The sequence below is a fragment of the Oncorhynchus keta genome, chromosome 4 (assembly GCF_023373465.1).
Source record: "Oncorhynchus keta strain PuntledgeMale-10-30-2019 chromosome 4, Oket_V2, whole genome shotgun sequence".
Taxonomy (NCBI): Eukaryota; Metazoa; Chordata; class Actinopteri; order Salmoniformes; family Salmonidae; genus Oncorhynchus; species Oncorhynchus keta.
Window position 1 is genome coordinate 67,373,604 of NC_068424.1, and position 72,089 is coordinate 67,445,692.

At 41.9% G+C, this 72,089-nt stretch overlaps 1 protein-coding gene and 1 long non-coding RNA gene across 2 annotated transcripts; one reads left to right on the top strand and one right to left on the bottom strand.

Moving 5' to 3' along the window:
* The first annotated feature begins 16,528 nt into the window (after nucleotides 1-16,528).
* On the top strand, nucleotides 16,529-26,992 carry LOC118371077 (uncharacterized). Its single transcript, XR_004822920.2, has 3 exons — nucleotides 16,529-16,667; nucleotides 17,924-18,140; nucleotides 23,831-26,992. It is a non-coding gene; the product is annotated as an uncharacterized LOC118371077 (long non-coding RNA).
* Nucleotides 26,993-35,251: 8,259 nt separating this feature from the next.
* On the bottom strand, nucleotides 35,252-35,743 carry LOC127929811 (prisilkin-39-like). The gene has a single exon (XM_052518257.1). It carries the CDS (start codon nucleotides 35,741-35,743, stop codon nucleotides 35,252-35,254), a length of 492 nt encoding a protein of 163 aa, XP_052374217.1.
* Nucleotides 35,744-72,089: the final 36,346 nt, after the last annotated feature.

Sequence of the window (72,089 nt, forward strand, 5' to 3'; positions counted from 1 at the left end):
GGATTAAATAGTTTTTTCCCCCTCATCAATCTACACACAATACTCCATAACATCAAAGAAAAAGCAGGTTTTTAAAAAATTTTGCTAATTATTAAAACTATATAAAAATTATCACATTTACCTATGTATTCAGACCCTTTACTCAGTACTCTGTTGAAGCACCTTTGGCAGTGATTACAGCCAAGAGTCTTCTTGGGTATGACGCTACAAGCTTGTCACACCTGGATTTGGGGAGTTCCTCACATTCTTCTCTGCAGATCCTCTCAATCTCTGTCAGGTTGGATGGGGAGTGTCGCTGCACAGCTATTTTCAGGTCTCTCCAGAGACGTCCGATGGGGTCAGGTTTCCTCCAGACGTGACGCTTGGCATTCAGGCCAAAGAGTTCAATCTTGGTTTCATCAGACCAGAGAATCTTGTTTCTCATTGTCTGAGAGTCTTTAGGTGCCTTTTGGCAAACTCCAAGTGGGCTGTCATGTGCCTTTTACTGAGGAGTGGCTTCAGTCTGGTCACTCTACAGCAGTGGTTCCCAAAAGTTTTATAGTCCTCTACCCAAAGGTTTTATAGTCCGCAACCTCCAGCTGCGTACCAGGGTCAGCACATTCTCAAATGTTGTTTTGAGAGTGTACAATACAATTATTAAACAAAATAATTAGTTTTTGTCACAACCTGGTTCATGAGAAGTGACAAAGTGCTCCTGTAGAACCAGGGCACAACTAATAATATAATAATAATCAAGAATGTTGCTCTTTATTTAGCCTTCTTACATATAAAACCTTATTTGTTCAACAAAAATGTTTTTTTTTGCCTTTTCCCCCAGCATTGTCCCAGCCATATTCGTGGCAGCAGGAAGAATTAAGGCCTCCACAATAGTATGTGGCTTGCATGTCCTAGCCACTCGGTAGCTCACCATATAAGACACTTCTAGACCCTTCTTCTTAATGGCATCTGTTGCTTTTATTCTTGTCTTACTACTCGAAAGTCGTCTTTATTCTCACTCAAAAAACTCCAGTGGCTTATTGTTCAAATTGTCATGTTCCGTTTCTAAATGTCTGAACAAGAGGGAAGGTTTCCCACGAGAGAGTAACGGTTCATGTGATTGGATGTTAATTATTTGACGAGGCTACAAGTTTTTGGCAGTGTGTTGTTATTTCGCCGAACACTAGATGGTTTAATTTTATTTTTGACAATGAATCGAGGCTACTCAGGCGAGAAAAAAACCTCACCCAAATGTATAGCCCCATTGGAAAATATAAATGTTCTGTTTGAAATGTACAGTTTTTTGTGTGTTTAAAAAAAAATGAATGACATTTTTATTTGGCTTACGCCTGACGGCATTGTTTGTAACCATCAAACCAGTTTGGGAGTACCTGCTCTACAATAATGGCCTGATTGGTGGAGTACTGCAGAGAGGGTTGTCCTTCTGGAAGGTTCTCCCATCCCCACAGAGGAACTCGAGAGCTCTGTCAGAGTGACCATCGGGTTCTTGGTCACCTCCATTACCAAGAACCTTCTGTCCCGATTATTAAGTTTAGCCCGGGCGGCCAGCTCTAGGAAGAGTCTTGGTGGTTCCAAACTTCCTCCATTTATTAAGAATGATGGAGGCCACTGTATTCTTCGGGACCTTCAATGGTGCAGAATTTAGTTTGTTCCCTTCCCCAGTTCTGTGCCTCAACACAATAATGTATCTGATTTCTACAGACAATTCCTTCGTCCTCATGGCTTGGTTTTTGCTCTGAAGTGCACTGTCAACTCTAGGACCTTAAATAGAAAGGTGTGTGCCTTTCCAAATCATGTCCGATCAATCGAATTTACCACAGGTGGAATCCAATCAAGTTGTAGAAACATCTCAAGGATGATCAAAGGAAACAGGATGCACCTTAGCTCAATTTCGAGTCTCATAGCAAAGGGTCTGAATAACTATGTAAATAAGGTATTTATGTTTTTTAAATGTAATACATTTTTTAAACCTGTTTTTGCTTCATCATTATGGGGTGTTTTGTGTAGATTGCTGAGGAATTATTTGAATTTAATACATTTAATTTATTATTATTATATATATTTTTTACCACCTTTTTCTCCCCAATTTCATGGTATCCAATTGGTAGTAGTTACTATCTTGTCTCATCACTACAACTCCCGTACGGGCTCGGGAGAGACGAAAGTCGAGAGCCATGCTTCCTCCGAAACACAACCCAACCAAGCCGCACTGCTTCTTAACACAGAGCGCATCCAACCCGGAAGCCAGCCGCACCAATGTGTTGGAGGAAACACTGTACACCTAGCGACCTGGTCAGCATGCACTGCGCCTGGCCCGCCACAGGAGTCGCTAGTGTGCGATGAGAAAAGGATATCCCTACTAGCCAAACCCTCCCTAATCCGGATGACGCTAGGCCAATTGTGCGTCGTCCCATGGGCCTCCCGGTCACAGCCTGCTGCGACAGAGCCTGGGCTGTGCCACCAAAGACTCTGGGTTCGAGCCCAGGCTCTGTCGCAGCCGGCCATGACCGGGAGGTCCATGAAGCGATGCACAATTGGCCTAGCTGTGATGTAGTGCCTTAGACCACTGCGCCACCCGGGAGACTTATTTAATAAATTTTAGAATAAGGCTGTAACATAAGAAAATGTGGAAAAAGTCAAAGGTTCTGAATACTTTACGAATGCACTGTATTGCCTGAGGTGAAAGAGAGGATTTGAGGGTTAATACTATTGCTTGGAAACCTAGCCATAGAGATGGATAGATGCACTAAACACAAAGACTGTTTTAGCCTGGTCCACGCTATTGAAGGCTTTCATCATTTAAAAGTATTCACCTGCTTAGGACTTCATATGGGTTCATTTAAGGAGAGATCACAAATTTGCATTCAGGTCAGCAGGAAGGATCGGCCAAATGAATAATACTCCTGAGCCACCGGTCCAACACTGCAGGTAGCAGTTAATCACTCCAGCTCAGTAGGCTGTATGCACCTGGTAGGCGTCATGTACCTTTTTACGAGTTAGTTTACGAACAATCCATATACTCATAGAAATAAAAGGGAAAATGTAGTACCTTAAAGTGGAGATAGGCCTTCATAGCGCTGCCCATGCTGTCACAGAAGCGATCAACGGCAAAGATAAGTGTGCCGTCTTTCGATCTCTGTGATCATGCTCTACAAATTGGGCCAGCATTTACTTCCAGGCCAAGGGACCCACCTTCTGAATAAAATGCACTCAGACAATACAACTGGTAAGACTTTTTACATAAATGATTGTCTTTATGAGTATATAAAGGACTTGCACAGGTGGATAGTGTAGATAAGTATTGATGTGTTTGCTGAATTGAATACATTTTCTGAGCTCTATCAAAGACTTCCTCCAGCTGTTTCATGCTCAACAACGTGACTTAGTGAAAAGAAAGAACAGGGTGAATTAATGGGAATGTACAGTGCCAGGAGAGACACCGGGAACTAAAAACTAAAAAATTTCGGAAAGGTAAGGAGTGAAAACCTCTATCCAGTTTTACACATGTAGTGCCATGGGGATGTTGCAGAATGCCTTCCTTTCGGGATCTGTCCGCATGTGTTACTGAAGCCTATGAGCACAGTTTGCAACTGCATACAGACTACACCATGAACAAAACAAGCCAACAGAACTCATTAAAACATAGTTTGTCTTGAGCATGGTGTTGCAGAGACCACTCAAGGCACTTCCTTCCTACTGTTTCGTCAGCAAAGAAAACAAGTGGTGAAGCCTTAGCGCTGTGCTTTGTTTTTCTCAGCCACTGATATTTGTGTGAAAAACACTGTACTGAAAGAACTGATTGATGTGGTGGTGGTTGTTTTTTCATTTTCGGTCTTCATTTCTGGCCAGGCTAGAATGTTCTCAGAGCGTATCCTATCAGGTACCATTAGAGACGTTATCAAAGGCTATGTTCTTACTCTAAGTAAAGGAGAAAATAAGTTCTGTGAGCAGCCATTGTTCCAAGTCCATCGCCTCCACCACATGGTACTCATAATGAACCCATTTCAAACTAAAAACATGTTTCTAGGTTCATCCTCCGAGTCTAAGGCTGTCTAAGACAAGGACGCCAGGAATGCGGTGTCCCTTTTCGGATTTGGAGCCTAGATGGATCAAACGTGCCCTTCTCTCCTTGACTGGAACAATGCTGTCCAGTGTATTAGATTCGACAAGGGCATCCATTGCGAGCCATCTGAGAAACTAGACCCAGACCGGCTCAAGCTAAGCAGATACTTTCTCCTAGATCACTTACCCATCTAAAGCGAGAGACTTGTTCACCGCTAAGCGGGTGCGATGTAATTAGGCCCAGGAACACAAAGGAACCTACACTCTGAACGAGGGGAGATGGATGGCTCGATGACTCATTAGGAGATCAGCCATTAGATAAGAATGGGTGTCCCCCAGGCCCCTGCAATGCACCTGCCAGTGACCCCCTCCCACCTATTCCACCCCTCACATTCCCTGGTCCTCAGAGAGTATAATGTAATGGGGCTGATAATGGAGGTAATGAGGGGGGTGGGGGAACATTCAACATAAATGTGTGTTTCCGCAAAAAAGAAAGGGGGACAGAGTGTCCCTATCAGTTCCTGAGAATAAAAAAATATCAAAACAACAGTGTAAAATATGTGAAAGACATTGATAGATGATGTTGGATTGTGTTTCCCATTTTGGAACCACTTCACTTCGTAGAATAGGGCCAGATTAAACTGTTAGTTGATCTGAGGCTTGACATTGAAGGTATGCATTTAGGTCTCATTTCAGAACGATAAAGAAACGTTGTTAGCGTTCTAAAGACTAATGATGTTGACAGGAAGATGGATTGCAAAGTGTCAAAAGCTGCCACTCATTTGACAATCACAACCTGTAAAAGCTGCCAACAACCTCTTTAAGAAAATATTGTGGTACACAGCTAAATTAGACACCAATACTCTGCAAGAATGCCACACTTTTTGCCATACATTAAATTAGAATAACATTCCTGCCATTGTTATATCTCACATTCTCACAGTTTCATATTAAGGGGAAAAGGCCTTTGAAATGACCATTTCCTTGCACATCATACTGTCAATAGATCAAATTGAATACTATTTCACTTCCACCTGAAAGATGTTTTCCTTGCCTAATTTAATTCCCTTGGCAAGATTGTATAATTTCTGTAAAATACAATGTTGTAATTGTTGCTGCATGATAACACTATACATTAAGTTAAGAATACTAATTTGATCTACAGGATTATGTTACCCGTGTGGGTGCAATGATATTGTTTAAGCCATTTTGTTTTCCACAAAGCTCCCATTGTGTGACGCAAACAAAGAATGTACACAAAGGTATTGCTGTTGAAATGAGGAATCCATGTCTTTACACCAAGGATATGTTCTCCCTATCCCTTTTCTCCCAGTCAATATACCCTGCCCAGGTTGAGCTCCGTTCAAACTTCCGTCCACTTTGGCAGAAATGACAGCTGAGCAAAATGCCAAAGCTTCTCCTTCTCTTCTGAGAAGGCTAAATGGAGGGGTTGTCAAAAGTGCACCAGAAAAGCCTGTCAGGTCAGGCAAAATGCAACGGTTACGCTTCCGAAATTCACAGCCCCTAGCCCTCTCTGTGGTATGGAGGAAAGAGGGGAAAAAAGAGGGAATGACGATGAAATGAGTTTTTGAATATGGAGTGGGTCTTTCTTAAACCTGATTCTTCTTGGTCTTGCCCCAGAAATTCGGTTTCACATACTGCAGAAATGTATCACTGGCAATTAAGTCTATCCATCCATCCCTGTGAAAGAAAAGGAGAGTATGTGATGCAATCCACGAAGAACAGAAAATAACACTTCTGAGTAGGCCTACAGCTGAACTAAGGGTGCAGACTGAGACTAGAAATAACTAGGATTGTAACAGTATTTACTTTCATTGCCTGACTATGCATAATTGGCTTCTAATCAAACTGCCAAAATAAATGCTTATAAGCAGTGTCCTTCATGTTGTATAACATTTGCATGTTTCATTCAGTAATTAGTGTTAATCGTCGCGTTATTACAATGACACATTAGCGAGCGTAAAGATCAATATGCACGCTCGTTGTGCCAATGGGCAAGTCACCATGCGATGGCTGAAGCGTTCGCCAAAGCTTTCATAGAAGCGATGTAAGCACTGATGCAGGGCATCCTATCCCGCGGCTACCATCCTCCAAGGGGTTATCAGTCAATTAACTTATTTCCCCGTATTAACACGAGATTCTGATTCTGATGAGCCATTATCAAGATAGGGCTGAAGGAAACTCAATTAGCGAGTTTGCGGCCTCATGCGTATTCTCACTTCACCGATGTGTTGCTTTGTCTGCACTCTTCCACAAAATACCCAAGACTATTATGAGCAAATGGAATAGGTTAAGTTTTCGAGGGCAGTGATTTGTGGTATGTTGCATCAAATTTAGTCAATGGTAAATGAATTCACATTAAAAGGGGGGAAAAATTCCTGTATATACATAAACACATCTTACAAGATAATGATTTGATGAGTATAAGCTTAAGGTTGAAATAATTATTTATAACTGTAAAAGGAAGTATTCACTGTTGGTATAAGTGCTGGTTAGTGTCTTTACTACAGTGTCGTCACAATCCTCAGTTTTACGTCACATGATAATTCCTTCTCGAAGTTTCCTTCTGTGGCACATCCATTTAATATTAGTATTGTCTCTTGATTCCCCCTCCCTCCCTCTCTCTTTACTTTAAATCCAGCATTCGATTCACTTGGTACTGCTCATGCTTGTAGGCAATAAAACAAAGTGTTAAAGTGACATGTAATTACCCTTGCTCTCTTTTGAGTAATTAAGTCACTGCTGCCTATTATGTGGAAATGTATAAGGAAGTCAGGTGATCAATAACAGTGAAGGATAAAAACAAGCTAATTTCTCAATGCTTGGTTCGCTGAGTCATGCCATTTCCAAGCCATTCTGTTGTTATAGAGGTTTGTTTTATTATCCCTATATAGACACGCACACACGCACACACACACACACACACAAACACACACAAACACACACACACACACACACACACACACACACACACACACACACACACACACACACACACACACACACACACACACACACACACACACTTCTTATACACAGACATGATCCAACATTAATAAGTCGCTACTATGTTCTCATAACAGCTTTTGGGAGTTTTAGTAACATGTCATGAGAGTATTACCTTGCACCACTTTATATAAGGTTCCTCTTATAGCCTACCTGTAATCAGGCCTACTAGAAACAGCATTGCATTAACACCTATGCATTGTGTTGCATAGCTAGCAATGATTTATGTATTTAGAAAGAAGAGGAATATGGACTGTAACTTTTTACAGTTGTGTAATAAAAATAATAATACAATGTATTAGTATGCAGTAACAAATCCTTTAATAAAGTAATACGTATCAACTGTAGAAATTACAACTTCACTACATGTCAAATCTGACTGTACTTCAAAAGAAACCATTTCAAGTTAAGTATCACATACTTTTTGGTACTTTTTTGAAACTCTTTAACCCCCCTAAGGTTGATGTTTGCACCCCGTGGAAAATAATGAGCATAATGAAGAAATCCTAAAATCTGTCAATTTAAACTGGAGATAATTTAGCAATTTGGATGCGTCTCAATCCACTGCATCCGCCTACAGTATGTGACACTTCTGCGGTGAAAGGTGTCAGAGCTACAGATATCTGTATATAGGCCGTGTCCCAATCCACTGCATCCGCCTACAGTATGTGACACTTCTGCGGTGAAAGGTGACAGAGCTGGAGCAGTGTTTGTCAGACCACGAGATATCCTGAAAATCATCTGTAGCGTTCTAAATGTTTGGCCTACAAACTATTATGACCCCTCTGTGGAAAGGTGAGACTCTCACAAACAGTTGTTTTGCTGTAGGACACCCACCGGCCTCACAAGAGTCATCTGAAGGTCCTCTTGTACCAGTTGAAAACATTATGGAAGTACAGTATATATGAAGATTGGTTAGGGCCAAAAATAAGGGCTTCAACACATGTATAAAAAGCATTTAAAAATACAAATCGGATCTTTCTCATATCTCTCAAATGTAGGACAGACACTTAAGAACAAACTCTCTTTAGATGTTTTTTGGAGGGGACTAACTGTTGTTCCATGAACTGAGTCTGTTATTCTATGTGTACTGTATGGACTTATAGCAGTAAGGCCCAAAATATTTTTTGTAAATATTTTTTGGACACTTCAAGGGCCCTTGAAAATCAAAATAAAATAGCAAAATGATCCTTGTTATGACCTTCTTTAAACAAAAAAATATTCAAAAAATTCCATATACATTGCATTCGGAAAGTATTCAGACCCCTTGACTTTTCCACATTTAATTACGTTACAGCCATATTCTAAAATTTATTCAATTGTTTCACAAAATACCCCATAATGACAAAGCAAAAACAGGTTTTTAAAAATGTTTGCATTTAAAAAATATAACATTAAGTATAACAAAAATATAAGTATTCAGATCCTTTACTCAGTACTTTGTTGAAACACCTTTGGCAGTGATTACAGCCTCGAGTCTTCTTGGGTATGACACTACAAGCGTGGCACAACTGTATTTGGGGAGTTTTTCACATTCTTCTCTGCAGATCCTCTCAAGCTTTGTCAGGTTGAATGGGGAGCGTAGCTGCACAGCTATTTTCAGGTATCTACAGAGGCGTTCGTTCAGGTTCTAGTCCGGGCTCTGACTGGGCCACTCAAGGACATTTAGAGACTTTTCCTGAAGCCACTGCTGCATTGTCTTGGTGCTTTGAGTGCTTTGATTCGTTGTCCTGTTGAAAGATGAACCTTTTCCCCAGTCTAAGGTTCTGAGCGCTCTGGAGCAGGTTTTCATAAATGATCTCTCTGTACTTTCATCTTTGCCTCAATCCTGACTAGTCTCCCAGTCCCTGTCACAGAAAAACATCCCCACAGCATGATACTGCCACCACCATGCTTCACCGTACAGATGGTGCCAGGTTTCCTCCAGACGTGACGCTTGGCATTCAGGCCAAATATTTAAATCTTAGTTTCATCAGACCAGAGAATCTTGTTTCTCATGGTCTGAGAGTCTTTAGGTGCCTTTTGCAAACTCCAAGCGGGTCGTCATATGTCTTTCACTGGAGTGGCTTCCGTCTGGCCACTAAAACATAAAGGATTGATTGGTGGAGTGCTGCAGAGATGGTTGTCCTTCTGGAAGGTTCTCCCATCTCCACAGAGGAAACCTAAAGCTCTGTCAGAGTGACCATAGGGTTCTTAATCACCTCCCTGGCCAAGCCCCATCTTCCCGATTGTTGAGTTTGGCCGGGCGGCCAGCTCTAGGAAGTTTTGGTGGTTTCAAACTTATTCCATTTAAGAATGATGGAGGACACGGTATTCTTGGGGACCTTCAATGCTTCAGAATCCATTTGTTACCTTTCCCCAGATCTGCGCCTCAACACAATCCTGTCTCTGAGCTCTACAAACAATTCCATTGACCTCATGGCTTGATGTTTGCTCTCACATGCACTGTCCACTGTGGAACCTTATACAGACAGGTGTGTGCCTTTCCAAATCATGTCCAATCAATAGAATGTACCACTGGTGGACTCCAATCAAGCTGTAGAAACATCTCAAGGATGATCAAAGGTAACAGCATGCACCAGAGCTCAATTTCTAGTCTCATAGAAAAGTGTCTGAAAATGTATCTAAATCAGGTATTTCTGTTTTTTATTTATAATAAATTTGCAAAAATGTTTTAAAAAACTGTCTTCGCTTTGTCGTTATTGCGTAGTGTGTGTAGATGATGAGGATTGTTTGCACATTTTCAGAATTAGGCTGTAATGTAACCAAACGTGGAAAAAGTCAAGGCGTATGAATTCTTTCCGAAGGCACTATAGCTTATTACAACCCCCCTCGCAGCTCCGGGTTTGAAACGGCTTAAGCTCTTAAGGGTTAAAATCAAAAACCTGCATGCTGAATGACTTTGGAATTGAACCTGTGGAGTGATTTCAGAGCCATCACATGAAATAGGAATGTTTTCTGGGTAGACTGAAAAGGACAATTCAGGGACAGAGATAGAGCAAAAGCGAGAGGAAAGAAAAGAGAAAATAGATGGGGAGGCAGCATAAACACAATGTGTGCCCCCCCTGCTAAATGAAAATCCAATTTCGAAAAGGCTTGTGGAGTTTATGAGAAAGAAGCAAACAAAAAAAGAGGGGCTGAAATTGTCTAGATAGCTGTGAACACTAGCAACGATGAGCTCTCACAAAAGGCATTGCAAATCCTAAGGGCCTAAGGAGAGACAATGATCTTCAATTACCAGCTGCTCTGTTCTCAATTTTAGACAAGAGCAAAAAAGGGGGGAGGAGAGAAAGAACAAGAGAAAGTGAGGCAGTGGATTGGAGAGACAGATATTCGAGGGAGAACGAGGGGGATAGAGAAAGATAGAGATTAAAAGAAGATGGGGGAGCAGGGAGAATGAAAAGTAAAGGAGAGATGAAAATGGAAAAACAGAGAGAACGAGTGAGTGTGTGAGAGGGGGAAGAGAGAGAAGGGTTATGATCTTTATTCAAGCCATAGACGAAGGGAGGACGCTTCTCCAGGATTCCATTTCCAGTCTGCGCTGGTCTTAAGAGCTGCGGCCAACGCTCCATTTGCAGATCATATCATTTGTAAACACTCTGTTCTCACTGTATTACACTCGTCTGGCAGAGAAAGCAAGAGGTTTTTTTATCCTTCGTTTGCATTGCAAAGCAAGCAAACAATAGGCTGCTCCGGCAGCTGTGGTTACGCAGAACTGAGACAGCAGAAAGCAGAACAGAGGAGTGTACATGAGGGGACTGAGGCCTAGGCCATGATTCAAACACACTGTGCAGTTCCATTAATGCACTGCACTTTACTTAAAGATGCATTATGCAGAAATTGCTGCACCATTTCCTGGTTGCTAAAAGTCCATTAGTTCGCCTAATTTCAGTTAATGTGACTAAACAAGCAAGTATAGTGTAGAGAATCATTGTACCATCCAAACCGCTGTGAAATGTATTTTCCGTAACCGAAAGTATAGTATTTTCAGCTGTTTGAAGCTGGTGTACAAAATCGAAATTAAGATCAGGAAGCTTAGAAATAGCGCACATAGAACAAATCTACTGCTTCTTGGACTTGCTTTCAATGGGAATGACAGATCTATTACACACAATTCTTTGTGAATTTGGTCGGGTCGCCCAAAACGTTACACATTCCATAGTTTTGCATGACGATATAACTGTGTTGACTAAGGTGTTGATTTGTATAATTTCTACTGATTGGGAGAAGGAATGTATAGTAGTTTTCACATGTCACCTGTTGGATCCTACCTGGGTTGCTTAGATCAGCGGTTCAGAAGGAGATGAGATAAGGATGAACAGGATTTACAGGTTGTCTCTACAAATAATAAATACTAAACAATTTGATTTTGTTCGGACCTTTTTAAAGCCTCACATGGACAAGCTTTATCACTCGTCTATGTGACCTGATACACTAGATGCGTCCTTTTTGATGGTTGTTGGTCGCTACTGATACACACTCCCATTTCAGTCAACGCAACAACCTGTAGAGGGTTCTAGTTGTTTTTTTACATTTCAACCTACTACTCACACCCGGGAACCCTTGATAAAGTGACTCCTGCTTCTTCCAAGATACGCTGCTATTATAGCAGCTGAAAACCTCCAATGACAGTGTGCTTTGGTAACCTGAGAGCAACACCCACAGTGTAGCAACACTGTGAGAAGAGGGTTAATAAAACGTGAATAAGACTAGTCTCTCGCTCACACACGCACACACACACACACACACACACACACACACACACACACACACACACACACACACACACACACACACACACACACACACACACACACACACACACACACACACACACACACACACACACACACACACAGTGAAATGTCAGCGTCTCTACCGATGAGGGCTAATGAGTCGGAAGCACACACTCATCGTGTAATCTCGGCGTATTGACGCTTTGGGCGTGCCCCACCACTGAGCCACAATGGGAGCTGATTGGCTTGGAGACTTCACGGGAATCATTTATGCTGCATGCTGATATGGCTGTGGATGTCTCACCACAGGAGAATACCAAGACTTCCCTCTGTGACATATCTAATGCATATGTAGGGATGGAATCAATCTGAATCATGTATGCCATTTCTCATGTCAATCCACAGTTGAGAAATCATTTCCGGACTTTTTGCCTGTAGGAGGAGCATTTCCTTATCATTGTAATGTCTAAATCTGTTTTAAGCTGGAGGGTCTTTGGTATTTGGCCTTTATTTTTCCTGAGTATATTGTCTGTGATTGAGCCATACAGAACCCTTGCCACACTAGCAGCATGCAGTCGTAATGCTAATTGCTGGCTAAAAGCCAATCTCTTTCTCCTTCCACCACCAGACAGAGAGATTTGAGTTCAGTAGTTTTGACTCGTAGCACGTTTGACACTACCTGGCCACATCATTACCTGTGGGTATGAGAATTCGTTTCAGAACTTGAAACACAAAGCCTGCAGATATGAAAGTGCGTCTTTAACCAGCGGAAAGTGCCTGAGGTCATTATTGTCTGAATAAAATCGGGAATATTTTTTTGATTTTGATATCTCGTCAGATATAAGGGGGCCCCACTTATTTATTTGGCTGGCCCACGAGGGAACAAACAGTGTTTAAGATTCATTGCCAACTGTCATGTTCTCCGGTCTCTTCCTTCGTACCCATTTGAAAGGGAAGCCTGAGGGGTTCCTTAACAACAAAAGCCCCATTAGTAAACTGCCTTAATTACACACACTCGCTCCGTCTCTGTCAGTGAGCACGGTTACATGCACACAATAATACGATTATTGTGGATAGTCAGATTAATATAATAGTTTGATTAAAACGTTTACATGTTTTGCAAGAAGAACGATTTCCCTAATAATCCTGTTTACATGGACACATCTGAAATCAGGCTACTGGTGGGATAAATGCAGAAAAGCGGAAATCAAACTAAATATTCTACCACAGTGACCATGTTATTTTTGCAAAACCTTTTTGATTCTGAGTTGGAACATATAGAGTTTGTATGTGAAAACAATTTCTAAGATGCATACTTTCAGTTTTTCCAAACTCACTTCATTCGTGCATAAGGAGGCTTGCGATACCGGTGCTGGCACATACACAGATGAAGTACTCCGCTGGAACTCCGATTAAGCTGTTTACATGTCCTAAACATATAAACGATTACTCAGAAAACCAGGTGTTTTTATCGGCTTATGCCTACTTCAAAGTTTAACCTTACGCCGATTAAGTTTTTTTAAGAGAAGCAGCATCTTTACATAAGTATTTCTTGGCATATTTGGCATATTGCCATGAATCAGTTTAAAATCAAATTATTAGTGTGCATGTAAACATACTCACTGTCTCTATCTATCTATCTATCTATCTATCTATCTATCTATCTATCTATCTATCTATCTCTCTCTCTCTCTCTCTCTCTCTCTCTCTCTCTCTCTCTCTCTCTCTCTCTCTCTCTCTCTCTCTCTCTCTCTCTCTCTCTCTCTCTCTCTCTCTCTCACGCCTCTGCCCTTCCTCTCTGTCTGTTTCTTTGTCTCTCCGTCTCGGTTTCTCTTCTGCATTTCTCTTCTACACCCCCCCTCTTCTTTTATTCTCTCCCTCCCTCCATCTCTCACTCAATCCCTCGGCAAGCGTGAACAGGTGGCCACAGGGACCCCGGTACTTGAAATTGATTCTTTCATGTTGCTGCATTAAATTGAAACCAATCCCCTATGCCTAAACTCACACGTACCCCCCTCCCACATCTACATTTGGAGTATGGCAAGAGCACAGAGCCCAGAGTGCTGGCAGGGGAGGACGGGTGATACCGTACACTGCAACAGAGGGGACATCTTTTGAGGATTTGTATAAATCCGGAACTGTGTCTCCCAGCTAAAACACAAGAGGGCGGTTGGACCAGAACAGGCAAGCACGACAATGAGCTTTCTTTCATGCTATTGTACTCAAATGTACTATAGCCTTGCACTCATCACAATTCTGTCTCCACAGCAGGGGGAAATTGCACAGCCTGACATTAAATATATTAATTTCACAATGAGCAAAAATGACAATCTTTCCGTCGGATTTGATGGCTGCATAGCAGTGTCACGCTAGCCTTTTTGCTGTGTCACCATGGCAATGCAAGCACTGCTGCCCTATCGAGGGAAGCGCAGTGGGGCATCGCTAGCGGCGTAAAGATCTGCAGTGATTTCTATGTGTTTACGGCATGATTAATAGGCCTCTAACAGTTTCTCACTCTGTGGTGTAGTCTGGAAAGGAGAGGGCATGAGGACACATTACCCATGAGGCCCTGGGAGAGGGTCCCATAATTTGAATGTAACATCCAGAAAGTATGTCACCTCTCTGCACGGCAGCCCAGCTCACAACAACAATAAAGGTGTCCAATAAAATCAGGCTGTGGTCGGTACAGAATCAACGGGTTGTTGACACACTGAGGCTTTCACAACAAATACTAGCCAATGAGAGTCTGGTTTATAGACCCTGGGAAGTCACAAAGGATGACCCTACTGGAATGATTTTAGTGACAGGATGCCACTCTGTTCAGGGACTATTCAGATGCCCCCTTACTTGAGCAAAGACAATGTGGCACAACAATTGGACAAAACCTGGAAGTTTGTGTTAAGTAGAATATACAAGTTTCTGTTTTTGGGATCAAAGACGACAGTTGCAATCATTGCCAAAGCGGTGGTTGTCTATATTTTCTAAATAAAAATCTTAGTTGGTCATTGGTTTATGACATACAGTATAGCAGGGATTGACATTTTATTTTCTGTTTTTAGTCATACTACATGTATTTTTGGTTCTGTTATTTGTTGTAGACCTATACCTACCTATTAAATTGCACTTTTGTATCCCTCTTCTTGTTTCTTTCCATGTTGGTTCTTTCTGTAGTGTAAAGCCCATTAGTTTGCACAGAAAATGTGCTATATAAATACAGATTGATATTATTTGATTCGAAAAAGCTTCCCTGCTCTTGGATTAATTATGATCTTTGTATATTTACAGGATTAAGTTGTGTGGCATGTGGCATACAGTTTTTATGTTTTCATCATGATGTGCATTTAATAAAATATAACACATCCACTCCAGAATGAAATATGAAGACACAGTCAGCTAAGCCCAACCAGTGTGTTTTTTGAGCACAGTAAACAGGCTTAGGGCCCACCACCTAGGCAGCTCTCACTCGATGCTGGCTGTGAATACACATCACATGTTTGTTATTCCTTGGCCCACCTCCCTGGCTAATGCAGTTCTGCATTGGTGACTCCACACCCCCACTCGGGAGTAGGGCTTTCTCCTATCTATGCATTAAGTTGACTGAGAGTGAGATGAGGCAATGGTGATAGTCTGCTCCTCGTGATAACTGCACGCCGCCACATCTGCCTTAATGAAACTCCCCAGATTTCCATCAATCTTTTCCTCTGTTTTCCTTTCTCGCTCTCTCTCCATCTCTCCCTTTCAATCCCCCCCACCTGCTCTCTCCTGCTGCCCGCCCCCTTCTCGCTCTCTCACTTTCCCTTCCACCCATCCACCTCCTATTCTCTCTCTTTTCCTTTCTCTCGTCCTCTTTTTCAATCTTCCTTCCTTCCTCCCTCCCTCTCTCCCTCCCGGCCTGCCAGTCTTTCTCTTACTGTGCCCTACGACCCCGACACACTTCCACCGCCCCTCCTCATCCTCCCCTTCCTCTCCCTGGATTCTTAGCATAATATCAGGGCTAATAGCTTATTGTCTGTGTGCTCCAGTGCTGATCAGACCCTTTCCTTTCTCTGGTGAAATAGGGCTACGTAACCTGAAGCGTTCCCCTGCGTGAGGATGCTTGGGGAAAAAAAGGAGTCAGCTTGTGCTGCACAAAATGAAAGGGAGGACTGATCTCCGTAAAGAAAGAAATAAGCTGATTCTTAGGGAAAAGAAAGACAAAAGATGTTCTGCATGACAGGGAGAGAGAGAGAGAGAGAGTGAGATCAGAGGTCCAGCATTAATTTATGATGAACTTACAGAAGGTTTCCATGGTAAAGCTGTTCTTGTACATTTTTTGCCTGTAATCACTGACTAGCCTATATTCATCCCAACTATCTCAAAATGTATTACAACAAATCATAGGTGGAGTTGACACAATTTTCAGAACGGGTTGAATATTATTTTTGGGGTTGGGGCACCCTGGAGGTTCGGGGGGCCGCCTGATAGCATAAGAACATGTCAGAAGCAATGGCAAAATGTATAGAATTGCAGGAAATTCGCTTTGAAAGGAAATTCGCTTGGTTTTGCTACAAGAAACGGTCCAACGGCCCAACTCCTCCTCTTTCTCAATTTTCAAACGGAAATGGGGTGTGCCTTTGGTGGTTCATTGATGTGTCATTCTGGTCATCTGCACCTCAACCGACATAGCTACTGTAGTTCATTAGCTAAGCTAGCCACTTTAGCTAGCCACTAACTCCTCCAGTATGTGTTGATGTGAAGTAGCTAGTTTGTTAGCTAAGCTAGCCACTTTAGCAAGCCCGTAACTCCTCCAGTATGTGTTGATGTCATTTCACTGGATATATTTTTGGATGAAAGCTGTGGAGATCGGTAAGAAAGTCAAATATCTTATTCATCATTTTGTGTTTTTGTTGTTATGCATTAAATGGCCTGGTATGATGGTTCTGATGATGGTTATATAGTTTAAAGCCGTTGTTTTAGTAATTTTTTGCCCAGAGTCGACCTTTAATGTAACTGTCCAGTGCTTGCTGATTTCTATGCCATTTTAACTATAATTACTTACACTATGAGTGAAATAGTTTTCCTTCCAAATATTTTTTATTAAGTATTTTAAAAAGCTGATTTTCAACCGAATTGTCCCACTGGTATGAATGATTCGAGAGACAGATGCAGGAATGCGTAATAGTTTTTTTAATTATAGCCCACATTACGGCGTGCTGTGTAAGGGCACAGGGACAAAAAACAAACAAGTAACAAAAACACAGGGTTGAAACCCAAACAAAAGAGCGAGGAGTACCTTGAATAAATACACACGCGCACAATGATTAACCCACGGGACAAGACCCGTAATCATGTCAGCAATCCACAAGGGCACGAAAGCCCAAAAGACACAGCACAGGTACTCACACATACGGGCGGACATTGTAACAATAATCGACAGCACCATGGTGAACAAAGGGCACATATATACAAATACAAGCAGTGTGATTAGGGGCCAGGTGTGCGCAATGAAAGTTCCAGAGGGATCCGTGACAAGAATGGTGTGGGCATTTACCGGTCATAAAAAATGTATGCTTTTTCTCCAATTTATGCTTTGGCCACAAATAAAATAATGAGTCTGTGGTAGCAGAATCAGAATCCTTTAGGTAACATTGATAAATAAGATGTTTTATCAATTTTCATAAGTATGCTTATGTGGCAAACGTTACTTGGGCCCCATGTTCCCTCTGAGGTTGCCTTTATCTTGACCTAGAGGCTCACTCTTCTCTCTGGAAGCTTGTCCAGGAGGGGTTGTATTTTTTATGGGATTATCTAGAAACTGAAAATTGATAAATGCCATTGTCTGAGGTAATGTTTTGGTTCTAAGTGGTAACAAGAACGAGATAAGAACTTTGTTTATTAGACCAAACTGAACGATAATTTACAGCCAATGCTGTCTGGCTATGTGTGTCTTTGCTATAAAGGATCTCAGTTGCCATTATGTAAGCACTCTCAGAGAATTCATTTATGGACACTGAATTGATCTGAGAGTCACAGGGCTATGGTGAAGCTCATATCATTAAAGATGGACTCTATGATAACTCTGACTTGTGTGTGGTTTGCTCTCTCATGATTTGGTAATACAGGAAATTTCCACGACATTTGGCGACGAGGATGGGATGTGAATCTTTACTGGGTGACCTTTCCTGATGATCTTGGTAAATAAATTGTGCACGAGGGATCCCTCAAACTTGGGATCTTAGGGAAACCACACTTCGGGAACAAAGCAGATTGACCAACCTTTGATCTGAGTGCAAGCGAGCCGAGTGGATACCACATCTCAAGTTTTTTTTAAAGAAAGAGGTGAGCGAACCCCACACTTGATGTCAAGTTTTTTAATCACTCTGTTACGTATTCTCTGAGTGTAAATTCATTTGTAAGGAGGGCACCTTGGAAGCCTAAACAGGGCCGAGTCAGAGGAGAGTAATCTGAGAGTTTGTGAACCACTGTCCGGTTGCGCATGACCAAGAGCTGTCCTGACACTGAATTGATCACAGTGGGGATTGGTGCGGTCTGTGGGGGTGAGGGGCCAGGGGACTGTGTGCTCTGTGTGAAACACGGTACTTGGTGAAGCCCTATTGGAAGAAGGACCTCATTCTGTGTGTCTGTGTGATTGTCTAAGTGACCCTCAGAAGTGGTGAATTCCAATTATTTGAAATGTGCTAGTCAGGTATGCCCTGGGTTACTCTGTGTGAGTAATTTGTTACGGGATCACTAGGTAATATTTGTTGGATCGTTCTGTGTGAGCGGGGTAGGTTGACTCTGTGTGAGTAACCTTTCAAGTATGCTCTGATGTTCTGCGTGAACGTCTGACCAGTTCTGTGTGAACATCTGACCAATCCTGTGTGGGTTGATCCTTAAAGTTCTGTGTGAGTACCTAAGATTTTCTTACGTTAAATATGGATTCTGTGAATATTTTAAATTATGATAAATTGCATGTGTGCATAATCAATTACTAGAGATTTGATAAAGTAATGCTGAGAATATAATTATATACAATTTAAACCACCCATTCGTAGACGTACGTAGGTGTAATGGTTTTCTAGGTGTGGTGAAGGAGAGTCGGACCAAAACGCAGCGTGTAGATTACGATCCATGTTTAATGAAAAAACACACTAAACACAAACACTACAAAAACAATAAACGTAATGAAAACCGAAACAGCCTAAACTGGTGCAAACTAACACTAGACAGTTACAAGGACACTAAGGACATCAAGACACTAAGGATAATCACCCACCACAAACTCAAAGAATATGGCTGCCTAAATATGGTTCCCAATCAGAGACAACGATAAACACCTGCCTCTGATTGAGAACCACTCCAGACAGCCATAGACTTTGCTAGATCACCCCACTAGCTACAATCCCAATATATACACACCAAAACCCCAAGACAAAACACACCACAATACAAAAACCCCATGCCACACCCTGGCCTGACCCAATACATAAAGATAAACACAAAATACTTTGAACAGGGCGTGACAGAACCCCACCCTAAGGTGCGGACTCCCGAACGCACCTCAAAACAATAGGGAGGGTCCGGGTGGGCGTCTGTCCATGGTGGCGGCTCCGGCGCAGGACGTGGACCCCACTCAGTCAATGTCTTAGTCCCTTCTCCTCGCGTCCCTGGATTGTCCACCCTCGCTGCCGACCATGGCCTAGTAGTCCTCACCCAGAACCCCACTGGACTGAGGAGCAGATTGGGACTGAAGGGCAGCTCGGGACTGAGGCAGCTCGGGACTGAGGGAAAGCTCGGGAGTGAGAGAAAGCTCGGGAGGGAGAGAAAGCTCGGGAGGGAGAGGAAGCTCGGGAGTGAGAGGAAGCTCGGGAGTGAGAGGAAGCTCGGGAGTGAGAGGAAGCTCGGGAGTGAGAGGAATCTCAGGAGTGAGAGGAAGCTCAGGCAGGTTGATGGATCTACCAGATCCTGGCTGGCTGGTGGTTCCGGCAGATCCTGGCTGACTAGCAGATCCTGGCTGACTGGTGGATCCTGGCTGACTGGTGGCGGATCCTGGCTGACTGGCGGATCCTGGCCGACTGGTGGATCCTGGCCGACTGGCGGATCCTGGCCGACTGGCACTTCTGGCGGATCCTGGCTGACTGGCACTTCTGGCGGATCCTGGCTGACTGGCACTTCTGGCGGATCCTGGCTGACTGGCAGATCCTGGCTGAATGGTGGATCTAACTGATCCTGGCCGACTGGCAGATCCTGGCCGACTGACAGCTCTGGCTGCTTCATGCAGACTGACAGCTCTGGCTGCTTCATGCAGGCTGGCAGCACCTTGCAGACTGGCAGCTCCTTGCAGACTTTACAGCTCTGGCTGCTTCATGCAGACTGACAGCTCTGGCTGCTTCATGCAGACTGACAGCTCTGACTGCTCCATGCAGGCTGACAGCTCTGGCTGCTCCACGCTGACTGACATCTCTGGCTGCTTCATGCAGACTGACAGCTCTGACTGCTCCATGCAGACTGACAGCTCTGACTGCTCCATGCAGGCTGGCAGCTCTGGCTGCTCCATGCAGGCTGGCAGCACCTTGCAGACTGGCAGCTCCTTGCAGACGGACAGCTCTGGCTGCTTCATGCAGACTGACAGCTCTGGCTGCTCCACGCTGACTGACAGCTCTGGCTGCTTCATGCAGACTGACAGCTCTGACTGCTCCATGCAGGCTGGCAGCTCTGGCTGCTCCATGCAGGCTGACAGCTCTGGCTGCTCCATGCAGGCTGGCAGCACCTTGCAGACTGGCAGCTCCTTGCAGACTGACAGCTCTGGCTGCTCCATGCAGACTGACAGCTCTGGCTGCTCCATGTAGACTGGCAGCTCTGGCTGCTCCATGCAGGCTGACAGCTCTGACTGCTCCATGCAGGCTGACAGCTCTGGCTGCGCTGAAGAGACAGGAGACTCCAGCAGCGCTGTAGAGGAAGAAGGCTCTAACTGCGCTGAACAGGCGGGAGACTCCGGTAGCGCAGGAGAGGAGAAATGCTCTGGCTGCGCTGAACAGACAGGAGACTCCAGCAGCGCTGTAGAGGAGGAAGGCTCTGATAGCGCTGAACAGGCGGGAGGCGAGGTGCACTGTAGGCCTGATGCGTGGTGCTGGCACTGGTGGTACAGGGCCGAGGACACGCACAGGAAGCCTGGTGCGGGGAGCTGTCACCGGAGGGCTGGTGTGTGGAGGTGGCACAGGATGGACTAGACCGTGAAGGCGTACTGGAGATCTTGAGAGCAGTGTTGGCACAGGACGTGCAAGGCTAGGGATGTGCACAGGAGGCCTGGTGTGTGAGGCTGGCACCAACTTCACCAGCCGACTAACACGCACCTCAGGATGAGTATGGAGCGCTGACCCAGGTGCCATCAAATCCCTGACACGTTCCGTCGGGCGAATTCCATGCAAAAAGCACCAGCACAGCAACTCCCTCATTTCTCTCTCCTCCAATTTCCCTATTAACTCCTTCACAGTCTCTGCTTCGCTCACCTCCAACACCGGCTCTGGTTCTGGTCTCCTCCTTGGCTCCTCACGATAAACAGGGAGAGTTGGCTCAGGTGTGACTCCTAACTCTGCCACACTCTCCCTGAGCCCCCCAAGACATTTTTGGGGCTGACTCTCAGGCTTCCTTCCGAGTCGCCGTGCTGCCTCCTCATACTGGCGCCTCTCCTCTCTCGCCGCCTCGAGTTCTTCCTTGGGGCGGCGATATTCTCCAGGCTGAGCCCAAGGTCCCTCACCGTCCAGTTCGTCCTCCTCTTTGGGCTGCTCCAGTTGCCTCTTCTCCTGCTGCACCTTTGGGCGGCTACACTCCCCTGGTTTAGCCCAGGGTCCTCTCCCGTCGAGGATTTCCTCCCATGTCCAGAAATCCTTATTGCGCATCTCCTCTTTGGGCTGCTCCTGCCTGTTGACACGCTGCTTGGTCCGTTTACGGTGGGTGATTCTGTAACGGTTTTCTAGGTGTGGTGAAGGAGAGTCGGACCAAAACGCAGCGTGTAGATTATGATCCATGTTTAATGAAAAAACACACTAAACACAAACACTACAAAAACAATAAACGTAATGAAACCCGTAACAGCCTAAACTGGTGCAAACTAACACTAAACAGTTACAAGGACACTAATCATCAAGACACTAAGGATAATCACCCACCACAAACTCAAAGAATATGGCTGCCTAAATATGGTTCCCAATCAGAGACAACGATAAACACCTGCCTCTGATTGAGAACCACTCCAGACAGCCATAGACTTTGCTAGATCACCCCACTAGCTACAATCCCAATATATACACACCAAAACCCCAAGACAAAACACACCACAATACAAAAACCCCATGCCACACCCTGGCCTGACCCAATACATAAAGATAAACACAAAATACTTCGACCAGGGCGTGACAGTAGGTTTTGCGTTGGTATCTTTAATGGATAATTTGATAAAGATGAGGGTTTTTAAGTGCTATTAAACTAGTCTACAAAATCTGGGAAATTGAGCTCTAGAAACTGATTAGAGTATGTCCACTTTTGGTTATCTTACCCTTACGATGTAACTATAAAACGCACATTGATTATCTCCGTCTGGGTACAACATTTGAAATAAAACTGCCCTTTTTATGTTTTGCCTGTAAAGTTATGGTCGCTAGTGTTTGTATAAGTTTTAATAGCTTGGTTCAAATTGATAGAAGGGTGAAATGGAACTTTTTAATAGATTGTTTAGGTTAAATTGATTCATTTAAAAATAATAACGAAGCAAATTCTGATGCAAGACGATGTCTGTTCACTAAATTATCTGCTGGAATAATGTATTGAGAAATGAGTCGTATTTAAATTACTGATTCAATAGAGGAGACAGTTGCCTAAATGAAAGAAATTCTAAATAATAGCGGAGATATAATGGCGATAGAGAGGTGCCCACCAAAATATTTTTCATTCTTATAGATTGACTGACACATGTTATCATTTTGGCGCTGCGTGTGTTATTTTTAAAGTCTTGGACATTTCATAAGTGTGAAGAGGAAAGAGAAGAGGAAGTTATAAGGTTTGGTTTTAAAACTTACGATAGAGGTAAGGAAAAACGCTGAAATGAGAGGGGTTATATTCTTGCCCACTGGGAAAAAAGAAATATGTTGAGCTGAACGTGATGTAGGTATGAGTAAGGAAACATTGTGATAATGTATTCTGATGGTTATTGATTCTTGGTTTGATTGTTTAGGTAACACCAGTGAATTTGTGCAGGAAAGTTCATGTAGTCTAAATTATATTGATCCTTGTTCCATTATGTGGAACAATGTCAGGTCATTAAAGTTGATTGCAGGTTGAGTAGTTTGAGAGCCTGTTGGAAGAAGACTGAATGGGTATTAATGTTGAAAAGCATGCTTGGGCCAAACTAGTAAGGTAGTATGTTAAGTGGGGGAGTATCATTAATTTTAATAATAGTTTTGTTACCTCTATAGTCAAAACAATTGCATATGTTTTGGGAAATTCGCTCGGTTGAATTTGGTTATTTGTGATTTTCCCCTGATACATAGACATCTGTCTCAGGGGCATCAGTTGTTTTTTGAGAAACATGCTGATTGTGTTTTATTTTATTGAGATGTAAACATGAGTCTCTGAGCAATTTTGTCATCTGAACCATTATAGAAGTGAGTTCTTTTGTAGAATGTTTGCATGAATTTATCACTTTATCATCTGCATACATTGGAACTTCAGACCCTGTACAGCCAGAAGGAGGATCATTAATGGATGTGCTGAACAGTATTGACCTTTGGGGAATGAAAACTTTGTGGATATGAGTGGAAAAAAAGTTTGTTTTGATTTTTTGAGGCAGTGCTAACTTTTGAAAGATTTTATTTAGTTAAAAACCAGGATAGTTTTTACTAAATTTATATCAACAGGTTGAAATTATTAGATTGCTGATTAAATTGGTTTGTTTATTTGTTTACTGTTTATTGTTGATTTTTGTTGTTGATTTGACTTAATTAAACATTGTATTATCTGATGTGTTTGAGTAGGATTCCTTCTTCCGGGACGGATGGAAGTTATCTAAAAGATGGAAGTTGAAGGAGCCATGGGAGAACACGTCTACATTTTTATTAAATGCGTGGGATTAAATTACTGATATCTTACACTGAGAAATGTACTACATTTGCGACAGAGGAAAACGTATTACATTTAGATAGTAAGGATAATTGTATCTAAGGGTAACATGTTCAATGAACCATACAGTACATATACATTGATGTTGATTACAACTTATGATTCATGATGTGAGGTACAGTGAAATTATCATTAGGTTTGGTTTATAGTTCACTTTTGAAATTCTGAATCGATGTAGTGTAATGAATACTAACAAAGTGTTTTGTGTTTTTCTGGGAAAATGGGTGTTTCATTGTCTCTCTTTGAAATGTTTCCTGGGACTATAATCTTGGGGAGAGTGAGTGAGATTGAGGCCATAAATGACCAAATTGAAAAGGGCCTGGAAGTTTTGTTTTTACCTTAAGGTTTGCAAATACACACACATAAAACATTTGTTATGACTATTTGTTGGTGTTTTTAAAATACTATGATGATTTGTTTTTTATTTCCTTTGGGTTTGGTGAGTTTTCCATTTGTTTTAGTGGAAAGTTTTGTGATAAAGGAATGTTCTGGGAACCTGGGATACAACATGTAGGAACTATTTGACTATTGTTTGCAATTTGTCTAATATAGTAAAAACAAATATTTGAAGGGTTTTGTATAACCTATGACCTCTATGATGACCTTCCGTTGTGGCTTGATCACCCGCATTGGAAAGCCATTTGGATAATGAATTTATGGTAATTTGTAATACTGCTTTCAAGATAATTTGTGTAATTGATAAATATGTTTGAGTTTATAGCTCTTAGCCATATTTGTAATTTAGACCACTGTAAAGAAGGAGAGAGCATTGCTTTTAAATAAGGGTATGTGGCTTTAAGTCTATTTTCCTATGACCATTTGGGTTAAATCATTTTTCTTTGTGGGTTTTTTTCAGTTCAGTGATTATAATTTGATTAGGTTATTTGAATTCTATTGTTTTATTTTTTTCCAGTAGTAGTTTTTTTTTTTTTACATTACTCACATACGGAGAGATATGTGTAAAAAATGGGGGAGGATTCAGTTTTTTGTAGGTTTTGAATTGAAGTTTATACACCTTGAGTGATATGTGAAGGAGTGTATTGTATTGTATTGTTGTGTTTGTTTTGTTCTATTCCCGAGGGGTATAGGTCTAATTTATTGATCCTTGGCTCTACAATGGATTTGACAGTGAGATGGGGAGTATAAACCAATTTGAAAGAATAGTTTCAATAGAATGTGTTGTTATTATCTTTGAAATATGTTAAGCTATATGTATTAAGTAATACTTTATCATGTAGGTTAATGAAATGAACTAAACTGTTGTTCTGATCTGTTCTTTCGAGGTTCTCATGAAAAGTGACATCAGACGGTATCTTAATGCATGGAAGAGATAATTGGACCGAATAGTGTGTGTACCTCAAAACCCCCTCTAACTGGCTGAAGAAGTGACAAAGGCGTTGAAGAAGCCCCTTCCGAACCACTTCTACCGAGAGAAAGGAACCAAGCCAGAAATTGGTATACAGTATCAGATATAAGCTATCAACTGCTTTTCTTTCATGCTTCTCTCAGGAGTGTGAGACGACAGTCCACATGGAGTGATCATGAAGAGAGATCTGTTCTAACCTTTTCTTGTGATACTGGTATATTGGTTGACGAATGGACAAGACATAATGAGTGGTAAAGATGAGACATTGACATTGGATCATTATCATGGGCCATCCACTTTGAACTGTATAGCTATCTGAAAAAGAACGAAAAGGACGCCTGAAGAATCAGTGCCTGAGAGGGGGGGTTGGTCAACTGTGCCAATACATTTTTTTTATACTTTTGTGGTATCAGGTTGATTGTCGAGGTCTACACCATGTAAAATTATAGTAATTTAGATTAAGAATGCATTGAGATACCGATCTGTATTATAATCATGATTAAAAAAGTTAATGGTAGAATTATGGGATAATTATACTGAATGTATGTAAAATCTGCTAATATTGATGTGTGTTAAATTGAGGTTTTTACTTTGAGTGATAAGACCAATTTGAATCACTGAGGTATGTCATTGTAAATTTTGGTTGGATAAATAGTTGGGTTGTTAATTATGATTTGGAATATGAATGATTTCCCTGACATATTCTCTATTCCTGACTACATCTCTGAGCATGAGGACTTAGAGGGATGTCTGTCCTATATGTTGTGAGGAGGTCTGTGATGAGATACTAGTTCTCATGTAATTTAGGGAGCATTTCTATGTTATGTTATTATTTTCCTCAAATGGATTATTCTGTGTTCTTAAACATGTGCAAGTTTGTCTTGTAGAATAAAGGTTGTAAACTTAGTTTCAGGAGGGAGAAAATGTACATAAGCTAAGGTATTTGACATTGAGGGTATTTTATTTTTTATTTTATTTTAAATATTGAGTATGTAATCAATGTTCTGATTTTCCAGAAGGAACAATATCCCTGAGAGGGGAATGTGGTAGCAGAATCAGAATCCTTTAGGTAACATTGATAAATAAGTTTATAAATATGTTTTATCAATTTTCATAAGTATGCTTATCAGGCTTGTCTTCGTATGTAAACGTATATTTTAAACCATGTGAAGGGATGATTGAGGGGGAACCAATTATCTCTTGGCTCCACAATGTCTGTGTGCCAGTCACTCCCTTATTTCCCATTGGGGGGATGAGGATGGCAGTGTCTGGAACCACTGTATGTTCCCTCTGAGGTTGCCCTTATCTTGCTTGACCTAGAGGCTCACTCTTCTCTCTGTAAGCTTGTCCAGGAGGGGTTGTATTTTTTTATGGGAGTATCTAGAAACTGACAATTGATATGACAAATGCCATTGGATAAGGTAATATTTTGGTTCTAAGTGGTACCAAGAATGATATAGGAACATAGTTTAGGAGACCAAACTGAACTATAATTTATAGCCAATGCTGTCTGGCTATGTGTGTCTTTGCTATAAAGGATATCAGTTGCCATTTTGTAAGCACTCAGATAATTAATTTATGGACACTGAACTGATCTGAGAGTCACAGTGCTATGGTGAAGCTCATATAATTAAAGATGGACTTTATGATAACTCTGACATGTGTGTGGTTTGCTCTCTCATGATTTGGTAATACAGGAAATTTCCACGACAAGTCCAAATCTAATCAAATCCAATTTTATTGGTCCTATACACATATTTGCAGATGTTATGACTGATGCAGCGAAATGCTTATGTTCCTAGCTCCAACAGTGCAGTAATACCTAACAATACAAAACAATACACGCAAATCCCCAAAATAAAAATAAAGGAATAAAGAAATAGTCTGGAAAATACAGTACAAAACATTAGGATTACCTGCTCTTTCCATGACATAGACTGACCAGGTGAATCCAGGTGAAAGCTATGATCACTTATTGATGTCATATGTTCAATCCTCTTCAATCAGTGTAGATGAAGGGGAGGAGATGGGTTAAATATAGATTTTAAGCCTTGAGACAATCTAGACATGGATTGTGAATGTGTGCCATTCAGGGGGTGAATGGGCAAGACCGGTTCTACATTTGACCCGGATCCTGCCGGAACAAGATCCAGCACCTCTCAGTTTTGGACTGTTTAGTTCCAAACTCCATTTGCTAGGATCCAGTACTTCCCATGACATGAAAAAAGATTTCCAATGTATGCAATGTAACAAGTGTAATGAAAGCAGTCAGAGTTAATTATAGTTGCACCCTCTGTAATTCTCCTTCCCCCTAAGAAACATCATATGAAACCGTGCCTGATATTCTAATAATTGATTAGTGTTGAACCAGCCACGGTATATGGTTTGCGCAACATTGTAGCTTATATAAACCAACCTGTGGCCGTTGCTGTGGTGAGAGAGAGAAGTGCGGCTGTATCTCTCTCAGAACTAGAATGAGATTCACTTTCTATGATCTCTCCCCCTCTCTCTGCTCTGATAGACATGAGCCTGCAACTCTCATCTCTCCAGTGTTGCACTTCATAATTTAGTTCCGTATAGAATCATAGTTGCGCGGAGGAGAATGGAGGTGCTGCAGCACACCTTATGAATTGAAATACATTTGCCAAAGCTATAGAATTACTGTTGTCTGTTCAGAAAAAAAAATAATAATTGAGAATACTGCACCAAGAGTAGGCCTATAATTTAGCCAAAGAGGATCAAAAGCTTAAAAAAAAGACCAAATATGTTATCAACTACCAAATATGGCTATTGAGTAAAGAACATTGCTTGTTTTCTATTGTGCTATTGACTGTACGTTTGTTTATTCCATGTGTAACTGTGTTGTTGTTTGTGTCGCACTGCCTTGCTTTATCTAGGCCAGGTCGCAGTCGCAAATGAGAACATGTTCTCAACTGGGCTACCTGTTTAAATAAAGGTGAAATTAAAAATACATTTAAAAAACATTGCTTTAGAAAGTAAAACATGGGAGAGAGAGAGCATCAGCCATCGCCAGTGAGTGAGCTGCACATCATTGATGAGTCAAGGAAACTGGAAAGCTTTTTTAAGACTATAATTTCCACTTTATATTTTACAATATGTGTGTCTCCACACACCTTGGCCTAGGCTTTTGATGGATTCAAGACAAGATCATTTTTATGGAGCTCAGATTCTCTGTTTGTCAGTGTCAAAGTAGCCTGTAATTCCGATAATTTGTGAGGTATTAAAATAGATTCTGCTAAAGTCTTCTGATAAAAAACCCTCTCGGCTCAATGTTCCTCCCAACTTACAAATGAAGCACTGGGCAAGAGAAAATAGTGCCTTTGAATGGGCTATGGTAGTAGCTGCCAGTCACACGTTTGAATGTGGCAAGATCTGTAACGATGCTGGGTTTTCCACGCTCAGTGTTTCTCGTGTGTATCAAGAATGGTCCACCACCCAAAGGACAGCCAGCCAACTTGACATGGGCCAGCATCCCAGTGGAAATGACATGGGCCAGCATCCCAGTGGAAAGCTTTCGACACCTTGTAGAGTTCATACCCTGACAAATAGAGGCAGTTCTGAGTCAAAAGAAGGGGCAACTCATTATTAGGAAGATGTTCCTAGTGGTTTGTACACTCAATGTAAATATGTATGCAGGCATTATGGACAGTATATGAATAAAAAAGGTGTGTACAGCAGTAGTTATATTGGATGATATATAGTAGTTACTGTATATTGGATGAGACTCAACTGGTTATTTTCATAGGTTAGATCAGCTTTAATATTGCAAATAGATTGTAGCTTCCATCAATGTAATTGTCTGCATCATTTCCAATCCCCCATATGCATTTTTGAAAATATATACTGAACGTATGTACATACTGTACAGGCATACCAACATAAACTCAGCAAAAAAAGAAACGTCCCTTTTTTAGGACCCTGTCTTTCAATTTTGTTTTGTAAAAATCCAAATAACTTAACAGATCTTCATTATAAAGGGTTTAAACACTGTTTCCCATGCTTGTTCAATGAACCATAAGCAATTAATGAACATGCACCTGTGGAACGGTCGGTAATACACTAACAGCTTACAGACGGTAGGCAGTTCAGGTCAGTTATGAAAACTTAGGACACTAAAGAGGCCTTTCTACTGACTCTGAAAAAAACAAAAGAAAGATACCCAGGGTCCCTGCTCATCCACGTGAAAGTGCCTTTGGCATGCTGCAAGGAGGCATGAGGACTGCAGATGTGGCCAGGGCAATAAATTGCAGTGTACGTACTGTGAGACACCTAAGACAGCGCTACAGGGAGACACAACGGAGAGCTGATCATCCTCGCAGTGGCAGACCACGCGTAACAACACCTACACAGGGTTGGTACATTCGAACATAAAACCTGCGGGACAGGTACAGGATGGCAACAACAACTGCCCGAGTTACACCAGGAACGCAGAATCCCTCCATCAGTGCTCAGACTGTCCGCAATAGGCTGAGAGAGGCTGGAATGAGGGCTGATGTCCTCACCAGACATCACCGGCATCAACGTCGCCTATGGCCACAAACCCACCGTCGCTGGATCAGACAGGACTGGCAAAAAAATGCTCTTCACTGATGAGTCATGGTATTGTCTCACCAGGGGTGATGGTCGGAATCGCGTTTATTGTCGAAGGAATGAGCGTTACACCGAGGCCTGTACTCTGGAGCGGGATCGATTTGGAGGTGGAGGGTCCGTCATGGTCTGGTGCGGTGTGTCACAGCATCATCGGACTGAGCTTGTTGTCATCACAGGCAATCCAACGCTGTGTGTTACAGGGAAGACATCCTCCTCCCTCACGTGGTACCCTTCCTGCAGGCTCATCCTGACATGACCCTCCAGCATGACAATACCACCAGCCATACTAATCGTTCTGTGCGTGATTTCCTGCAAGACAGGAATGTCAGTGTTCTGCCATGGCCAGCGAAGAGGCCGGATCTCAATCCCATTGAGCACGTCTGGGACCTGTTGGATCGGAGGGTGAGGGCTACGGCCATTCCCCCCAGAAATGTCCGGGAACTTGCAGGTGCCTCGATGGAAGAGTTGGGTAACATCTCACAGCAAGAACGGGCAAATCTGGTGCCGTCCATGAGGAGGAGATGCACTGCAGTACTAAATTCAGCTGGTGGCCACACCAGATACAGACAAACTTTTGATTTTGAATCCCCCTTTGTTCAGGGACACATTATTCAATTTCTGTTAGTCACATGTCTGTGGAACCAGTTCAGTTTATGTCTCAGTTGTTTAATCTTGTTATGTTCATACAAATATTTACACATGTTAATTAACTTTGCTGAAAATAAGTGCAGTTGACAGTGAGAGAGTTTATATACAAAAACTCTACCACTCAAATGTTTGGCCACATCTACTCATTCAAGGGTTTTTCTTTATGTTTACAATTTTCTACATTGTAGAATAATATTGAAGACATCAACACTACGAAATAACATATATGGAACCATGTAGTAACCAAAAAAGTGTTAAACAAAATAAAAAAATATTTTATATTTCAGGATCTTCAAAGTAGCAACCCTTTGCCTTGATGACAGCTTTGCATACTCTTGGAATTCTCTCAACCAGCTTCATGAGGTAGTCACCTTAAATGCATTTCAATTAACAGGTGTGCCTTGTTAAAAATTAATTTGTGGAATTTCCTTCCTTCCTAACGCGTTTGAGTCAGTTGTGTTTTGACAAGGTAGGGGTGGTATACAGAAAATGGCCCTATTTGGTAAAAGACTAAGTCCTTATTAAATCAATGACAGCTCAAATAAGCAAAGAGAAACAACAGTCCATCATTACTTTAATCTTAAGGAGGATCCACCCTTTTTTTTCAATTTTCTCCTAAAATGTCATACCCAAATCTAACTGCCTGAAGCTCAGGACCTGAAGCAAGGATATGCATATTATTGATACTATTTGAAAGGAAACACTTTTAAGTTTGTGTAAATGTGAAATTAATGCCAGAGAATATAACACATTAGATCTGGTGAGAGATAATACAAGAGAAAAGCCATCATGTATTATTCCAGCCCAGGCGCAATTTTTGCAGCGTATGTGCAAAGTTCTAGACTGATCCAATGACCCATTGTATGTCTGTTCAACATGTTGTATCAAGACTGCCCAAATGTGCCTATTTATTAATACATTTTCAAGTGCATTCCCCTCAATCAATAGCATGGCATTATTTCACTGTAATTGCTACTGTAAATTAGACAGTGCAGTTAGACTAACACCGATCCACCAATCCTGTAGAGGTTTAAGATATGAAAGTCAGTCGATCCCTAAAATTTCAAGAACTTTGAAAGTTTCTTCAAGTGCAGTCGTAAAAACCATCAAGAGCTGTGATGAAACTGGCTCTTATGAGGACCGCCACAGGAAAGGAAGGCCCAGAGTTACCTCTGCTGCAGAGGATAAGTTCATTAGAGTTATTTGCACCTCAGATTGCAGCCCAGTAAATGCTTCACAAAGTTCAAATAACAGACACATCTCAATATCAACTGTTCAGAGGAAACTGCGTGAATCAGGCATTCATGGTCAAATTGCTGCAAAGAAACCACTACTAATGGACACCAATGGCCGAGAAACACGAGCAATGGACATTAGACTGGTGGAAATCTGTCCAAATGTGACATTTTTGGTTCCAACCGCCGTGTCTTTCTGAGACGCAGAGATGGTGAATAGAGGATTTGTATGTGTGGTTCCCATTGTGAAGCATGGAGTGGGAGGTGTGATGGTGTGGGGGTGCTTTGCTGGTGACACTGTCGATGATGCCATCAATCCCCTGAAACGTATCCAGAACGCTGCAGCAACTCCTCCATATACCCCTCCTTATAATCCTCCACATACCCCTCCATATACCCCTCCGTATAATCCTCCACATACCCCTCCATATACCCCTCCGTATAATCCTCCATATACCCCTCCATATACCCCTCCGTATAATCCTCCATATACCCCTCCATATACCCCTCCTTATAATCCTCCATATACCCCTCCATATAATCCTCCATATACCCCTCCGTATAATCCTCCACATACCCCTCCATATACCCCTCCGTATAATCCTCCATATACCCCTCCATATACCCCTCCGTATAATCCTCCATATACCCCTCCATATACCCCTCCTTATAATCCTCCATATACCCCTCCATATACCCCTCCTTATAATCCTCCACATACCCCTCCATATACCCCTCCGTATAATCCTCCATATACCCCTCCGTATAATCGTCCATATACCCCTCCGTATAATCCTCCATATACCCCTCCGTATAATCCTCCATATATCCCTCCGTATAATCCTCCATATACCCCTCCGTATAATCCTCCATATACCCCTCCGTATAATCCTCCATATACCCCTCCGTATAATCCTCCATATATCCCTCCGTATAATCCTCCATATACCCCTCCGTATAATCCTCCGTATACCCCTCCATATACCCCTCCGTATAATCCTCCATATAATCCTCCATATACCCCTCCGTATAATCCTCCATATACCCCTCCGTATAGCCCTCCGTATAATCCTCCATATACCCCTCCGTATAATCCTCCATATAATCCTCCATATACCCCTCCGTATAATCCTCCATATAATCCTCCATATACCCCTCCGTATAATCCTCCATATAATCCTCCATATACCCCTCCGTATAATCCTCCATATACCCCTCCATATACCCCTCCGTATACCCCTCCATATACCCCTCTGTATACCCCTCCGTATAATCCTCCATATAATCCTCCATATACCCCTCCGTATAATCCTCCATATAATCCTCCATATACCCCTCCGTATAATCCTCCATATAATCCTCCATATACCCCTCCGTATAATCCTCCATATACCCCTCCATATACCCCTCTGTATAAATCTCCATATAGCCCTCCATATACCCCTCCGTATACCCCTCCATATACCCCTCTGTATACCCCTCCGTATAATCCTCCATATAATCCTCCATATACCCCTCCGTATAATCCTCCATATACCCCTCCATATACCCCTCCGTATACCCCTCCATATACCCCTCCATATACCCCTCCATATAACCCTCCGTATAATCCTCCAAATAGCCCTCCATATACCCCTGCATATAGCCCCTCATATTCTCCTCCATATGAACCTCAATATACCCCTACATATAATCCTCCATATACCCCTCCATATACCCCTCCGTATAATCCTCCATATAGCCCTCCATATACCCCTCCGTATAATCCTCCATATAGCCCTCCATATACCCCTCCGTATAAATCTCCATATACCCCTCCATATACCCCTCCGTATAATCCTCCATATACCCCTCCATATACCCCTCCATATACCCCTCCGTATAATCCTCCATATACCCCTCCATATACCATATAGCCCCTCATATTCTCCTCCATATGAACCTCAATATACCCCTACATATAGCCCTCCATATACCCCTCCATATACCCCTCCCTATACCCCTCATATACCCCTCCATAAACCCCTCATATGCCCCATTCATATAGCTCTCCGTATAACATTCTGTATACCCCTCCATATAGCCATCCAAATACTCCTCCATATACCACTCCATTTAGCCCTCTATATAGCCCTCAATATAACCCTCCATATACCCCTCCATATAGCCCTCCATATACAACTCCATATACTCCTCCATATACCCCTCCATGTAGCCCTCTATGTACTCCCCCATATAGCCCTACATATACTCCTCCATATTCTCCTCCATATGAACCTCCATATACCCCTCCATATACCCCTCCATGTAGCCCTCCATGTAGCCCTCCACATACCCCTCATATTCTCCTCCATATGAACCTCCATATACCCCTACATATACTCCTCCATATACCCCTCTATGTACCCCTCATTTACACTCCATATAGCCCCTCATATACTCATCCATATAGCCCTCCATATACCCCTCATAAACTCCTCAATATTGCCCTCCAGAAAGCCCTCCATATTGTACTCCATATACCCCTCCATATAGCCCTCCAAATACTGCTCCATATAACCCTCCATATACCCCTCATAAACTCCTCAATATTGCCCTCCATACAGCCCTCCATATACTCCTCCATATACCCCTCATACACCCCTCCTTATACTCCCCCATACAGCCCTTCATTTAGCCCTCCATATAGCCAATCTTATACCCCTCTGTATACCCCTCCATATAGCCCTCCAGCTACCTCTCATATACTCCTCCATATACCCTTTTATAAAGCCTTCCATGTACCCGTCCAGGAACCCCTCCATATAGCCCTCCATATACCCCTCCATGTACCCCTCCAGATACCCTTCCATATATCCCTCCATATACTCCTCCATATACTCCTCCATATATCCCTCCATATACTCCTCCATATACTCCTCCATATACTCCTCCATATACTCCTCCATATATCCCTCCATATACTCCTCCATATATCCCTCCATGTAGCCCTCCATATACCTCTCCATGTACCCCTCCAGATACCCTTCCATATATCCCTCCATATACTCCTCCATATATCCCTCCATGTAGCCCTCCATATACCCCTCCATGTACCCCTCCAGATACCCTTCCATATATCCCTCCATATACTCCTCCATATATCCCTCCATGAAACCCTCCATATACCCCTCCATGTACCCCTCCAGATACCCTTCCATATATCCCTCCATATACTCCTCCATATACTCCTCCATATATCCCTCCATATACTCCTCCATATACTCCTCCATATACTCCTCCATATACTCCTCCATATATCCCTCCATATACTCCTCCATATATCCCTCCATGTAGCCCTCCATATACCCCTCCATGTACCCCTCCAGATACCCTTCCATATATCCCTCCATATACTTCTCCATATATCCCTCCATCTAGCCCTCCATATACCCCTCCATGTACCCCTCCAGATACCCTTCCATATATCCCTCCATATACTCCTCCATATATCCCTCCATGTAGCCCTCCATATACCCCTCCATGTACCCCTCCAGATACCCTTCCATATATCCCTCCATATACTCCTCCATATATCCCTCCATGAAACCCTCCATATACCCCTCCATGTACCCCTCCAGATACCCTTCCATATATCCCTCCATATACTCCTCCATATATCCCTCCATGAAACCCTCCATATACCCCTCCATGTACCCCTCCAGATACCCTTCCATATACTCCTCCATATACTCCTCCATATACCCCTCAATATATCCCTCCATATACTCCTCCATATAGCCCTCCATGTAGCCCTCAATAAACTCCACCATATACTCCTCCATATACCCCTCCAAATACTCCTCCATATAACCCTCCATATACTCCTCCATATACCCCTCCATACAATCTTCCATATACTCCTCCATATACCCCTCCAAATACTCCTCCATATACCCCTCCATATACTCCTCCATATACCCCTCCATATAATCCTCCATATACCCCTCCATATACTCCTCATATACTCCTCCATATACCCCTCATATACTCATTGATATAGCCCTCCATATACCCCTCGTTTACCCTCCACACAGCCCTCCATATAGCCCTCCATGCTGCCAAGCCTATACCCCTCTGTATAGCCCTACATGTACCCCTCCACATACCACTCCATGTACCCCTCCAGATACCCTACTATATATCCCTCCATATACTCCTCCATATAGCCCTCCATTTACCCCTCCATATACAAATTCATATACCCCTCATATACACCTCCATATACCCTTCCATATAGCCCTCCATATACCCCTCATATACTCCTCCATATACTCCTCCATATATCCCTCCATATACTCCTCCATATACTCCTCCACATATCCCTCCATATACTCCTCCATATATCCCTCCATGTAGCCCTCCATATACCCCTCCATGTACCCCTCCAGATACCCTTCCATATAGCCCTCCATATATCCCTCCATGTAGCCCTCCATATACCCCTCCATGTACCCCTCCAGATACCCTTCCATATAGCCCTCCATATACCCCTCCATGTACCCCTCCAGATACCCTTCCATATATCCCTCCATATACTCCTCCATATACCAATTGAAACAGCCTTCCATTTAGCCGTCCAGGAACCACTCCACATAGCCCTCCATATATCCCTCCATGCAACCCTCCATGTACCCCTCCAGATACCCTTCTATATAGCCCTCCATATACTCCTCCATATACCCCTCCATATACTCCTCCATATACCCCTCAATATATCCCTCCATATACTCCTGCATATAGCCCTCCATGTAGCCCTCAATAAACTCCACCATATACTCCTCCATATACCCCTCCAAATACTCCTCCATATAACCCTCCATATACTCCTCCATATACCCCTCCATACAATCTTCCATATACTCCTCCATATACCCCTCCAAATACTCCTCCATATACCCCTCCATATACTCCTCCATATACCCCTCCATATAATCCTCCATATACCCCTCCATATACTCCTCATATACTCCTCCATATACCCCTCATATACTCATTGATATAGCCCTCCATATACCCCTCGTTTACCCTCCACACAGCCCTCCATATAGCCCTCCATGCTGCCAAGCCTATACCCCTCTGTATAGCCCTACATGTACCCCTCCACATACCACTCCATGTACCCCTCCAGATACCCTACTATATATCCCTCCATATACTCCTCCATATAGCCCTCCATTTACCCCTCCATATACAAATTCATATACCCCTCATATACACCTCCATATACCCTTCCATATAGCCCTCCATATACTCCTCCATATACCCCTCCATACAATCTTCCATATACTCCTCCATATACCCCTCCAAATACTCCTCCATATACCCCTCCATATACTCCTCCATATACCCCTCCATATAATCCTCCATATATCCCTCCATATACTCCTCCATATAGCCCTCCCTTTACCCCTCCATATACAAATTCATATACCCCTCATATACACCTCCATATACCCTTCCATATAGCCCTCCATATACCCCTCATATACTCCTCCATATACTCTTCCATATAGACCTCCATATACCACTCCATATACGCCTCATTTACCCTCCATATAGCCCTCCATTTAGCCCTCCATGCAGCCAATCCTATACCCCTCTGTATACCCCTCCATATAGCCCTCCAGCTACCCCTCATATACTCCTCCATATACCTTTTTATACAGTCTTCCATGTACCCGTCCATGAACCCCTCCATTTACCCCTCCATGGACCCCTCCAGATTCCCTTCTATATAGCTCTCCATATACTCCTCCATATAGTCCTACATATACCCCTCCATATTCCCTCCATATAATCTTCAAATACTCCGCCATATACCCCTCTATATAGCCCTCCAAATGGCCCTCCATATACTCCTCCATATACCCCTCCATATGCTCCTCCATATACCCTTTAATACAGCCTTCCATATATCCCTCCTTATACCCCTCCATATAGCCCTCCATATAGCCCTCATATACTCCTCCATATACCCCCCCCCCTATACTCTCCATATACTCCTCCATATACCCCTCAGTTTAGCCCTCCATATAGCCAATCCTATACCCCTCTGTATACCCCTCCATATAGCTCTCCAGATACCTCTCATATACTCCTCCATATACCCCTCCATATATTCCTCCATATACTCCTCCATATACCCTTTCAAACAACCTTCCATGTACCCGTCCAGGAACCCCTCCAGATACCCTTCAATATAGCCTTCCATATAGCCCTCATATACTCCTCCATATACTCCTCCATATACTCTCCATATACTCCTCCATATACCCCTCCATATAGCCTTCCATATAGCCAATCCTATACCCCTCTGTATACCCCTCCATATACTCTTCCATAAAGCCCTCCATATACTCCTCCATATACCCCTCCATATACTCCTCCATATACCCCTCCATATAGCCCTCCATATAGCCCTCATATACTCCTCCATATACTCCTCCATATACTCTCCATATACTCCTCCATATACCCCTCCATATACTCCTACAAATACCCCTCCATATACTCCTCCATATACCCCTCCATATAGCCCTCCATATAGCCCTCATATACTCCTCCATATAGTCATCCATATACCCCTCCATATAGCCAATCCTATACCCCTCTGTATACCCCTCCATATACTCCTCCATAAAGCCCTCCATATACTCCTCCATATACCCCTCCATATACTCCTACAAATACCCCTCCATATGCTCCTCCATATACCCCTCCATATAGCCCTCCATATAGCCCTCATATACTCCTCCATATACTCCTCCATATACTCCTCCATATACCCCTCCATATACTCCTACAAATACCCCGCCATATACTCCTCCATATACCCCTCCATATAGCCTTCCATATAGCCCTCATATACTCCTCCATATACTCATCCATATACTCTCCATATACTCCTCCATATACCCCTCCATATAGTCCTACAAATACCCCTCCATATGCTCCTCCATATACCCCTCCATATAGCCCTCCATATAGCCCTCATATACCCCTCCATATACTCCTCCATAAAGCCCTCCATATACTCCTCCATATACCCCTCCATATACTCCTACAAATACCCCGCCATATACTCCTCCATATACCCCTCCATATAGCCTTCCATATAGCCCTCATATACTCCTCCATATACTCATCCATATACTCTCCATATACTCCTCCATATACCCCTCCATATAGTCCTACAAATACCCCTCCATATGCTCCTCCATATACCCCTCCATATAGCCCTCCATATAGCCCTCATATACCCCTCCATATACTCCTCCATAAAGCCCTCCATATACTTCTCCATATACCCCTCCATATACTCCTACAAATACCCCTCCATATGCTCCTCCATATACCCCTCCATATAGCCTTCCATATAGCCCTCATATACTCCTCCATATACTCATCCATATACTCTCCATATACTCCTCCATATACCCCTCCATATAGCCCTCCATATAGCCCTCATATACTCCTCCATATACTCCTCCATATACTCCTCCATATACCCCTCCATATACTCCTACAAATACCCCGCCATATGCTCCTCCATATATACCCCTCCATATAGCCCTCCATATAGCCCTCATATACCCCTCCATATACTCCTCCATAAAGCCCTCCATATACTTCTCCATATACCCCTCTATATACTCCTACAAATACCCCTCCATATGCTCCTCCATATACCCCTCCATATAGCCCTCCATATAGCCCTCATATACTCCTCCATATACTCCTACATATACTCCTCCATATACTCCTCCATATACTCTCCATATACTCCTCCATATACCCCTCCATATAGCCCTCCATATAGCCAATCCTATACCCCTCTGTATACCCCTCCATATAGCCCGCCAGATACCTCTCATATACCCCTCCATATATCCCTCCATTTACCCCTCCATAAAGCCCTCCAGATACCCTTCTATATATCCATCCATGTACCCCTCCATGTACTCCTCCAGATACCCTTTTATACAGCCCTCCATGTACCCTTCCAGGAACCCCTCTATATAGCCCTCCATATACCCCTCCATATACCCCCCGTATAGCCCTCCATATACCCCTCCATATACCCCCCGTATAGCCCTCTGTGTACCCCTCCGTGTACCCCTCCATATTGCCCTCCAGATAACCTTCGTATAGCCCTCCATATACCCCTCCAGATACTCCTCCATATACACTCAAAATAGGCATAATAAGTCAAACTCTGTAGAATTGTGCTTTGAAAGCCCCCCCCCCCCTCCATATACTGATTGGCCCCCCCAATATCTTCACCACAAATTCTCCCTTGCAGCAAATATAATCCACACTGTGCTTATATGTGCAGAATTAGTAGGATACATTGTAATTGATAATCGTGGATTATTTTTGGTCTGTCTAGGTCACCGTCTTCTCAGAAGACCTGACATGATAGTTCTACTGTTTTCGGGTGGGTGAGGAGAGTGGAGAGAATGGTCCTGTGTGGCTCAGTTGGTAGAGTATTGTGCTTAAATGCCAGAGTTGTGGGTTCAATAGCAAAGTTATTCTTAGTCCTTATTGTTATTCACTGTGTAGTTATTCCTCATGTCACTATTTCCATTTTATAAATGTTTTATCTTCATCTTTAACTCTGCATTGTTGGAAAAGGACCCGTAATAAGTATAATACTGTTAGTCTACACCTGTTGTTTACATAGCGTGACAAATACAATTTTATTTTATTTGAAAAAGTATGAAAATGTTTGCTCTGTATAAGAATGTCTGCTATTTGACCAACATTTCAAACGTAGAGACCGGGTCTTAGGGGACCGAACATCTCCATTCCACTGAGGTATACTGGGAAATCAGAAAAGTACCATGTGACATTTCCCCAAATAATATCCTGCTCATCACGCTTTAATAGGGAATGCATTTTGCTAAACCAATACCCATGATAGTCCATTGAAGCTTCTCTGTACTCCAGACGACTGTCTCTCAGCTTGAACAATCGGTGTCACTGCTTCTCTTCCTGACTTTGTGCTGCTCTTGCTTGCATACTGTGAGGTATTTCTAGGCAAGTTGGCGTGTCGCCTATCTTTAGGCTCATACTGTATATCATCCAGAGCCTCTCTCTAAGACCCCTGGGAATTGATGAGGACATCTTTCACAAGGAAAGAGCAACGTGGTACAGCTTATGAAGTCACCATGACTCCCTTTGACTCCCATGTTCCAGCTGACGTAATACTCATCCACCAATCATTTACAGCACTTAGGGGCCGATACTGGAAAATGCCAACAAGAGCGAAGAGTTGGGGTATACATTCTGACGACAGTTTTACAGCAGCTAAATTCACTTAGCATTAAATTCCCCCCTCGTAGACAACATGTAGCTGACTGAAAACTTCTCTTCTGTTCTGAGTTGAGAGTGGGAAAAAAAGGCAAGTTAAATTTAGGGTTTAATTTCCCTAACATCATTGCTTTGCTCAATAAATTTACTACGTTTCTCAATTTGAATTAGTCCAGGGAGAACTGCTTGGAGAGAGAGAGAGAGAGAGAGAGGAGGTAGAAGTCTGGAGGTAGAAGCGAATGCAGCAGTTGATATATATATATCAATGCGGTGTGGACACTAATGCAAATGCACAAATGCGATCGATATTGCTGTGCTTGCTTTTCTTGACAAGTTCCAATTTACCCACTGCATGCTAAGAGTCTGTGTCAAGATTTGAATAAAAAGCCCAAGCAAATTTGTATTTTCTCAACAAAAGCTCATGAATACATTATAATTTCATTGCTGAGACCATTCATTAGGCCATCATTGTGTACCCCTTTTCCAATTTACAGTTACGTAAGCACAGTAACACAGCAATAGCCAATAAACAATATACTGTACATTGAATGAAGTTATATATAGTTTTTAACCAGGCAAACACAACAATAAGAACTCTATCCATGTTCAATTAATTATTTCCCAGAGGAGACCGAGAAAGCCAATTCATCCATCGAAACTGACCTCCTACATCCAGCACAGCAGAATGTCATCACCAATCCGTCTCACAAATCAACCCCCAAAGCCTCATAACCCATTAGGAAGTTCATCCTGCTGATCATATATTACCATGATTACATCCACAAGAGATATGAATCATACTCCACCCAGGGCAAAAGTCATGTGGGATGTCACTGGAGCTAATGTCTCCTATATTTTCCATCAAAGTCTGGCTAATCCAAGCAAACAGTGACCCTTGGCCCGTGGGTGGCCTCAGAGAAACGGAGTTTGAGGGGCCTCCTACTGTAAGACTGGTAATTAGTGCTGCGAGCAAAGGGAAACTTCCAGACTTGATCCCCCAGAGTGAGAGAGAGACTGACGGCAGACCCTAAGACTCGGTGGCTGCATGAGCGTGTGGTTGGATAAGCCTTGGAGGATCATGTTAGCCAAAGAGAGAGAGAGAGATAAATTGATATCTAGATAAAGAGAGAACGATACAAAGAGCGAGAGAGAGAGAGAGAGAGAGAGAGAGAGAGAGAGAGAGAGAGAGAGATAGATAAATAGATATCTAGATAAAAAGAGAACGATACAAAGAGAGAGAGAGAGCTTGTCTCCACCCCCCTCCAGGTGTCGCCCATCTTCCCCATTATCCCCTGGGTACTTAAACCTATATTCTCGGTTTGTCTGTTGCCAGTTTGTCTTGTTTGTCAAGTCTACCTGCGTTCCCGAGTCAATCTATTTCTCGCCCTCCTGGAATTCACCCTTTCCTGTCCTGACTGAGCCCGCTTGCCTGACCCCTCTGCCTGCCCCTGAGCCTGCCGTCCTGTACCTTTGCCCCACCACTCTGGATTATCGAGCCCTGCCTGCCTTGACCTGTCGTTTACCTGCCCCTGTTGCTGTAATAAACATTGTTACTTCAACACAGTCTGCATTTGGGTCTGACCTGAAACGTGATAAGATTAGTCCGTTGGACTACCAGATGGTAAAGCGGCGTGATTCATCATTCCAGAGAACGCATTTCCACTGTCCAATGGTGGCGAGCTTTACATCACTTTACAGCTGCTCGGGCCTTTGAAAACCAATTCATGAAGCTATCGACAAACTGTTCTAGTGCTGACGTTGCTTCCAGAGGCAGTTTGGAACTTGGTAGTGAGTGTTGCAACTGAGGACAGACTATTTTGAAGCGTTACGTGCTTCAGCACTCAGCGGTCCCATTCTGAGAGCTTGTTTGGCCTACCACTTAACAATTGAGCCATTGTTGCTCCTAGACATTTCCACTTCACAATAATCTAGTAGGGCAGACATTTTACGAACTGACTTGTTTGAAATGTGGCATCCTATGACGGTGCCACGTAGAAAGTCACTAAGCTCTTCGGTAAGGCCATCCTACTGCCAATGTTTGTCTATGGAGATTGCATAGCTGTATGCTTGATTTCATGCACCTGTCAACAGCGGGGTGTGGCTGAAATAGCCGAATCCACTCATTTCAAGGGGTGTCCACATACTTTGCAAAGATAGTGTATATGATGGTGTGTATAGACATTATGTACATTATATGGAGAAAAAAACTGTGTACAACAGCAGTGATATAGGATGAGCCTTGACTAGAATACAGTATATACTGTACATATGAAGTGGGTAAAACAGTATAAGTGGGTAAAAAAGCCGGGTAGAATCCTGGGTGATAGCCGGCTAGTAACAGTGCATGGCAGGTTATTGGGTTGAGGCCAGCTAGTGGTGACTGTTGAACAGTCTGATGGCCTGGAGATAAAAGCTGATTTTCAGTCTCTCGGTCCCAGCTTTGATGCACCTGTACTGTCTCTGCCTTCTAGATTGTAGAAGGGTGAACAGGCCGTGGCTCGGGTGGCTGAGGTCCTTTAGGATAAGCTGTGGCACCGGGTGCTGTAGATGTCCTGGAGGGCAGGCAGTGTGTCCCCAGTGATGCGTTGGGCTGACCCTACCACACTCTGGAGAGCCCTGAGGTTTCAGACGGTGAAATTACTGTACCAGGCGGTGATACAGCCGACAGGATGCTCTTAATGGTTGATTTGTAGAAGTTTGTGAGGGTCTTAGGGGCCAAGCCAAATTTCTTCAGCCTCCTGAGGTTGAAGAGGCGCTGTTGCGCCTTCTTCACCTCACTGCCTGTGTGTATGGAGCATTTCAACTGCGGCCCCATTGATGTGAATGGGGACATGCTCTCTCTGCTGTCTCCTGAAGTCCAGGTCCTTAATTCTTTGGACGATAAGGGAGAGATAATTTTCCCGGCATCCCTCTGCAGAGAGATACAGAGAGAAAGAAATATATATATATATATATATATATATATATATAGAGAGAGAGAGAGAGAGAGAGAGAGAGAGAGAGAGAGAGAGAGAGAGAGAGAGAGAGAGAGAGAGAGAGAGAGAGAGAGAGAGAGAGGGACAGATAGATCTAGAGAGAAAAAGAGAGAGACATACAGAGACATGAAGAGAAAAAGAGAGAGAGATGCTGAGAGAGAGAGAGAGATGCAGAGAGAGAGAGATGCAGAGAGAGAGAGATACAGAGAGAGAGAGATATGCAGAGAGAGAGAGAGAGAGAGAGATACAGAGCGCGAGAGAGAGAGGGGCAGATAGATCTAGAGAGAAAAAGAGAGAGAGCAATACAGAGACATGAAGAGAAAAAGAGAGAGAGATGCAGAGAGAGAGAGAGATGCAGAGAGAGAGATACAGAGAGAGAGAGAGAGATATGCAGAGAGAGAGAGAGAGATACAGAGAGAGATGCAGAGAGAGTGAAAAATGCAGAGAGAGAGAGATACAGAGAGAGAGAGAGAGAGAGATACAGAGAGTGAGTGAGTAACAGAGACATGCAGAGATAAAGATAAAGATCCAGATTCAGAGAGAGAGAGAGAGAGAGAGAGAGAGAGAGAGAGAGAAAGGGAACAGAGTGGCAGAATACCTGACCACTGTGACCCCAAATTAAGAAATTCCTTGACTATGTACACTCTCAGTGAGCATAGCCTGGTTTTTAAGAGAAGCCTTAAAAAATAAAGGAGAGCCACACACTCTAGGAGCTCAGATGCAAAAATATTTATGTCCAACGTTTCGACAGGCAAGCTGTCTTCATCAGGGTATAATGACAAACACGCAGGATGACTCATTTATATAGTGTCAAACGACACACACAGCTGTCTGTAATCATGGCCGGGTTGGGCCTGATATCATTGGTTAATTCTCATATATTAAAATAGCATACAAAAAACATAAATGGATAGCGTACGATCATAGATACAATTTGGCTACATAAGCCTACTGTTCAAACATTTACAATAGCAAAATCACAAGAATCACAAAAATGGCTTTAGATCAAAGTCTATGTTGAGACCGAAGGGAGCAAGGATCTTTAAATTAAAGATCCAGGCAGCCTCTCATTTCAACAATAAATTGTCAAGTTCATCCCCTCTCCTAGGGAGGGTGAAATGTTCGATGCCAATATAAAGTAGAGACGAAATCGTCTCTACTTTCTTCCAAAAAGTGGACCGCAACTGGGTAAGTCGAGTTTTTGCACCTAATGGTGCTACGATGCTCTGAGATACGTACTTTTAAATCACACTTTGTTTTACCCACATCATTTTTACCACAAAGACAAGTTATAAGATAAATAACTGCCTTAGTGGAACATGTAATAACACCTTTGATTGGGATCTGTTTCCCTTTTTGGGGATGTTGAAGGATCTATTTAAGTGCCATTGCATTGAGCACAGCCATTACATTTGTAGTTTCCATCCAGTAGGGGCACAAATACACGTTGTGCAGGGATATCTTGGGGTGGTAAATCAGAGTTACCATTTGATCGCTGAGGTGTCTGTCCCGCCAGAATACGACCAAGGGAAGGTCCCGAAAACACATTCCCGATACTATCATCTGATCTTAGAATGTGCCAATGTTTGTGAATGATTCCCTTAATTTGTTCAGAGTACTTTGAATAGCGGGTAGTTAGAACGCAAGAATGCTTATTTTTGCGAGACTGACCTGGAAAAAGGTCATGTCTCCTGTTGTTTTGAATTTTCTCAATGGCAGTATTAGTCTTAACATTTTTGTACCCCCTCTCCTTGAATTTCTTTGCATCTCAGACATATTTCTGTCGAAATCTGATGTTTTTTTTTACAAATTATTTTGATTTTGGCTGTAGGGAAAACTATTTTTCAAGGGAAGTGGGTGACACTATCAGTCCTCAACAAACTGTTAGGATCAGTAGGTTTACCTGTAAATGTTTGTATGCTTCTGTAGCCAAATTGTATCTACCAGTGAAGCACAGACAACATTGTAAATGTATTCATTTTCCCTTTCATACTTCAACTACTTGCACATTGTTACAACACTGTACATAATATACAATTTATTTTATAACTTTTGTGAATGTAATGTTTGCTAATGTTTCCTTTGTTTATTTATCTTTTGTTTATTGTCTATTCCATTTGCTTTGGCAATGTAAACATATGTTTCCCATGCCAATAATGCCCCTTAAATTGAAAATGTAATTGAATTGAGAGAGAAGAGAGAGAGAGAGAGGAGTACAAAGTCACTGCACTTATGCATCCATCAAAACATTCAGCTAATTTGTGTGATATCAGATGTATTTAGCGCACACTCGCTCACATGCTTATACAGCATCCTCACACGCCTTTCAAAAGAACTGAAGTATTTTCATGATAAACATATGGAAACTGTATTTATGCATACACGCATGCAAACAGAAATCTGAACCAAACAGGCAGAAATAAATAAATCCCATTTAGATATACTCACTATGTCTTTCTTAGTGCATGGGCTTGTGTATGACTAAGTGTGTGTGTGTGTGTGTGTATGAATGTATGTCTGTGCATGCCTGTGTGTGTGGCAGGTACTCAGATGTTCTGTAGTCCGAGGGCATCTTGTGCTGTGCTGGGTTACGTCATGCTTCCACTGACTATAATGAATCAATGGTGAATGGATCGAGGTGCCAGAAATTGCTGACATTATGAAGCGTGGTGTGCTCCTGGCCAGTAAATCTCACAGAGCCCAGAAATAAATGATCAACCATTTATGTAGGGGAAAGCAGTCTCCCATCCTCTAGCTAACACGCAAAATTGCATAAATGTGCGCGCGCACACACACACACATCTCCATGATTATTTGTATGTGGCCATACCTCTCATCTCCAACTGACTGGTTAGTATGTAACACCGTAAGGTGGTCATTTACCATCCTCTGTTTACAAGCTTTGAGGGAGGCTTTTATCATAATGCACCAATACAACATGGGGTGCTGGGGCGGAAAAGACACTTACTGGCAGACATTACTATGATGAAAGACTATTTGGACACAGAGATATATGATTATTTCCTGCATGTCCTGCCTGTCCCCAAACGAATAGTGCACAGAGAATCAGTCATCAGCCATTTTTCAGATTTGGAAAAAATTATGTAGAGGTTTGACAATATTATGCATACTTTTGTATGATTTTATGTGGATGTATTTATTATCCCTTGTCAAAAGGTGACTAAACAATGATAAGTGACATATAAATATGTTATTTGTGGAACTTGTAAATCAGAAGTGTTGAAGACCATAATATTATGCAGACATAGTATAAAGTGTTAACTAAACCAGTCAGCCAGACTACTGAAAAGCCTACACTACCCGCCCTAGCCAACGCTCCCCTGCACTCCCCTATACTCAGTGGTGGAAAAAGTGCCCATCGTCATATGTGAGTAAAATTAAAGATACCTTAATAGAAAATGACTCAAGTAAAAGTGAAAGAAACCCATTAAAATGCTACTTGCGTAAAAGTCTGACTGTATTCAGTACAGAGGCAACAGAGGGAGAAGGGTAAGCGTGCCTTTCTCATTGTGGACCAACTCTTTATAGAGGGACAGGTATTCCGAGACAATCTATTCCATAACACCATGGATGTACTAAATTCTAAATGGACTTCAGGTTACGAAAAAAAGAAAGTATGGGAACTGTAAAAATATCAGAACACTATGAAGTGGATATTTTTTTATTTTTTTATTTCACCTTTATTTAACCAGGTAGGCAAGTTGAGAACAGGTTCTCATTTACAATTGCGACCTGGAATATGGAATATATGAACACACACATACTCAAAAATGCTCGCTTACACATAGGGACCTATACATACTTACACACACCTGATCTCGCTCTATTCTCTCACTCTCTCTTTCTCTCTTTTCTCATCTCTTCTCTCACTCTCTCGCTCTATTGTCGAGAACTGTTTTATAATTTAATGTTTCTTGTTTGTCTATCCTTTTATGTATTTGTCTACAAGTGTATATACAGTTAAAGTGGGAAGTGTACACACCTTAGCCAAATATATTTAAACTCAGTTTTTCACAAATCCTGACATTTAAACTTAATAAAAATTCCCTGTCTTAGGTCAGTTAGGATCACCACTTTATTTTAAGAATGTGAAATGTCAGAATAATAGTAGAAAGAGTGATTTATTTGAGCTTTTATTTCATTCAACACTTTCCCAGTGGTTCAGAAGTTTACATACACTCAAATAGTATTTGGTAGCATTGCCTTTAAACTGTTTAACTTGGGTCAAACATTTTGGTTAGCCTTCCACAAGCTACCCACAATAAGTTGGGTGAATTGTGGCCCATTCCTTGGCCTCCTTGCTCCCACACACTTTTTTCACTTCTGCCCACAAATGTTATATGGGATTGAGGTCAGGGCTTTGTGATGGCCACTCCAATACCTTGACTTTGTTGTCCTTCAGCCAGTTTGCCAAAACTTTGGAAGTATTCTTGGGGTCATTGTCCATTTGGAAGACCCATTTGCGACCAAGCTTTAACTTCCTGACTGATGTCTTAAGATGTTGCTTCAATATATCCACAGAATTTTCCATACTCATGAAGCCATCTATTTTATGAAGTGCACCAGTCTCTCCTGCAGCAAAGCACACACACAACATGATGCTGTCAACCCCGTGCTTCACGGTTGGGAGGGTGTTCTTCGGCTTGCAAGCGTCACCCTTTTCCCTCCAAACATAATAATGGCCATTATGGCCAAACAGTTCTATTTTTGTTTCATCAGACCAGAGGCCATATCTCCAAAAAGTATGATCTTTGTCCCCATGTGCAGCTGCAAACCGTAGTTCTGCTTTTTGTATGGGGGTTTTGGAGCAGTGGCTTCTTCCTTGCTGAGTGGCCTTTCAGGGTATGTCGATATAAGACTCTGTGGATACAGATACTTTTGTACCTGGTCCCTCCAGCATCTTCACAAGGTCCTTTGCTGTTGTTCTGGGATTGATTTGCACTTTTCGCACCAAAGTACGTTCATCTCCAGGAGACAGAACGCGTCTCCTTCCATGGTGTTTTTACTTCCATCCTATTGTTTGTGCAGATGAACGTGGTACCTTCAGGTGTTTGGAAATTGCTCCTAAGGATGAACCAGACTTGTGGAGGTCTACAATTTTTTTCTGAGGTCTTGGATGATTTATTTAGATTTTCCCATGATGTCAAGCAAAGAGGCACTGGGTTTGAAGGTAGGCCTTGAAATACATCCACAGTTACACCTCCAATTGACTCAAATTATGTCAATTAGCCTAAAACCAAGATAACATTTTCTGGAATTTCCCAAGCTGTTTACAGGCACAGTCAACTCAAGTGTATGTAAACTTCTGACCCCCTGGAATTGTGATACAATGAATTATAAGTGGAATAATCAATCTGTAAACAATTGTTGGAAAAATGACTTATGTCATGCACAAAGTAGATGTCCTAACCGACTTGCCAAAACTATAGTTTGTTAACAAGAAATTTGTGGAGTGGTTGAAAAACGAGTTTTCATGACTCCAACCTATGTGTATGTAAACTTCCAACTTCAACTGTGTGTTTACAACAAGCAAGGGGGAGATATCAGAATAGGGGCATTGGGGAATAACATATTGTACGGAGTAGATTTATACTGTAGTGAAGCCGTCTAGAGTCATGCAAGGTCTCTTTTCTGATCATTTGAAACGTCAATTGCTATGGAAATGCTGGGATGTGTTTTTCAATGATGTTAACGGTTATTATGATGCAACTATGACGGTAATACGATATGAAATACAATTAATTATCATGAATATTAACTCTATACTCACTTTATGTTACACACATAGACACTCAACCATGCAAATTAGCAGAGTTATTATTTATTTGGACAGCACACATTGTAGTCTTACTCTTATACAGACATCGTACACACTCACTAAATCACAACCTCAATCAACCTACTCAGATTTACTACACATATGTGTAATATTTTGTTTAAATGTTCTATCATCTGTGGCATTTGCTCACAGGCATACAGGCAAGGGAATAAAACACATAATGCTATAACGTATTTCTTGAATTCTAAATATCAGACATTTGAAAGCTCTAATTTTGCCCGGGATAATACTTCCGATGGCAGTAAATTTACAAGCACTACTTTTGGTCAATTAAGACTGAGAACAGTATCTCATTATGGTAAGGGGTGAAATAAGTATAGCCAGTTATAATTGTAAGTGTTTAGCAGATTATAATAAAAGAAGATCAGTCTTTACGTGGCAAAAAGAAAAGGAATTTAACATATACTATTTACAGGAAACTCACTCTACATCCTTAGATGAAGTTGCGTAGAAAAAGGAATGAGGTGTTGAGAATAATTTTCTGTCACGGACAAAGGGAACTCAAAAGGACTGATGATATTAATTAACAAAAATGTTGATCTGAAAGTGCAACTAGTCAGGAATGATTCGCAAGGAAGGTGGATTTTTTAAAATGAAAGTGGACGAAAAAGAGATTCGGATCATTAATCTATATGGTCCAAATCAGGATGATCCATACGTCTTCTAAAACATTTATGCCAATGTATTTAACACATATGATCAAACCATTATGGTAGGAATCAATAACACATTGTTAAGTACCTCAATGAACCGTAAAGGTAATAACTCTACAAACTATCATCACCGTGCCCTTAACCAGAAGGGGGTTATGGTTCCCATTTGGGAACTCCCCACCCCCACGTTCAGCTGGAAGGTGGCGCATGGAACGCAAAAATATTCCTAAAAATATTTAACCTCCACACATTAACAAGTCCAATGGCTCAAATGAAAGATGAACATCTTGTTTATCTACCCAGCAAGTCAGATTTCTAAAATGTTTTACGGCGAAAACATAGCACATATTTATGTCAAACCACCACCGAAGACATGGCTAATTTGCATAGCCAAGTTGAAAAAAATATGCAGTCAACAAACGCAGGATTAAAAGAAAAATAATTTCACTAACCTTTTGAAATCTTCATCAGATGACAGTAATATAACATGTTACACAGTACATTTATGTTTTTTTTCAATAATATGCTATATATATCCATAAATCTCTGTTTACAATGATGCATCATTCAAAAAATGCTACTCAAATGTCCTGAGAAATAACGATAGCTCCGGCAGATAATGTCAGCTAACAAGGAATACACATCATAAACGTTGACTAAATATGCATGTTCTACATATATAAAGGAAGATACACTTCTTCTGAATGCAATCGCTGTGTTACATTTATTTTTAACGTTACAGGTTTCGTTCACTAGGCTATACTATGAGTCGGCGCTCAAAAAGTAGCATTATGGCTCCTCTATCTTGGAGTCCACAGAAACCCAAATTTACCACATAAATATTCCCTTACCTTTGCTGTTCTTCCATCAGAAGACCTGGAAGGAATTATACTTACCAAAAACAGCGTTTAGTTTTGCAGTCTGTGTCTTTCAGTTCTCAAACACGACACATTTCGGTTGAAATGCAGCCAAAATTCAAGTGGATGCGCACCAAAACGTCGAAATTACATATTATATGTCGACTAAACTTGTCAAACTATGTTCATAATCAAGCTTTAACATATTATAAAGGTGTACAGCAATCGTGAGGACGAACAGAAACACACGCATTGTTTAATCGATCTTGGAAAAAAGACAGGACCGTAGCAGAGCGCACATGAGAGTAACCTGTTTTTTCGCGTGACCGAAAGGTCTCGGCCCGCCAAAACTCTCGTGAGCGCGCGATTCTCACAATGAGAAGCCCCATTGGAAGCAAACATCGCGCTGAAGACAAAGAGACTGTTCCCAGACCTGTAAGTGCTTGGGAAGGGTGGGAGCGATGACGTCAAAGTTGGGCCAACTTTTCTGATGACAAGAGAGAGTTTGGGAGAATGACTGCCCTGAGAGTTCTGCTTTACATACAGACATCATTTAAACGGTTTTAGAAGCTTTAGAGTGTTTTCTATTCAATAATATTTTTTATTTGCATATATTAGCAACTTTTGACAAAACAAAATTCTGTTTACTATGGGCACGCAATTACTCCAGAGGGAGTAAATCACAAATATTATGGACACATTAGAAAGAGTGGACATTTGGAGACTAAAAAACGCAGACCTAGTGAGATATACAAGGAGGAGACTTAATCAAGCTCGTTGTCTTGACTACTTTCTTGTCTCTTTCTCTCTTGCATCAAAGGTTAAAAACGTTTTAATAGGAGACAGAATGTGATTGGATCAATGAAATTCCCTTAACACTTGGATGAGGATATTGGACATTTAATCAAAGTTTACTGGAGGACAACTTATTTTTAACGAAGACAAAATAATGTATAACTGAATTTTCCAGTATAATATAAGTTCAGCAAATCCCCTTATTGTTTGGGATACCTTTAAATGTACCTTCAGAGGTCATTCAATTCAATATCATCAATAATAAAAAAGCAGTTTCTGGCTAAAGAGACAAGACTAACAGGGGAAATCCATGAACTAACAGTACGGGTAAGTAGATAGCAATAAAAATGATACTACAGAGATGCTAAATTAGGTAAAAGAAATACAAAAAGAACTTGAGGAACTTATTCAAGAGCGATCTAATGTAATCTATTCCAAACATGAAGCAAACTGGATGGAATATGGACAAAAATGCACAAAATCCTTCCTTATTAATCTCCAATACAGGAACGCTAACGAAAATAATTTACAGAATCTCATTACTGAAGACCGAGTCATCTATGATTCTTTTAAAATTATATTTTAAAAGAGGAAACAAATTATTTTAGGCAGATGTTCTCTTTTCCGTCTCATCCTCTCCCACTGAATGAAGATTACGGTAAGGAATTATTTTCTGATTATATAAAAAATGGAAAATTAACAAATGTAGAGAAAGATCAGTACAAAGGACAAATTACAGAGGAATAACTTTTTGGGGTTATTAAAGGCTTTCAGTCTGGAAAAACCCCAGGGCTTGATGACATACCGGGAGACGTATATAAAGCCTTTTTTGATATATACGAAAAGCTCCATTGTTCGATAGATAGTTTTAACTACTCCTATAGAAATGGTAGTCTGTCAGGTACTCAGCAGGAAGGTTGATTTCGCTATTATTAAAACAAGACCCAGATGGCAAATATAAAGACCCAGTCTATCTAAAAAACTGAAGGCCCCTTAGAGTTCAATGTTGTGATGAAAAATGCATAGCACTCATAGTTAAAAAGGTTTTAGCATGTATTGTTGATCCTGATCAAACAGTTTTTTTTACATGGATGATACATTGGAGATAATATATGACAACTACTAGAAATAATAGAACATAATGAAACATCTAAGAAGCCAGGCCTGGTATTTATAGCGGATGTTGAAAAGGCATTTGATAAAGTAAGACTGGATTTTATTTATAAATGCCTCAATTTTTTTCAATTTGTGTAAAAAAATAATGTATAGCAACCACATTTGTAAAATAGTTAATAACGGCTACTTCTCAGAGTGATTGGAATTGTCAAGAGGAGTTAAACAAAGGTGTCCGCTGTCACCATATCTATTCGTTATGGCCATCAAAATGCTTTGCTATTAAAATCAGATCCAATAACAACATTAGAGGATTAGAAATTCAAGGTTTAAAAACAAAGGTGCCCATGTATGCCAATGACTCAAGTTTTATATTAAGTCTGCAAGCCATATCCCTGCAATGTCTCATTGAAGATCTAGATCACTTTTCTCTACTCTCTGGACTAAAACCTAATTATGATAAGTGTACAATATTACGTGTTGGATCTTTAAAAAATACAACTTTTACATTACCCTGCAGTTTACCTGTAAAATGGGCTGATGGTGAAGTAGACATACTTGGTATTCATATCACAAAATAAATAAATAAGCTCTCCACAATGAATTTCAAGAGAAAACTTGTAAAAATAGACAAGATCCTGCAACCATGGATAAATACCTGTCTTCCTGTCAGAGGGATAAATACTCATCTATCTATGGAAAAATTGCACTGATTAACTCCTTAGTCATATCACAGTTTACTCACTTACCTATGGCGCTGCCTACTCCTGATGATTCATCTTTTAAATCATATGAGCAAAAAATATTTTGCTTTATCTGGGATGCTAAACCAGACAAAATAGAGTGTGCCTATCTATATAATGAATATGAATTGGGTGGGTTGAGATTATTAAATATAAAAGCACTAAATCTCTCTCTAAAAGTTTCACTTATTCACAAGTTTTAGATGAACCCTAAATGGTTCTCAAGTAGATTAAGAAAAACCCATCCAATTGTTTAAAAATTGATTTTATGCCTTTATGCAGATTGCCATCTTTCATTTTCGATCAATTTAAAATTATACTTTTTTCAAGGTATCGCTCTTTTTCAAACAAGCATCGCAGAGCTGGCTACAATTTCCATTTAATTCCCTTGAAAAGATAGAACAAATATTACAAAAAATATTATGGCTGAACTCAAATGTGCTGGTTGATAAATACCTGTATTTATCGGAAAGATGTTTGAACATGTTATTTTGTTCTTCTATTGTAAATGTTATTGTAAATTGGTATGGTAGAGTTATGTCCATCATAGAGTTATCAGAATTGTACGGGAAGATCTGCTCAATCCAAGAGTACAGCCAGTTGATTACATCATTACCCCAAAAAGAGAGGAGGCAGGTGGCAGCGGTAGGAGGTAGGGAATCTGTCTGTCTGCGCAATATAAAGGATCAAAACTGGCAGAGGAATAAAAATAGCAAAGTATACCAGTTTCATTTGAGGACTAGGATGTTGACAACTGTGCCATACAGATTGCAAAATAGTTGGGAAGAGATTTTTGATGTACCGATTCCATGGTACATGGTGTATGAGTTGATATATAAAACAACACAAGATTCAATACATCGTGCTTTTCAGTTAAAATTATTATATAGAATTCTTGCCACCAACAAAATGTTTAATATTTGGGACAAAAAAATCATTGAAGCTCTGCAGATTCTGTTGTGAGGATACAGAATCAATAGACTATTTATTTTGGTATTGCCCTCAGGTAGCCTGTTTCTGGTTTCAGGTTCAGGAATGGCTGAAAATGCATAGCATTGATCTAAAATTGACCCTAGAAATATTACTGTTAGGAGATCTGTAGAGACCGGGTCAGTCAATTACTAATATGTTAATACTCTTCTTAAAAGTATTTATCCTCAACTAGCAATCTGTGGATTCTATTCGATTAGATACATTGAAATTGTACGTTAAACCTCACAGCTTTGTTGGAAGATATGTTGCGTAGAAATCCAAAGAGGGTGGCCAGCAGAGGAAGGTGGGATGGGCTGAAGAAAGCTGAGGGTTGGGATGTGGAATTGGAGACAAGTGAGAGTGGAGTTGCTGTGCGGGAGATAGAATGACGGTCAAAGATAAAAGTCAAAAATAAAGTCAAAATAAAACATAATAAAAAGTACATTGGAATGACACTGAGGGGCAGTGTTTTTATAACTAATGCCTGTTTGCCTGAGGCTGATGCCGTGCAGGTGTTTGTACACATGCATATACACACACTCTCATTCAAATAAATGCGTACAAGAACACACCCATGTAATAGTGCCAGACATGCACACAAACATATACAGTTGGCATTGCTGTTATGATTTTAGTTTTCCTTGATGTCCTTTTTTTTGCATTGTTGTTTGCAGTTTACTTCTGTCTTTTTATTTCTCTTTATTTCATTCTCTCAGTTGTTGGTGGATTGGGGGGGTTCTGGGGGTGGGGATTTGGAATTAATTGTATTTTTTATTTTTATTCTTCTTGGGTGGTACTGTGGGAGGGGTCTCAAATGGTTGAGGGACAGTTATTGGGGAACTGTGGGGTGATCTTGGAGGGTTCGGGTTCACATTTTTGGCCTGGTGGGAGATCTGTCAGCGAGCCATTGAGCAGGGTATTGACCCTGGATGCTTCTGTGTGACGCTCTGAATGGGAGTCTGTTGGATAACTGGTCTTGTGTAGGGGTTGAGTGGCTTCACTGCAACTATATTATATGTTTTGGATATGAATTATTTTTTATAAATTAGCAACATTTTCTAAAAACCTGTATTTGCTTTGCCATTATGTGTAATGGATGTGTGCTGGTGGCAGGGAAGTCAGGCGCAGGAGAGTGAACTTGGTATAAATAAAGCAGTTTAATGAATATAAAAAAACTCAGAACACCAAAATATACAAAATAAAATAGGGTACAAAACCTGTCGCACACCAGAACATAACTTGCACCAATACTTACAACAAAGAATCACCGACAAGGACATGAGGGGAAACAGAGTGTTATATACACAACATATAATTGATGGGATTGGAACCAGGTGTGATAGAAGACAAGACAAAACCAATGGAAAATGAAAAATGGATCAGCGATGGCTAGAAAGTCGGTGAGGTCAACCGCCGAACATCGCCCGAACAAGGAGAGGTACAGACTTCGGCGGAAGTCGTGACATTATGGGGTATTGTGTGTAGATTGATGGGGAAAAATCTGTTTAATCCATTTTTGAAAAAAGTTGTAACATAACAAAATGTTGAAAAGGTGAAGGGGTCTGAATTCTTCCCGAATGCACTGTATATATATATATAGTAATACTTTTTATAAAGCCAAAGTCTATGATAACGAGGCTAAACTGCAAGTTAAGTTGATACATACGGTAGTATACACACCAATTCATATCAAATCAATAAAATAAAAAACAATTTCATTTGTCACAATCACGTTTAGCAGATGTTTTTGCAGGTTTAGCGAAATGCTTGTGTTTCTGGCTCCAACAGTGAAGTAATATCTATTAAGAAATATCTAACAATAACCACAATCTAAAGTAAAGGAATGTAATTAAGAATGTATTAATATTTGGAACAGCAATGTCAGAGCGGCATAGACTGTGATACAGTAGAATAGGACAGAATACAGTATATACATACATATAAGATGAGTAATGCACAATATGTAAACATTATGAAAGTGACTAATGTTCCAATTATTAAAGTGGCCAGTGATTTCAAGTCCATGTAGGGCAGCAGCCTCTAATGTGCTAGTGATGGATATTTAACAGTCTGATGGCCTTGAGATAGATTTTCAGTCTCTCGGTCCCAGCTTTGATGCACCTGTACCGACCTCACCTTCTGGATGATCACGGGGTAAACAGGCAGTGGCTCTGGGGGATATCCTTGATGATCTTCTTCGGCCTTCCTGTGACATCGGGTGCTGTAGGTGTCCTGGAGAGCAGGTAGTTTGCCCCCGATGATTCGTTGGGTAGACCGCACCACCCTCTGGAGAGCCCTGCGGTTGCGGGCGATGCAGTTGCCTTACCAGGTGGTGATACTGCCCGACAGGATGCTTTCAATTGTGCATCTGTAAAAGTTTGTGAGGGTTTTAGGTGTCAAAGCCATATTTCTGTTGCGCCTGTACCATTTCAGTCTGTCAGTGAGGTGAACACTGAGGAATTTGAAGCTTTCCACCTTCTGCACTGTCGTCCCGTCGATGTGGGGGGCTCCCTCTGCTGTTTCCAGTCCACGATCAGGTCCTTTTTTTGTTGATGTTGGGTGAGAGGTTGTTAGACAGTTATGTTTTATCTGATTATTTTTTATAATTTTACCTTTGATTTGCAAATTGTTTCAATTTTCAAGCCTAATTTTTAAATATATATATATATATATATATACTTGCCTAGTTAAATAAAGGTAATATATATGTATATTTTAACTTTATTTAACTAGGCAAGTCAGTTAAGAACAAAATCTTATTTACAATGATGACCTACTGTAAGGGTTTTCCTTAGGTGAAGTAGAGGCGGACCAAATCGCAGCGTGGTGGTTATTCATGTTTTTTAATAAAGACACCAGACATGAATAAACTAACAAAAACAATAAACGTGGAAAACCAAAAACAGCCCTATTGACTAACACCTGCCTCTGATTGAGAACCATATCAGGCCAAACATAGAAATAGACAAACCAGACACACAACATAGAATGCCCACCCAGCTCATCTCCTGACCAACACTAAAACAAGGAAAACACATACGAACGATGGTCAGAACGTGACACCTACCAAACCTGAATGATGATAGGCCAATTGTGTGCAGCCCTATGGGACTCCCAATCTCGTGATACAGCGGCAGCCAATCCAATAGTTTCTGAAAAGATGTCACTTCCTGAGATCTGTATTCAAATAGTTTTAAAAAGTAGTATTTTTGGGGGATCTGTATTCAAATAGTTTTAAAAAGCAGACATTTTGGGGATATGTATATTCAAACGGTTTTTAAAAGTAGTTATTTTTTGGGAGCTGTATTCAAATAGTTGTAGTCACTTCCAAAGTAACTATTAGTTCTCGTGGGAAAATAAGTACTTTGCACAAAGTATATTTAAAACTATAGTCATCCCAGGTCTGAATGGCTCTGCCCCTCCTGTCTGCTTTAACTGGGCGTCCACCTTGAAGTGGGCTGGAGCTCTGGCCCTGTGCATCGGCCCTGTGGAGAAATAGACATCCTTCCGACAGAAAGGTTAATCATTTCGCACCTGGATCCACAGAGCCCTGTCTCCTAGCTGTAGGTCTTATTTAATCAAACGGAAGAGGCAATGCCTTGCACTGCGCAGAGTAACAGAGCCACAGACCCAAACAGAGCGATAGGGCGTGGGGGAGGGGAGGGTGGGGGGCAGAAGAGTCTGGTTGGCAGAGGCACAGTGAAAGTAAGATAGAGGTGGACATGAAAAGAGAAATTTAGTCATGATTTTGAAGCGTAATAAGGCTCTTTTTTTCCCGCAAACCTTTTTCAAAAGTTCTTGAAATATAAAAAACATGAATTATATGCATTTTACCTGTGATAATTTGAGAGATATGTTAGGTGGAAGTTATATTTGATGTAAAAAATGTGACAATTTAGGAATTAGATGGATATTAGATTTGTATCAAATATTGCAAACAGCAAGCTGGATGCTTGGCAAAAAAACAACTTTGAACCTATTTGTCCATCTGAGGGCAAGTGTTCTTGTTTCAAACACACCCTATAACATCTTTAAAGGGATAGTTTACTCAGAATACTGTAACGGCGTTCTTCGTTTGTTGAAAGAGAGACGGACCGAAATGCAGCGTGGTGGTTACTCATGTCTTTAATGAATGAATCGCGGTACATGAAATAACTGATACAAATACAAAACAACAAAACGGAACGTGAAACCTAATTACATTTACATTTACATTTACATTTAAGTCATTTAGCAGACGCTCTTATCCAGAGCGACTTACAAATTGGTGCATTCACCTTATGACATCCAGTGGAACAGCCACTTTACAATAGTGCATCTAAATCTTTTAGGGGGGTGAGAAGGATTACTTATCCTATCCTAGGTATTCCTTAAAGAGGTGGGGTTTCAGGTGTCTCCGGAAGGTGGTGATTGACTCCGCTGTCATAATTACAGCCTATCTGGTGAAACTACACAGAGACAGGAACAATCACCCACAAAATACAAAGTGAAACCCCGGCTACCTAAATACGGTTCCCCATCAGAGACAACAAGAATCACCTGACTCTGATAGAGAACCGCCTCAGGCAGCCAAGCCTATACTAGACACACCCCTAATCAACCACAATCCCAATGCCTACAAAAACCCCAATACGACAATACAATATCCCCATGTCACACCCTGGCCTGAACAAACAATAAAGAAAACACAAAATACTAAGACCAAGGCGTGACAGAACCCCCCTCCTAAGGTGCGGACTCCCGGACGCACCTCAAAACCATCGGGAGGGTCCGGGTGGGCGTTTGTCCATGGTGGCGGTTCCGGCTTGGGATGTGGACCCCACTCCATAAATGTCCTAGTTCCTCCCCTTCAAGTCCTGGGATAATCCACCCTCGCCGCCGACCATGGCCTAATAGTCCTCACCCAGAACCCCACTGAACTGAGGAGCAACTCGTGACTGAGGGGCAGCTCGGGACTGAGGGGCAGCTCGGGACTGAGGCAGCTCGGGACTGCGGGGCAGCTCTTGACTGAGGGGCAGCTCAGGACTGAGGGGCAGCTCAGGACTGAGGGGCAGCTCGGTACTGAGGGGCAGCTCGGGACTGAGGGGCAGCTCGGGACTGAGGGGCAGCCTGGAACTGAGGGGAAGCCCAGTACTGAGAGAAAGCCCAGTACTGAGAGGAAGCCCAGTACTGAGAGGAAGCCCAGTACTGAGATAAAGCTCAGACAGGTAGTAGGCTCCGGTAGATCCTGGCTGGCTGGCGGATCTGGAAGATTCTGGTTGACTAGCAGATCTGGAAGATTCTGGTTGACTGGCAGATCTAACTGCTCTATGCAGACTGGCAGATCTGGAAGAGACTGGTTGACTGGTAGATCTGGAAGAATCTGGTTGACTGGCAGATCTAGAAGAGCATGGCTGACTGGTGGATCTAGCTGCTCTATGCAGACTGGCAGCTCCTTGCAGACTGGCAGCTCCTTGCAGACTGACAGCTCTGGCTGCTTCTTGCAGACTGACAGCTCTGGCTGCTTCATACAGACTGACAGCTCTGGCTGCTTCATGCAGACTGACAGCTCTGGCTGCTTCATACAGACTGACAGCTCTGGCTGCTTTATGCAGACTGACAGCTCTGACTGCTCCATGCAGGCTGACAGCACCCTGCAGACTGGCAGCTCCTTGCAGACTGACAGCTCCTTGCAGACTGACAGCTCCTTGCAGACTGGCAGCTCTTTGCAGACTGACAGCTCTGGCTGCTTCATGCAGACTGACAGCTCTGGCTGCTTCATGCAGACTGACAGCTCAGGCTGCTCCGAACAGGCAGGAGGCTCCGGCAGCGCTGTAGAGGAGGAAGGCTCTGATAGCGCTGAACAGACAGGAGACTCCAACAGCACAGGAGAGGCGAGGCGCACTGTAGGCCTGATGCGTGGTGCTGGCACTGGTGATACTGGAGCGAGGACACGCACAGGAAGCCTGGTGAGGGGAGCTGCTACCGGAGGACTGGCGTGTGGAGGTGGCTCTGGATAGACCGGACCGTGCAGGCGCACTGGAGCTCTTGAGCACCGAGCCTGCCCAACCTTACCTGGCTCGATGCCCACTCTAGCCCGGCCAAAACGAAGGGCTGGTATGAACCGCACCGGGCTATGCACCCGCACTGGAAACACTATGCGCTCCATAGCATCACACGGTGCCTGCCCGGTCTCTCTAGCCCCCCGGTAAGCACAGGGAGTTTGCGCAGGTCTCCTACCTGGCATAGCCATACTCCCTGTAAGCCCCCCAATAATTTTTTTGGGCTGCTTTTCGGGCTTCCATCCGCGTCGCCGTGCTGCCTCCTCATACCAGCGCCTCTCCGCTTTTGCCACCTCCAGTTCTTCCTTGGGACGGCGATATTCTCCAGGCTGAGCCCAGGGTCCTTTTCCGTCTAATATCTCCTCCCAAGTCCAGAAGTCCTTTGATCGCTGCTCCTCACGTTTAACAGTGAGAGTTGGCTCAGGTCTGACTCCTGACTCAGCCACTCTCCCTCTGAGCCCCCCCCAATAAATTCTTGGGGCTGCTTTTCGGGCTTCCTTCCGCGTCGCCGTGTCTTTCTCTTCGACTCCATTCTCCTATAGCCCTCTTCGCACTGCTCCAGCGAATCCCAGGCGGGCTCCGGCACTCTCTCTGGGTCGACCGCCCACCTGTCTATTTCTTCCCACGTAGTATACTCCATACCTCTGCTGTCCATAACGTCTTCCACATGTCCATTCTCGGAATAATTAATCCTCCTTTCGCTGCTCATGCTGTCGCTGCCTGTTACCACGCACTCGGTCCGTGTGTGGTGGGTGAAACTACACAGAGACAGGAACAATCACCCACGAAATACAAAGTGAAACCCAGGCTACCTAAATACGGTTCCCCATCAGAGACAACAAGAATCACCTGACTCTGATAGAGAACCGCCTCAGGCAGCCAAGCCTATACTAGACACACCCCTAATCAATCACAATCCCAATGCCTACAAAAACCCCAATACGACAATACAATATCCCCATGTCACACCCTGGCCTGAACAAATAATAAAGAAAACACAAAATACTAAGACCAAGGCGTGACAAATACAAACTAACATGATTTTCCACCTAACTTGGCTGTAGTTAATTCAAGAAGGCAGTTTTGGGATATTTAGTTTCCTTTCTACAGTTAATAGACATATGCTGTTACTGTTAGCATTCTCAGTAACACAACATTAAAATGTTCTTGTTCCTGTGTAATAAAACTGTAGTTACGTTTGGAGCCACATTTTATTCGCATGTTGTTATATAATACGTTCGTAATTGCATTTTAATTGCATAGCAATTGAGCTTAGAGTTTTTGTAGCTACTGTACACAAGAGGAATAGTGACTGTTTCTTATTCTACTGGAATAACTCCATTATTATGCAACTATAAATCAACGTCCTATGTAACAACAATGTTGCTATTGTAATAATCACTAAGTTGCTACACATGTATAAGAACTGGATGTTACTGCATTACCTTTTGTCACTCATTATCAAAATCATTTGTTAGTCATTTTGAAGCTGCAAAAGTGGTTTATTCTAATATCTCTGGTGTATTGAATTATATCTACAGGCTATATTAAGATTCATATCTGAGAGCCCGCCAAACCATGTGCTCATGGGCATACATTTAGACTAACTTAACTAACTGTTTTAGTTTTTGGTCCTTCATAAAATATTTGGCAGCCATCACATAAATATATATTTTTTCAAATAACTTGCATATTCAAAATAGAGGCATTGAAAATACTTTAAACTAGTATTTATTTTTATGAGACCTGTATTTGAATATCAAAGAAACAAGTTGCCTTTTAGTTGAAATGCTATTATATACTATAATTGTCTACCTTGAGTATTTTAAAAGTTGATATCTTCAAATAAACTACAAAATACAACTATGTTCTGCCCAGGTCTGGAGCCATTTCTGACTTTCAACCCACATTTCACTCACAGAAGGAAGACCAAGATGGACGCCCAGTTAAAGCAGACTGGAGGGGCAGAGCCAGTTCATATTTCTGACTTTCAACTCACATTTAACTCACACTTGTAGACTACAAAGGACTGTCTGAGAGCTTACCTTTCTACCACATCAGAGACAGAATTTAAAGTGGTGTCACAGAGGTGGTTTGGAACTGTGCTCGTGTGATGAGTAACCTTGTCTGAGACCTGAAAAATGTTGTTCCCTCCCCGAGTTAGTGCCCATAGGCTTTAGCTAAGTGGGCTAATGTGAAGTCATGGGACTCAGGTTCGAACCCCAGTCAGTCCAAATGGCATTGTCCGATAGATGATGAACGCAGCCAGAAAGAGGTCTTGAAAGGAGACAGAGCCATCGTCACACCTCTTATCTCTTACCACAGGGCTATTCAAAATAATTACTCACATATGTTATTCAGCAGAGAGTGACATCTGAACATAAAATTAGATTTGTGACTGGACTTCCTATCACCTTTTAACTAGGCTATTAATATGCAGTTTGTCTGCAAGGGCCATGGCAAAAAGGTGTATATTAGATAATTTAATGAATTGCCTCCAATAATCACACCCTTGCACTTTTTTCATAGGACTTATAATTGCCTATTAAAAAATGTAAAGGCTGAGTCCGAGCATTGTTTGTGCCACTTCGAGAGGATGTCAGTTGAACGACCTGTACTTACAGGGGTTTCAAAGGCTAGAATTGAAGGCCTATTATCTATCGAAGCATGTTTCGATTTGGGCTGTGAAAAAATCAGTGACCAACAGACATATCAAGGTTTCACTTATGATAAGTGTTGCTGTGAAAGGCGGTCTGGTCCCTGAACCTGCAAATGCATCCAATGGAACATTATTGGCTGTACTATATTGAAAAATACTTTGAGAGTACATTGTGGTCATTTGACCCATTATAGTGGAAGGCCATACTCAAGCTGCTCGGTGAGTATTTGTACATTGCACATTGATCCTGTTGTAGGTGGAATAGGTATTGTCCACTGACATATTTAGAGAGCCTGTTGGATTGTGGGAGAAGACTCTGGGGTATAGGGGTGTAGCGAAGTGGGGGGGCTCAGGTGTGGGCTGTCATCGCCTTGATGCATGATGCATGATGGGTAGAGGCAGCTCAGGTTGGAGCTAATTGAGTGTCAAATGAGTGGGAGAGAGCCTTGGGAAGTGGGAGATAACGCCGCAGTGTCACAGCTGCACCCTCCCAACATCCCCAGCAACCGACAACAATGAGTCACCCTCTGTCTGCTAATGTCACCAATAACAGACAATAACAGTCAATAACTGCCAATAACAGCCAACAACAGTCAATAACCCCCAATGACAGCCAAGAACAGTCAATAACCCCCAATGACAGCCAAGAACAGTCAATAACCCCCAATGACAGCCAAGAACAGTCAATAACCCCCAACGACAGCCAAGAACAGTCAATAACCCCCAATGACAGTCAATAACAGTCAATAACAGTCAATTACAGTCAATAACAGCCAATAACAGCCAATGACAGTCAATAACAGCCAATAATATTCAATAACAGTCAATAACGGCCAATAACAGACAATGACAGTCAATAACAGCCAATAATATTCATTAACAGTCAATAACAGCCAATAACAGCCAATGACAGTCAATAACAGCCAATAACAGTCAATAACAGCCAATAACAGTCAATAACAGCCAATAACAGCCAATAACAGTCAATAACAGCCAATAACAGTCAATAACAGTCAATAACAGTCAATAACAGCCAATAACAGCCAATAACAGCCAATAACAGTCAATAACAGCCAATAACAGTCAATAACAGTCAATAACAGTCAATAACAGTCAATAACAGCCAATAACAGACAATGACAGTCAATAACAGCCAATAACAGTCATTAACAGTCAATAACAGTCATTAACAGTCAATAACAGCCAATAACAGCCAATAACAGTCAATAACAGCCAATAACAGTCAATAACAGCCAATAATATTCAATAACAGTCAATAACAGCCAATAACAGACAATGACAGTCAATAACAGCCAATAACAGTCAATAACAGTCAATAACAGCCAATGACAGTCAATAACAGCCAATAATATTCAATAACAGTCAATAACAGCCAATAACAGACAATGACAGTCAATAACAGCCAATAACAGTCATTATAACAGTCAATAACAGTTAGTAACAGCCAATAACAGTCATTAACAGTCAATAACAGCCAATAACAGCCATTAACAGTCAATAACAGTCAATAACAGCCAATAACAGTCAATATCAGCCAATAACAGCCAATAACAGTGGATGAAATTACTTGACAGCTATGTGGATATGTCTTTTCATTCACTAATCAGCAACTAGTATAATACAGTGGCTGCTTTGAATATTGTTGCATTCAAAAAACAATAACTGTCACACGTGCTTTTGTAATCACTTCAATGACAGCCAAGATGAGGATTCATATAAAACAGTTGATGGTCTCACACTGAGGCCATGTATGCTGTCCTCACAAGGCCTCAGTACGCTGTCCTGTGTGTATGTGTGTGTGTGTGTGTGTGTGTGTATGTGTGTGTATGTGTGTGTGTGTGTGTGTGTGTGTGTGTGTGTGTGTGTGTGTGTGTGTGTGTGTGTGTGTGTGTGTGTGTGTGTGTGTGTGTGTGTGTGTGTGTGTGTGTGTGTGTGTGTGTGTGTGTGTGTGTGTGTGTGTGTGTGTGTTCATGTGTGTCTGTCTATCTGTATGTGTATGTGTGTGTCTTTCCAGCGCTCTTGCTTCATCTGGTCCCTTTCTCCTTCAGTACAGTAGTGTTTCCTCTGGAGCATGATGAAGGCATGGAGGTACAGTGCTGTGTAACTCTCTCTCCCCCTGTCTTGCCCTGGGGACTGGGTCACCAGTATGTACAGGCCATCTGCAGTCAGTTAACTGTCTGGCTCCTGCATCCTTACAAGTGATGCAGACAGGAAAGCCCTTGAAAACCATGGGCCACGTTAGTTTAGGACAGACACATGGTACAGGATCATCCCCCAAGCCGATAGAGACTTAACACACAAACGCCTCAATGATAATGCTCCTTAAATGACTCTATCGATTTTAATGTAGCCCGGTGCAAATGTATTTTATGAAAGTCAATATGTTGAGCAGGTCGCTTCTCTAATGTAAATAGCCGGTTAGAAGTCTATTAGCATGGTTATCGATGGGGCCTTCGTAATTATGTGGAGCGATGCACTGCTTGCTCTGTATCAAAATGTGTCTCCAGGTGACATTTTCTTTAAGGCTGAAATAAAAATAGATATATGCGTGGGGGAAAGTATACTAATTGTGAATCGAAGGTGTGGGCCTTGTGTGTGCTTGTGTGCTTTCATGTGTGTCTGATTGATATGCCTGGTTTTGAGTGTATTGCGTTATTTAGGATTTGTAAGTGTTTGTGCATCGAAGTAATGACAATGTTGTCCTCGAGTAGGTAAACAAGTAGGTGCTCCCATAACTCCAAATCCCTCTATCTTTCTTTTTCTTTCACTCTTTCCTTCCCTCTCCCTCACTTGAGTCCCTTGCTCTTCAGCTACACGACTGGGTGACACCACTTAATTGGAGACTGCATTAAAACATGTTCTATCCTGTACTTCAGCCCCTCTGCATAATTGCCAGTAGAGCAACACCTCATTTCAACTGCAGAGAGATGTAGATGAGAAAGTGAGACAGAGAGAGAGAGAGAGAGAGAGAGAGAGAGAGAGAGAGAGAGAGAGAGAGAGAGAGAGAGAGAGAGAGAGAGAGAGAGAGAGAGAGAGAGAGAGAGAGAGAGAGAGAAATGTGATTTTCTGGAATTTTTTTTCTCATTTTGTCTGTCATAGTTGAAGTGTACCTATGATGAAAATTACAGGCCTCTCTCATCTTTTTAAGTGGGGGAACTTGCACAATTGGTGGCTGAATAAGTACTTTTTTTGTCCCACTGTACATCATCAAATACAAATTTTAGAATCCACTATTAAAGACTACCAGAACCCACTGGATTCTCCAATTACATTGAATGAACTGCAGGACAAAATAAAAAACCCTCCATCCAAAAAGGCCTGTGGGGTTGATAGTATCCTGAATGAAATGATCAAATATACAGACCACAAATAAAATTGGCTATACTTAAACTCTTTAACATCATCCTTAGCTCGGACATCTTCCCCAATATTTGGAACCAAGGACTGATCACTCCAATCCACAAAAGTTGAGACAAATTTGACACACACATTTCTTTCCACAGGGTCGGGGGGTGAGACAGGGATTCAACTAAAGCCCCACCCTCTTGAACATATAGATCAACGAATTGGTGAGGGCACTAGAACAGTCTGCGGCACCCGGCCTCACCCTAGAACAATATGAAAGACAAGGCAAGAAGGGCCTTGTCTGCCATCAAAATTAACATAAAATTTGACATACGAAATAGGATCTGACCAAAAATGAAAGAATCAATTATAGAACCCATTGCCCTTAATGCTTGTGGGGTCTGGGGTCTGCTCAACAGCAAATAATTCACTAAATGGGACAAACACCAAATTTAGACTCTGAATGCAGAATTCTGCAAAGATGTCCTCTGTGTTGTGTACAATGTAAAAACCAGATCCTCAAAAAGTTATACAACCTCACCATCGAGAGCATCCTAACTGGTTGCATCACCGCCTGGTACTATATGGCAACTGCTCACCATCTGACTGTAAGGCGCTACAGAGGGTAGTGTGTATGGCCTAATACATCACTGGGGCCAAGCTTCCTGACATCCAGGACCTATATACTAGGCAGTGTCAGAGGAAAGCCCAAAACATTGTCAGAGACTCCAGTCACCCAAGTCATAGACTGTTTTCTCTGCTACCACACGGAAAGCGGTACGGAAGTGCCAAGTCATGGACCAAAAGGCTCCTTAACCTCTTGAATCTAGGGGGAACTATTTTCATTTTTTGAAAATAATGTTCCCAAAGTAAACAGCTATTTTGTCAGGACAAGATGCTAGAATATGCATATAATTGACAGCTTAGGATAGAAAACACTCTAAAGTTTCCAAAACTGGCGAAAGCCTGAGAAAAATCCAATCAGGAAGGGACTCTTATTTAGAAAGCTCTGCGTTCCTATGCGTCCCTATAGAGCAGTGAATGAGATATCAACCAGATTCCTTTTTCTGTGGCTTCCCTAATGTGTCTAGTGTCACAATACATAGTTTCAGGCTTTTATTTTGAAAAATGAGCCTGAACGTCAAAGTGTTTTGTGCGTAAAGGTCAAATGCGGCCATTGTTTCTCTCTATCCTGCTAAGAAGACACCAGTCCCGGTTGATATATTATCGAATAGATATTTGAAAAACACGTTGAGGATTGATTATAAACAACGTTTGCCATGTTTCTGTCGATATTATGGAGCTAATTTGGAATATTTTTTGGCGTTGTAGTGACTGCAATATCCGTGGAGAACAAACGGAGCTATTTCGCCTACAAAAATAATATTTTGGGAAAAAAGTAACATTTGCTATCTTACTGGGAGTCTCGTGAGTGAAAACATCTGAAGCTCATCAAAGGTAAACGATTTCATTTGATTGCTTTTCTGATTTTCGTGACCAGATTGCCTGCTGCTAGCTAGTCATAATGCTATGCTAGGTTATCGATAAACTTACACAAATGCTTGTCTTGCTTTGGCTGTAAAGCATATTTTCAAAATCTGAGATGACAGGGTGATAAACAAAAGGCTAAGCTGTGTTTCAATATATTTCACTTGTGATTTCATGAATAGGAATATTTTGTAGTAATATTTATCTCCGTTGCATTATGCTAATTAGTGTCAGTTGATGATTAAGCTCCCGGACCCGGGATGGGTAGTATCAAGAGGTTAACAGCCTCCAACCCCAAGCCAAAAGACTGCTAAACAATTAATCAAATGGCCACCGGACTATATACATTGACACCCCCCAACCCCTCCATTTGTTTTGTACACTGCTGCTATTCACTATTTATTATCTATGCATAGTCACTTCACCCCTACCCACAGTACATGTACAAATTACCTCGACTAACCTGTACCTCCGTACATTGACTCGGTACCGGTACCCCCTTTAACCTCTTCAACCTATGGGGGCGCTATGTCATTATTGGATAAAAAGACGTGCCCGTTTTAAGCGCAATATTTTGTCACAAAAAGATGCTCGACTATGCATGGAATTGACAGCCTTGGAAAGACAAAACTCTGACGTTTCCAAAACTGCAAAGATATTATCTGTGCGTACCCCAGAACTAATGCTACAGGCGAAACCAAGATGAAGTTTCATACAGGAAATGCCCAGATTCTGAAGGCGCTGTGTTCCAATGTCTCCTTATATGGCTGTGAATGCGCCAGGAATGAGCCTGCACTTTCTGTCGTTTCCCCAAGGTGTCTGCAGCATTGTGACATGTTTGTAGGCATATCATTGGAAGATTGACCATAAGAGACTACATTTACCTGGTGTCCCGCCCGGTGTCTTGTGTCGAAATTATTGCGTAATCTGTAGGTCCATGCGCGTTCCATTTCTTCAGAAGAGAAAGTCAACTGCCACGATGGATTTTATCATCGATAGATATGTGAAAAACACCTTGAGGATTGATTCTAAACATCGGTTTGTCATGTTTCTGTCGATATTATGGAGTTCATTTGGAAAAAAGTTCGCGTTTTAATGACTTAATTTTTTTTTTCCTTACCCAAACGTGATGAACAAAACGGAGCTATTAAGTCGACACAAATAATATTTTTTGTAAAAACAGAACATTTGCTATCAAACTGAGAGTCTCCTCATTGAAAACATCTGAAGTTCTTCAAAGGTAAATTATTTTATTTGAATGCTTGTCTGGTTTTTGTGAAAATGTTGCATGCTGAAAGAGAGGCATAATCCTATGCTAGGCTATCAATACTGTTACACAAATGCTTGTTTAGCTATGGTTCAAAAGCATATTTTGAAAATCTGAGATGACAGTGTTGTTAACAGAAGGCTAAGCTTGAGAGCAAATAGATTAATTTAATTTCATTTGCGATTTTCATGAATAGTTAACGTTGTGTTATGCTAATGAGCTTGCGGATAGATTTACACAATCCTGGATACAGGTTTTTCTGCGTAGCTAAACGTGACGCAGAAAACGGAGCGATTTGTCCTAAACAAATAATCTTTCAGGAAAAACTGAACATTTGCTATCTGAGAGTCTCCTCATTGAAAACATCTGAAGTTCTTCAAAGGTAAATGATTTTATTTGAATGCTTTTCTTGTTTTTGTGAAAATATTGCCTGCTGAATGCTAACGCTAAATGCTACGTTAGCTATCAATACTGTTACACAAATGCTTGTTTTGCAATGGTTGAGAAGCATATTTTGAAAATCTGAGACGACAGTGTTGTTAACAAAAGGCTAAGCTTGAGAGCAAATAGATTAATTTAATTTAATTTGCGATTATCATGAATAGTTAACGTTGCGTTATGGTAATGCGCTTGAGGCTGTAGTCACGATACCGGATCCGGGATGGCTCGACGCAAGAAGTTAAATAGCCTCGTTATTGTTATTTTATTATTCAACTGTACTGTTGGTTAAGGGCTTGTAAGGAAGCATTTCACGGTAAGGTCTACACTGACCACTGCTTTATTGATTTCAAAAAAGCCTCTGGCTAAATTTGGCATGAGCGTCGGCGATACAAATTGATGGAAAGTGGTGTTGAGAGAAAAACATACAACATTATCAAATTTTGCGGTTAAAATTGGGAAAAGAACACACACATTTCTTCCCGCAGGGCTGTGGGGTGAGACAAGGATGCAGCTTAAAGCCCCACCCTCTTCAATATATATCAACGAATTGGCGAGGGCACTAGAACAGTCTGCAGCACCCGGCCTCTCCCTACTAGAATCTGAAGTCAATTGTCTACTGTTTGCTGATGATCTGATTCTTCTGTCTAGATTTTCTGCACAGATTCTGCACATGTTACTTCCACAAAGCTGTGAACGATGTGACTACCTACAGACTCAGTGAGCATAGCCTTGCTATTGAGAAAGGTCACTGTAGGCAGACCTGGCTCTCAAGAGCTATAGGCTATGTGCCACACTGCCCACAAAATGAGGTGGAAACTGAGCTGCACTTCCTAACCTCCTACCAAATGTATGACCATATTAGAGATACATTTTTCCCTCAGATTACACAGATCCACAAATTATTTGAAAACAAACCTCATTTTGATAAACTCCCATGTCTACTAGGTGAAACACCACAGTGTGCCATCACAGCAGCAATATTTGTGACCTGCTGACACAAGAACAACCAGTGACAACCAGTGAAGAACAAACACCATACTAAATACTACCCATATTTATGTTGTTTTTTTAACCTTTTGTACATTAACTATTTGCACATCGTTACAACACTGTATATAGACATAATATGACATTTGAAATGTCTTTATTCTTTTGGAACTTCTGTGAGCTTAATGTTTACTGTTAATTTTTTTATTTATTTCACTTTTGTTTTTTATCTACTTCACTTGCTTTGGCAATGTTAACATATGTTTCCCATGCCAATAAAGCCCTTAAATTGAATTGAGAGAGAGTCAGATTGCCGGTAGAGTAACATTTCACCTTTACTGCAGAGAGAATTAGATGAGAGAGTCAGATTGCCGGCAGAGTAACATTTCACCTTTACTGCAGAGAGAAGTAGATGAGAGAGAGAGCGTCAGATTGCCGGTAGAGTAACATTTCACCTTAACTGCAGAAAGAATTAGATGAGAGAGAGAAAAAGATGGAGAATGGAGAGACCTGGCTTGACACTAACCAGCAGGTTGTCCTGGCAACAGCAGTGTAGCTAGAACCTTTTATCTAAAGAGTGCTTGAGGCGACTCAGGAGGTCCAGGGACGGTTTCCAAATGCAATAACATTGTTTTACTGCTGCCTCCACTGTGACGCAAACAAAACACCAGACCTAGCTCCAG

Excerpts from the sequence above, each read along its gene's own strand:
- LOC127929811 (XM_052518257.1), bottom strand. The coding sequence starts at position 35,743 with ATGGAGGAGTATATGGAAGATTGTATGGAGGGGTATATGGAGGAGTAT.